Source organism: Sphaerodactylus townsendi, linkage group LG11, assembly GCF_021028975.2.
Source record: "Sphaerodactylus townsendi isolate TG3544 linkage group LG11, MPM_Stown_v2.3, whole genome shotgun sequence".
In the NCBI taxonomy this organism is placed as follows: domain Eukaryota; kingdom Metazoa; phylum Chordata; class Lepidosauria; order Squamata; family Sphaerodactylidae; genus Sphaerodactylus; species Sphaerodactylus townsendi.
The window spans coordinates 60470093-60537365 of NC_059435.1; the positions used below are offsets into that span (position 1 = coordinate 60470093).

Here is a 67273-nt window from a genome sequence, read left to right on the forward strand (position 1 = left end):
AAAAGACATTTTCTTTTCCTTCAGTTAATTTTTTCAACCCTGTGAGGTACGTTAGGCTGAGAATGTGTGACAGGCTCAAGGCCATCCAGTAGTTTTCACTGACATCAGTGGGAATTCAAACCTGGGTCTCCCAGATACTAGTCCAACGTTCTGAACCACTATACCACACTGAGATCAGGAAGGAATTTTCCTCCAGGCCAGGGATCCTGGAGGGTTTTTGTTTTCTTCTGAGCACAGAACAGGGACACTGGGGGGTAGGGAGGTAACTGAATTTTCCTGTGTTGTGGGGAGGGATATTGAAGAGATAGAAAAAGTGCAGAGAAGGGCAACGAGGATGGTTGAAGGATTGGAGCGCCTTCCTTATGAGGAGAGGCTGCAGCGTTTGGGACTCTTTAGTTTGAAGAGGAGACGTCTGAGGGGGGATATGATTGAAGTCTATAAAATTATGCATGGGGTAGAAAATGTTGACAGAGAGACATTTTTCTCTCTTTCTCACAATACTAGAACCAGGGGGCATTCATTGAAAATGCTGGGGGGAAGAATTAGGACTAATAAAAGGAAACACTTCTTCACACAACGTGTGATTGGTGTTTGGACTATGCTGCCACAGGAGGTGGTGATGGCCACTAACCTGGATAGCTTTAAAAAGGGCTTGGACAGATTTATGGAGAAGTCGATCTATGGCTACCGATCTTGATCCTCCTTGATCTCAGATTGCTAATGCCTTAGCAGGCCAGGTGATCGGGAGCAGGAGCAGCAGAAGGCCATTGCTTTCACATCCTGCACGTGAGCTCCCAAAGGCACCTGGTGGGCCACTGCAAGTAGCAGAATGCTGGACTAGATGGACTCTGGTCTGATCCAGCAGGCTAGTTCTTATGTTCTTCTTATGAGGGTTGGTCTACATGACCCTTGAGGTCCCTTCCAGCTCTATGGATAATGAAAAGGAAGTCCAGATACTTGAGGGAATACTGTATCCTGAATCTCGTTCTTCACACTGTGTCACGGAGAAAAACACATCTCACTGTGAATTGCCTCTGAAGGCGCCAGGCATAGATATGGACGAAACATTAGGAGCTAAAACTACCAGACCACAGCCACACAACCCAGAAAACCCACAGTAGCCAATCTTGTTCTTCCTTTGAATTAAAAAAAAAAGACTTCCTGCTCTTCAGCACCACAAACAGCTTTCTTGTTCCACTTTTATTTCAGTTATTTATTGAAATATTACAATAATGAAATGCATCCTTTGCTATTTCATTGCAACTAATGGTAGTCACAATTTCCAGGAGTCACCGGGGAGGATGAGGAATCACAGTACACAACAGACGACCTGACAACTGACGGTGAATGACGCTAGGCTAAAGTGTTTTACTGAAGTGCTGCCTTTCCAGCAGTTAAAGACGGATGAAAGCAGAATGATATGTACTAGCAAACAAAAGCCACTCCCTCCCCTAGCAGGTTCCACGATAGAAGGCTGCAAATAAAGGAAATAAATCACCGGTGGCAAATCCATGGAGCTGGGTGCTATTTTGTGAGCGTGCCCAAGACGACCTATGTTTCAAGAGGCACAACTGAATGTTGCACATATAAATCAGGGTGAATCGATCAACTGTTCAGTGTGGTTTATAGATGCTGCTGATACCCCAGACAGGGCCAATGCTTCACAATTTCTCTCTTCGTATAGGAAGTACTAATTTGAGCCTTCAGATTTATTTATTTTTAAAGCAAGAAAAATGCACCTTAGTTTTCTTTTCTGCTGCCTCCTCTCCCCAATGAGCGTGATTCAGTTTTGATCTCCTTTCCCTGCATTTCTCTCCAATCTCCTCTCGTCCCCAGAGGAACAATGTTTGCCTTGTTTCCATTCAGTGACCTGACGCAAAGATTATCACGCTTGAGCGGCTGTCCCACTACATTCCATTGTGCACATTTCCTTCAAGGCATGATGTCAGGGGAAGGGAGAACTGTAGAGAAGGCCAACGCTGCCGGTCTTCAGCTACCTTGCAGAACACCACAGCCTTTGGTCAATTCGCGCAACTTTCAGCAGCAGTTGGGTGATGCAGGGGAACAGAAGTGAACAAGACACAAAATGTAGACTAGCGATTATTTCTGGACAAGGTCGAATTATCTTGGAGTTACAAAACCCTGTTAAGTCTATATACACTGAAGAATAAGAGTTTGGATTTATATCCCTCTTTCTCTCCTGTAAGGAGACTCAAGGTGGCTTACATGCTCCTTTCCCTTCCTCTCCCCACAACAGACACCTTGGGAAGTAGGTGCGGCTGAGAGAGTTCTGAAGAACTGTGACTAGCCCAAGGTCACCCAGAAGGAATGCAGGAGTGCAGAAACACATCTGGTTCACTGAATAAGCCTCTGCCACTCAGGTGGAGTGGGGAATCAAACCCAGCGATGCCCCAGTACACCTTCAAATGTTTTTCTCATACAGACATAAGTACATTCATAAGCACTAGTCAACACTATTAATAATTGTTTCCCTAGTTTCCTCAGGAAAAGCTATTATAACTAAATACTGAAAACCCAACATGAGCTTCTGGATATGTTCTGGCTTCGAAGGTCTTCAAAGGATCGTATGTGGTATATTTTCAATGCTGATCAGTAAGTCACATATAACCTGGGTCTTACAAATATCAAGTCAGACTTCATTTGTTTCTGCAAAGCTTTCTCTTGCTGCAAAAATCTTCTTGAGACAAAAGAGCGCTCATCCTATCCTTTAAATCACCACATAATGGCAAGCAATTAAGATGGTCTACCTGCACCCAGCCATTGCCTCTGTAAACAGGGCAAGTCCTTAGCTTATGATTTTTGGTTCACTATATGCCTCTTTAAAGGCGCAGGAACCCAGCCTGGAATAAACTGACAACTTTATTCCAAATCAGTATTGAAACAATGCCATGGTCTTACTAAGCCAGTATTTTAAAGATCCATAATGGATGAGGATCTTTCAAGATCAATCACAGCAAATGTAACCGTTCGGAAGGCCTAAAATTTTGTTCACATCCATTAGTTACCTTCTTGAAGTAATAAAGAAACAGTGGCAAAAGAAATTCCTTTTTATATCCTCCATAATTTAAAGAACCTGCTCCACTGCCTTAGTCTCCCAAAGATACAGCATTAAACACAAATTTTGGTTTCTATGGTTACAAAGATCACTCCAAGGAACAAGGGATGATCAATAAAACATGCCAGATGCTTCTTTGAAGTACTTGTAAGAACACGTACACTGAAGATCTTTCCAATGGGCTATGAATAAATTGGAATTGAATGACTGAAATGAGGGCTTTTGGAGAAGAGGATAAGAATTTGTAACCAGCAATAATCTTTATGGCATGTTTCTCTACATTTTTTGAGCTGCACAGATGCTGGGCAATGCAAGTCATGACTAACACTACAAACAGATTAGGATTTGAGACTCAAGTCCGGCACTTATCCTATACCACAGGCTACATTTTATTGGAAGGCTTATTTGGGTCACATCTATTATGTACAAGATGGTAAGAGAATTACAAGAACATTGTGGTGTGCTTTGGGCACTTCTCGAGCTCTCATATAAAGGGAGACGTTTACAAACAGAAGAAATCCATTGGTATGTTTAGGTGTCTAATTTTTTCGTATTAGCGCAAGAGTACGTAAGGCTCACTTCGGACAAGCTCCAAATATGTGCTTCATAAATAATGGTGCCAATTAACAATCTGGCAGAAACATAAGGAAAATAATTGAAAAGTTTTAATATCTTGCAGCTGAATTGGAGGGTGTGGGGAGAGAGGGAGTTAAAATTCCAGGTTTGGTGATCATATCAAAATATTTCCTAAGAGGCAGTGTGAAGCAGTGGATAACAGCAGTGGACTCCAATCTGGAGAATTGGCCTTGTTTTCCACTCCTCTACATGAAGCCTGCTGGGTGAGCTCAGGCTGGGTGACTCAGTTCTCTCAGCCCTAATTACCCCACAAGGTGCTTATTGTGAGGAGGGGAAGGGAAGGCAATTGTAAGCCATTTTGAGACTCCTTAGCGTAGAGAAAGGAAGGGTATAAAAACCAACTCATCTTCTTCTAAGGCACACCAGCATCTAGAGCCCAAATATAGGCCATGGCAAAAGATTCACAGGACAAAGCATACTTCAAAAAGCAGTCGGGAAAGAATGGTGTGAAAAGCAAGGTCATGAATAAGGAAGGTTTCTACATTCTTTTATTCACTTGGAGAGGGGGAGGAGTCATAAGGACGGTGTGTATTCCACACAAATGCTGGGTTTAAAATATGACATTAATGGTTATAACCGAAGAATCCCAGCACTGCTCCTTAGGTCTGGGCTTCAGAAACAGATGATCAGCGGGAACATGGTCAGGAGTAGAACTTCTGCACTCTAAGCAGTAAACTGAACAATGCAAAGTTTAAATGAGACCGTTTGCAATATTGAGTTGCAGAATCTGGTTTCTACTACATGGAATAGGGGGCAGATTCAGTGTCAGGATCATGATTTTAAGCAGCATTAAAAAAATGTTACCCACAAGTACCCAACTGCAGAGAAAATGTTACAATTACCTTGGTTTGGTTTTAAATACTACCAGCCCTACAATTCCCTTTGCCATAATGCAAAAACCCATTGCGCATAGTTTGTAACATTTGTGGAAATCTTGACTTTGTTGTAATATGTACAGTGAAGAACCTAGCGTAAGCATGCAAAAATGCTGCTGTTGTTAAAAGAACTGTGATATACAGCGTCAATATCTGTGGCATTTTGTATAAACGTACAGGACCAATTGAACAGTAAAGTCACCTGCTAAAGGCCCTGATGAGTAACCCAACAGATAGAGCTGCAACTGACAGAGTACTGGTACTGGTACTGCATTTCTCTTAAAACTCTTCTTAGATGCCACACTTCCAGTTTTAGCATGAAAACTCTCCTCTGCTTCAATCCTAATTTCAACTTTTAAAAAATCTAACAGCAGCAGCTCAACTGCTAAAGAAGCCTCCAATTTACTTCTTTTTTAAAAAATATCCACTTTTCACTGGCTTGGGACTTTTAAAAATATTTCTGAGTAGACATGGGTGATGCCCAAAGAAAATGTGTCCAAGCTTGTGCTAAGTTACCAGACAACAACAATCAAATTACAAAATCCCTTCATGTCTTCTCTCCAGTGATAGGTGATTTGTTTTTCTCCTGATGATGTCACCACAGTCCAATGGATACATCAAATTTACCAGATCGTCTTCTGGGACTTCCTGCTCTACATCTATTAGCTGTGCAAGGTCACTTCCCATGTTACTTTAGAAGGAGAACTACAAATGCATTTTTGAAATGCGCAAATACAGCTCCCTGAAATATCTGGCCATTTGAACATTATAAAATGCATGTTTAAAAATGCTGTCATTTAAATATATCTATACATTAAATGCAAGCTTAGTCAAAGACTTGTAATATAATTGGACTGGGGCACCCTCTAGTGGTGATGTATTCTAAATGACAGATTTCAATGGGAACCACCAGATACACAAGAGGCTGCGAATGATAAATGGCATTCAATGTGGAAGTTCAGAACAGACTGTTTTCTTAGTATAAAAGGTTGTTTTCCTGAGAGCAGACTTTGAACAAGTGTGTCACTACTGCGGATCAGGACTCTTGTATGGAAGATATATTAGTCTTCCAAACTATTTGAAGAAAGGAATTTAGGCTGATTTAAACAAGGGTTTGGGATTTATTCTGGTTTAATGATGATGTAAATCAAGGGGGAAAAAATCAATATAATGGTAACATTGTAAAGATTAAAATTTGATGTTTTGGTCTCAAACATGCTTAACTGGCTCACACATGTGCATGTATACAAGGAGTTGGATACCAAATAAGTTTTCTCAGAATATGAGAGAGGCAATTTTTGCTGCTTTTCCCCACCCCTCTGAAAACCCTTAATCCATCTCGTTTTGTTCCTCAGTCTTCTGTCAGTGTGGGTGTCCGTGGGTCTGACCCACAAATGCCACCACCATTTTAGTGATTTAGAAATGCCACTGCTGCAGGCTGAGGCATTCCCCCCCCACTCCCCCCCCCCACACACCCCGGGGTCCTCTTTCAAGTGTGGAAATGGCCATGGGTGCCCCCCCCCACTGAGTATACCCCTTTTCAGAACTGATTTCCACAAAACATTGCTCACACTATCTTCAAAACACATTGGTGCCATTTTTCCTATAAATGTTAATTAGGTTGTGTGTATTGTGCTAACAAATGGTTTAAAAGATTCTGTAGATCTCAATGAAATTCATTGAAATTCCAAGATTTTATTTAAACACAAAAAACATTTACAGCATGCAAGTAGTTAAAACTATATGGCATCTTCTCCAAACCATTTATTCTGCAATGCATCCTCATGTACTGAGAATAAACAACTGCGTCCACAAGGCAGACTGTTGTCATTTTAGGTCTAATTTAGAGTTACATAAAGAAATACATCAGTAGAGTTAAGCAAATAATTTAGTTGAATCTCCATTAATAAATAGTGTTCTTTCATCTCACTCAATTCTTACCCTAAGCCACTTTTTAAAAAATGGCCTAAAGGAATAATTAAAAAAAAAACCCAAGGAGTGTAAATTGGAACAGCGCTGCTCTTAAAATTCTATTGCAGATTGACATCTTAAAATTTACAAAACCAACAGTGATCCTGTTCATGCAACCTATTGTAGATGATCCAAAGAACTAAAATAGGAGTTCTTCTTGACAGTCTAAGTTGCAGTTCTTGGTAAACTTCATAAAAGGTTAAAATAAAAAAAAAGCTTAGGTATAAAAAGGATGTACATTTTGAGCTACATGCTAGTTACAGTTTATTTAACCGCTTAATTACACAGCCATGTCAGCACCAAAACCCGTGATACGTTAACTTACAGGAATGAAACTACCATAACAGCCATGAGAAAAGATCCTGCTTCATTTGAATATAGGGCCAGGAAACCAGACTTGCTGCATTAACTGAATCAGGACTGGAAACATATGGTTACTGTTCAGAAATCAGAATAAGTTGAGAAATGCAGCTCTGAGCTTGACTTGCAATGCCTTTTCTTCCTTTGTTTTACCCTCCTTGGAAGTTCCAGAAATAGTTCATTTTGGGTTTGGAGTGTGAATTCAAGCACAAAAACAAAAGGTCCTAGGATGTGAAAATCCCTAAATGGTGAGGGCCTGGCTGATAAAAACCCTAGCCTCTAAAAACAAATTATTTCTAAAAAGAGACAAATAATAAGGAACAGGAAATAAATGACTACCCAAGTTTTCCATTACTAAGCTCCACGATACAAATATTTTTGTGTAAAAAAAACCCAGTCCTCCAGATGAACAGAAAGTGCCTGTGAATGTTCTATAGAAAGACAGAAAAGTGGCATGAACTTGCTCCAGAACAGCCATCGCTCCGAATTTCCCCCCTGCTGCAACCTTCCTTCTCTTGACTGCTACCAACCTAATTATTGCCTTATGAGAAAGGAACCACCAAAGCCTTTTGGAACATCCATCGAGGGCGTTCTTTGACTTTCATGAGATGTAGCTACAAGTGCTTTTTTACAGGGGTAAGGTTTTTTTTTTCATTTTCAAAACTGCAAAAGAGAAAGGTAATAAAAAAAGGCCTGACAAAGTACTCTGGAAAAAAAACATTTACAGAATTCTAGATTTACAAATAAGTTACAATACAGTCTGCGTGCACAACTCCCACAACCATCTGAACACTTCCGGCCATTTCAAGCACTTTTTTTCCTTTCTGCATCGAGCTTGTTCCTTGCATTCAAGTGATTCGCACTCCCTTAAACTGAAATCCCCGTCTGCGCTGTGCAGATAATTAATAAAACCACGGCTGAAACAAGAGGCAGTCTACAGGGTTCCAACTGCACGCTACGGCAGCTAACACCATTTATCCAACCCTGGTGACCGTCAACAGGCTCATCAAGACAAAGCAGAATGTTTTCAGCTCATCACACTCATCTGTGTCTGATCGGAAACAGGATAGATTAAATAAGTCATTGCCAAGTCTTTCTATGTAAACTTACACTTGCTACTTGCTATACAGTATTAACTCCATTACCCTGATAACAGAGATTTAATCAAATAGTTGTTGAGCAGCCTGATTAGAACAGAAGTTTTTAGTTCTACGTTTGAGACTTCAGTGCCTTAGGGCAGTCGTCATAAGCACATCTCAGTAACGGCACACTGTACAAATAATTTCATTCTGACGCTCTATACAGCCAATGTGGGTACGCTTAATGTACAGGGCTGCTCTGATTCAAGAGTGGGTCAAGTAGTGTTATTTCAAAGTGGTAAAAATTAAAACATATTTTAACATTGTTCCACATTCCCTAAGACCATAGAATATACACAAGTTAAGCTAGGAAGCTAGGAACTAGGATGTAGCTTAACATACATTCAACTTGGCACAGTGCGGACTAAATTTAAGACGTGAAAGACAGGATTGTGTAATGGAAAGAGCTACATTTTAAAGTTACAAGTCAATTTTCCAAGAGGGACAATTTTCTCCATAATTTCATTGGGAATCGGCCGAATCTGTAGAATGAGGACAGCTGTACAGACCAGTATAAATTTATACAATTTCCCCCCAAAATAATCCTACAATCCCCCAGTACGAGACAGATATAGAGATCACTGTCATGGAATGACTCTCGTTGCACGATACCAATCTTCTTCATGCTGCATGTACCTTCCAGCATCTGCAAAGAACCAAAGAAACTTACTCAGAGAGCCGAAACTTCACTAATTAACTATGCAGGGTAAGCTTTATGCTATACAGTTAGAACTAAGCAGAAGCGAAACAATATGGTACATAATTAAGATAAAACATACAACAGAGTTTTAACTAATGCCTTGTTTAGATTTTAAACATTAGCTCACAACTTTAGCTCCATATCTTTAAATTCTACTCAAGTGTGAACCTCTATTCATCCAGTTTGGACTCTGCTTCTCCCAAAGTCACTCCATACTTCTGGGTTATCCATGTTTTATAGAAAAGGATCATCAGCTTGTTTTTATAGAATAAAATAATCCACGATAGTAGCTGAATTTGAAGAAATCATCATTTTATGTTTATTTTTCTCTTGTATATTTTATTGGAAATTCTCACCTTAAATAGGTTTTGGACCCAGTTCAAATTTAAGTAGGACTGGAAGCTGCATTTGGGCAGACACACCCCCCCCCCCCGATCTATACCTAGAACACTGAAATAGTGAATCAGAGGCACAAATTAAGACCATGTTGGATAACTTTTCAACCAGTCAAAATTCTACCCAGATACTGTGTGCAACTGAAGATACTCTTAATGGCAACAAACCCCACTTGCTTATTGGGAATTCTACTTAGCAGCGCTGCAACTTCAGATTCTGCATTTGCCTAGAAAATGCTTTTCTTCACAATTTTCCGATGGAATACATTTAGTATCTAATTGAAAGCCAACCTGGTGTGATGTAGATGTTACATTTTATCCTGCCGCCCTCCGCCTCCACGCAGGGCAACTGGCTGGCTGTTCTGTGTAAAAGCACCTCCCCCGCGAATTGCACTTGGATGAGTTGGAGAAGCTGCCGGATGCTGGCCAGGGCGGATGGGCTTAGCTGCACGGAAGAAGCGCAAGGGTTAAAGACCAAGCAAAACACAGGACACACAAGAGCTGCAATGTAATTTATTTTCCCATATGACATTTGGAATCTTTGGAAGTGTGGGGATGAAATGGGTCGTCTATTTGACTACTGTTAAATCTAACATGTCTGGATGTTTTCTGGCAATGATCCTGCTCTGACCCCCCCCCCTTCCAAAAAAAACAAAAAAACCTTCAAGTGCCTGGAAAAGAAGCTAATCCATGACGGATTAGGTTTTCAGTTTCGTATTATGTCATCACATACATTTCCTACATGCCAACAGTCCAATGAAGTCATATTTAGAAGTTTACATTTCTCCCCAAGCATGCAGACTGGGTAACTTTTGTTTTTAACAATGCACAGAATACTGATGATTGTGGTACAGTAAATTGCAACTGCTCTTTCCAAAGTACTAACGAAATAATATGACCAAGCACGAAAGCATAAGCATACACAGGTTTGGAACACTGTACTAATGGAAACTATTAATGTGGGATGGGTGTATGGAGCAGAGAATCAGTGGGAAGCTAGCCATCTTCCCCTGCTTCTGTCCAAGTCATTCCTCCTATATTTACTTCTCCAATTTAAATGGTCAACTGGGCTATTGTTACACAAATGTACCTACAGCTGTGGATACCTCTTCTACCACTTTAAAACAACTGACCACATCAAGCGCACAGCTCTTGCAGCGATTACTGCTCCGTTCCTTCTACTTACCAATCTGTGCAGAATGTGCTTTTCTGATCATATTCTTCGATCTGACAGCTTCTTTAATACGGTCAACTTCTTGCTGATATCGCTTGCGGTCACGAGATGCATTCTCTTTGGCTTCCTTCAGCGCAGACTCTAAAGCTTTCACTCTCTCAGCTGTAGCTCTAAGCCGTTTCTCCAATTTTGGGAGCTCACAGCGAAGATCTGCATTATCACGCACAAGCTGAAGAAGAAAAAACCAACCTCACATATTTGGCTTTACCGTCAAAGGAATCTTATTCATTCAACATTACAAAAAGGTAAAGAGGTCAAAACATACAGCAATGTAACATAAGAACCACCAATAGATATAGAACTCCATATGCAGTAATGGGACATTAAAAATAAAGATTTCTATTGAACAGACTTGGGTCTAATCTAGCCACAACTAACATACAAGAAAACAGCCATCTGTGTAACCTCTGATTTTGCTGTTCAGCAGAAATGGCTTTTAAAATATGATTTACCAAAGGTAATAATGAGAATAACAGTTCACTATACTTTCAAACTTAAAGAGTAGGAGATCTAAATTGTCCTCTAAAATTATAAAACTGATTTTAAAAAGATCTCCTAAAAATTCTAGTGATGTTCGGCTGAAATGTAATAAAAAGCTGTCCTTTCAAATGGGAGGTGAACCATTCTAGACCGTTTATATTTCCATTTCCCTCAAATGAGTGGAACAAAACTGCAGCATCTGCTCTGCAATCAGTCTCCTGGTTTTGAAGAATGACTCGCTGCAATTGGACCATGGGAAACATCAACCAAACCAAGGCCATTCCAGGTGTCAAAATTGACCAGAGTTTTTTTTTAATTTCCCTCATTAACACATAATAATTCAGTGGCAGCCCAATCCAGGAGAGAGTGAATCCGCTCTGGAGCCAGCACTGCCCAGTGCCAGCACAAGTCCCTGGCCACCCCAAGGGGCTAATGAACTGGCTGAAGAGGTACTTACCCTGGCAGCCGGGCACCACCATCGCCCAGGCATGCCAAAGCAAAAAGCTGCACGGGACGCTTCGCCGTAGTCGGCCTACACTGCCCAGCTGGGCCCCCTGTGCCAGCACACCCATGGGCAGAGATACACAACATTTTCTGTGGAGTCCTTCTGCTCTCCTCAGTAGAGGAACTGCAGGCCTTTTTTAAAAATGCTTTTGGGCTTCCCGCGCTGCAGGAAAGCCCTTTGGGGAGGGCAGAGAGGTGCTGTCTCAGCCTGCCGGGCCCCTCTGGATAGGGCTGTAAAATAGCTTAGCATGAAAGTGAGAATTTTCTGTGGGGGCGCACAAGTTCGAGGACTCCAGGATCTACAAAAGCAACCATGGCCAAAACTAAAATAATGCAAGAATAAATTAAGGTTACCTGTTTGTGGACTTTTGTGAGCTGTTCAAGATTATTCTCAAGAAAAGAGATCTTTTGCTTTTGTGCAGCGCTGCCCCCGGTGTCATCTGAGTCAATCTCGGCACTCTGTAGGAAGGAAGATGAGTAACCGATGCGTTTAGTTTCCAAAGCAACCAGAATCAGAAATGGCAACAGACTTTGACATAAAACCAATTGTGTTTCACATTACCTTCTTAACTCTGGTAGCCAAATCTTGAACAAACAGCTTCCTGAGGTTGTGCAGGGTCTGAAGTTCTTTGGCCTGATAACACAAGTCAAAGTTTAGTAACATTCTAAACTGGGAAACTGAAGCCATTTGAAAAACTATTCTGCACAAATTACTTACCACAGTCTCTTCCAAACCTTTCAAGTCTTGTCTTGCTTGTTCTCTCCTATCTTGCATAACCCTAAAGTGACAAAATTCAGACTTACATATTTGGAGGAAACTGAGGCTATCAGAGGCTCAAAATGGTCCACAATAATGCAACACACAAAGAATATGAATAATAAAACCCCAGACAACTTAAAGAACTGCCTCTACATCTCATTATAGATCCAAGCAAAGTAGACGTGGTCCCAAATGTTGCAACCCGACAGGTTAGGCTGAAATGAACTGATGAAATGGACTTCTACCATGGGTCATAGGGAAGAACAGAAGCAAATGGCATGTCTGATATGAGACTGGTTCTGTCGGATGGGAATACACCATGTTCATGTGTTCTCATACTCCTGAAAAGAGCTGGTCAAATCACAAACCATTTGATTTAAGAAGCCAACGAGATTGTCAGCAAAGGGAGGGGGGAAAATGTTTATTACCCAGCACCATAAAAAAGCAGGGAGGGATCATCTTATTGGGGTGTTGTGTCATTTCCGGGCTGTATGGCCGTGTTCTAGCAGCATTCTCTCCTGACATTTCACCTGCATCTGTGGCTGGCATCTTCAGAGGATCTGATAGTTGGAAAGGAAAGCAAGTGGAGTATATACCTGTGAGTGAAGGTCAATAGGTGAGGGAATCTGGATAGGAGTGGCCATGCTATGCTTCAGGAGTCACATGCTACACTTCATTGTTACTCAGTTGCCAGGCCACTCCTATTCAGATGCCCTCACCTACTGACCTCACAGGTATATATACTCCACTTGCTTTCCTTTCCAACTATCAGATCCTCTGAAGATGCCAGCCACAGATGCAGGCGAAACGTCAGGAGAGAATGCTGCTAGAACACGGCCATACAGCCCGGAAACCACACAGTACCCCAGTGATTCCGGCCATGAAAGCCTTCGACAATATATTGATCATCTTATTTGTGGACAAAATTTGGTCACAGCCATGCTGGTCCAAAATAAAAACCCCAACAAATCTAAGTGGCACCTTTTATTAGGGCCGCCCATGACAACTCAACAAAGTGTCCAAGTTTTCAAGCTGCCCAAAGATAACAGATGGTTGAACTTTTAATTATTGAGTAAATGGCTGAAAAGCTTGCACAGACCCAAGAGTATAAGATTGTTTTAGGAGAGACACGGAGCCAAGAAAATGTTAACTGTATGGAAAGGAATCAAACATTCTTAACCGCTTTTATATAAATCAATTATTATAAGGACTATATATCTGATGTGGTCCTTTTCCTCTCTATTAAATTCAAAAATCATGAGTCGTCTGGAGGCAGTTCCAACTACATAGAACAAGCTGGACTATGCAGAATATTATTAAAGACTTAAAGGATGTTGTTTGTGTACTGCTGGTGATCAAACAACTTGGCACAAATCTTTCAAAAGGCAGACCACACCAGTACTCTTAATATAATGGAATGGATTTGAAACAAGCCCTTGGAATTGGTCTCAACTGTTGGCTCATGTCTGTTACATCCATCCACATGCCAGCTTTCTCCATCCACATGCCAACCCTCAAGGTATGCCAGCCAATTTAATGAGAGACATTTGACAGTACATGGCACAGTATTCCAATTTTAATGCATTATTTACCCAAAAGGAACTCTTTTATCATTTGGACTTTAAAGAACAACTTTCATTTCAATAGCACATAAATGCTGACCCCAATATCTTTGAGTTTCCTAATTAGCAATCTCTAGAAAGCCCCCAAGAATACACAGGTATGGAAAATCTGTAGTATTTTGGAAGTCATCATTTCCACGCATCACTATTAGACATGCACAACTGCAGATTATGTTCACTGCAACTTCTACTCACGTAAGTTCGTGCAGCTTCCTGCTTTTCTCTTGATCGGTAGCTTTCAATTTGTCGTGCTCAATTCGGAGTCGCTCCTGCTCAAGCATCATTTTCTGATTTTGACTGAACACATGAAGGAACAAAGATGCCATTAGTAAGAGAGAAGAGTTCTACAAAGGCCAAAACATCCACATCTTGTGACACAGGAACTCTAAATTCCAAAATGCGAATATTAGCCTGGCTCCATTTGTGGTAGTAACTGTAATGGAAATCCCCAAAGGATGCAGAATCAGACAGATGCAAGTTATAGCTCCCAGTAGGGGTGACTGTCGCACACTCCTGGAAATGGACAGTGAGACATGTGCTTTACAAAGCTTTTAGGACAAACCTTATGACTCCTAAGAACTTTACAGAAGATGGAACCGTTTTGTGGACTGCTAATCTCCCAGACCTGTACAAAGTCTCTGAGATGCTAAATACAGATAAATGAATAAAGGCCCACATCGATTTATGATAGAGGTGACTGAAGCAGAGAAATTGGTTTTTATATCCCACTTTTCCTTACCTTTAAAAAGTCTCAGGGCAGCTTACAATCACCTTTCCCTTCCCCACAACAGACACCATGTGAGGTAGGTGGGGCTGAGAGAACTGTAACTAGTCCAAGATCACCTAGCAACTTTCATGTAGAGGAGTGGGGAAACAAACCCGGTTCATCAGATTGGAATCTGCCGCTCATGCGGAGGAGCAAATAATAAAATCTGGTTCTCCAGATAGAGTCCACCGCTCTCAACCACTACACCACACTGGCTTTCTACTTTACTTTCTACTTTTACTACTTTCTACATAAATGACCTGGAAGTAGGGGTGGGTAGTGTGGTGGCTAAGTTTGCAGATGATACCAAATTATGTAGGGTGGTAAGAACCACAAGCGATTATGGTTGTTTCTCCAAGTGGACCTTGAGAAATTAGGTGAGTGGGCTCAGAAATGGCAAATGCAGTTCAATGTAGCTAAATGTGCGATGCACATAGGGCAAAAAATCCAAACTTCACATACACGCTACAGGGGTCAGTGCTATCAGTCACAGACCAGGAAAGGGATTTACGCGTCTTTAGTTGATAGTTCCATGGGAATAACACCTCAATGCATGGCAGCTGTGAAAAAAGGCAAACTCTATGCTGGGGATAATTAGGAAAGGAGTTGATAATAAAACTGCAAGGATTGTCATGCCCTTATATAAAGCAGTGGTGCGACCGCACTTGGAGTCCTGTGTTCAGTTCTGGTCGCCACATCTCAAAAAGGATATCGAAGAGATAGAAAAAGTGCAGAGAAGGGCAAATCTTAGATGATTGAAGGATTGGAGCACCTTCCTTATGAGGAGAGGCTGCGTCTGGGACTCTTTAGTTTGAGAGGAGACGTCTGAGGGGATATGATTGAAGTCTATAAAATTATGCATGGGGTAGAAAATGTTGACAGAGAGAAATTTTCTTTCTCAATACTAGAACCAGGGGCATTCATTGAAAATGCTGGGGAAGAATTAGGACTAATAAAAGAAAACACTTCTTCACCTTAGCGTGTGATTGGTGTTTGTAATATGCTGCCACAGGGAGTGGTGATGGCCACTAACCTGGATAGCTTAAAAAGGAGCCTTCACAGATTTATGGAGGAGAAGTCAATCTATGGCTACCAATCTTGATCCTCCTTGATGTCAGATTGCAAATGCCTAAGCAGACCAGGTGCTCAGGAGCAGCAGCAGCAGCAGCAGCAGGCCATTGCTTTCACATCCTGCATGTGAGCTCCCAAAGGCACCTGGTGGGCCACTGCGAGTAGCAGAATGCTGGACTAGATGGACTCTGGTCTGATCCAGCAGGCTAGTTCTTATGTTCTTAATCAATCTTCATAACTGACTGCCAACTGGGAAGGCTCAAATAAAACGTATTTTGAAAAAGGCTTGGAACGATTGCAATGATTTAAATTTTACCTTTTAATTTTAATATTACAGTGGTAACGCTAGTTCCAGTATTTTTCACTACACTTGCAAAATCAACACAAATGGACGATGGACTTCCGGCGGAATGGCGTTTCAATCTGGTTGAGCCTCTGAGTGCTCCCAGACTACACACTGCTGACAGGGGCTAATTTGCTGGCTGTAGAGCAAGTTTTTCTTAGCTCTCGCCTCCGCAGGGACTGAGAACCTTGAATTTGGCAGGTGGACTGGAAGGGTCTGGATTTCAAATTCAAAAATCCAGAATCAGCCACGTGAGTGAGCCGTGGAGCTCTTAGAAACAGCCTCCTCCTTTTCTTTGTTCTTGTTAGTCTTTGCTTTGCTTTCCTTTTCTTTCTAATCTTTTCCTCTTTAAATCAACTTCCTTTTCTTTTCCCATAATTTTAATAAATTATTTTTTTAAGAAAAACATGAATGGATGGTGATATCCTCCTGCAAATATATACATTGTCTTACTACCCAGTATAAAGGAAACAGTTAAAGTAAACAATGAAGAAATGTTTCAGCAACAGAACTAGTAGGAGGGTATTTCACAACAGAGACTGAAGGTATTGTAGCTCTCAAGATCTCCTGCACTGAACAAAGTGGGGGGGCTTAGACTAGATCGCCCTCAATACCTCCTTCTACTCTAGAACTCTATGCAGCAATTGCTACTTTCGTCCACAAAAGTAAAACAGCTTGAAATGCTTACTCTTGCAGTTCCGTGATAAGTTTCTCCTTTGCCTCGACTTCATCTCTCAGGCTGCTGATCTGCTTCTGATGAGTCTCGCGGTGGCTCTGAATCTGCTGCTCGACAGCTTGCTAAAGAATCAAATACTCTGATTACTTTTACATCGCTGAAATCAGACACTGTATTTCTGAAACTAATTTCGAACCATCAGCTAAGAGCCCACAGTTTACGTGCCTTGACTTCATTTGCAGTCTGAACTTTGTTCAAGTGCTCCTTCTCCATTTCGTGGACTTTTTCTGGTGAGTAAAAAGAAATACAGAACTTTTGAAGACACAACATCACGGCCGTACCATGCCACCCCCAATACAGTGTGCTTTACACAAAGAATATCATTAGCAGTCCTGTTGGAACACAGCAATCTTATCCTGTCTCCTGTTTCCAAAAGCGACTAACCAGTTACTTCTGGGCATCCACATGACTGTACAAGCAATTTGAACGAGTATTCAAAAGCACTTCACAGTGTGGGTAATAGGATCACTGTTGAAGCCTTGAAGTTAGTAGGCCATTATCTATTGAAGCCTTGAAGTAGGCCATTATCAGTCCCACATTACTGTTAGAGGTTGAGACTGGCCTGCCCAAGGGCAACAGCTTCACAGCAGACCGCGGAACCTGGAACTTCTCCAGACTTACAACATTCAACATTACAAATGGAGTTATGTGCATAAGGAAATCATACTTTGTGCTCGAAGCTCGACGAGCTCATCGTTAAGGGAATCCACAGACTCTTCAAGCTGTCTTTTCTTCTGTTCCACGTTCTGAAGATACTCTGTAAGCGACTTGATCTTGGCCTCGTGCTTTTGGATTGAAAACATGATATTACGCTCAAGAATACAAGATGCTGACAGTTCAAATGACAAGACCAAAACGCATCTCAGGAGAAGTCTGTGCAAATGCAGGTTGTTCTACTGCACATATCAAGAGGTCCCCAACAACTTTTTAAAGCCCGTAGGCAACATGGAATTTTGACAGCGGGTACTGAGTGCAACTTCAAAATCATGTTGCAACAGGTGGAGTCAAACACGGCATCTCCCTCCTTGCTTTGCAAAAGAACTGCATGGCAACCAAGCAGAATATATGAAGCTGGACTATTCAGAATTTAGCCATTGTTCTGTCAAGGTTAGGATTATCTGTGCTTTGGTTGGAAATGTGATCTAGTTCACTGGGACAACTGCAAGTCTGGAGAAAACGTTATCTTCCTTCATGCAGCAAGCTAGACTCCTGGGATCAAAGGTTAGGACAAAGCTCCGTCTCTGATTGAAAAAGGCTCCCAGTGGCAGTCGGTCAGGTCTGGAAGGGAATGGAAGCACACTCAGGCGAAGGAACGCCACAGTGCTTATCAGTCCTCCTGATCCTGCAATGGCTGTAACTGTTGCCACAGCCATGGAAACCCTTTCAGTTGAATGAGAGCTGCCAATGACAAGCCCAGCCTAACAGTGGCCCCACCACTTTCTGAAAAGCTTGCCAGGCACTGGAGAAATAGTGGGTCAGTGAGCACCGGCTTCTGTTTGGATCTCCAAGTTATTAAAGGCAGTGCTTTCTACCAGTAGTGGGGGTAGTCAGCATTTGATATCATTGCTACCTTTGCACAGAGTTCGTGTCAGCTTGGTACAACAGCAAGCCTGCACCGCTTGAATTCGAATATATAAATCATAGAAAAAAAGAAGATTCATGCCTGTCATTAAACCATGTTTACTGTAAAAGCATCCTACACAAAAACTCAGCTGGGAAAGCTGCTTAAATGGGAGCAGCAGTGGCGTAGTGGTTAAGAGCTAGTGTATCTAATCTAGAGGAACCGGGTTTGATTCCCCGCTCTGTCGCCTGAGCTGCGGAGGCTTATCTGAGGAATTCAGATTAGCCTGTACACTTCAACACACGCCAGCTGGGTGGCCTTGGGCTAGTCACAGATCTTCTGAGCTCTCAGCCCCACCTACCTCACAGGGTACTTGTTGTGAGGGGGGAAGGGAAAGGAGTTTGTAAGCCCCTTCGAGTCTCCTATAGGAGAGAAAGGGGGGATATAAAGCCAACTCTTCTTCTTCTTCAAGTGTCAAAAAACAACCACCCACCACACAAAAGTTACAGAACACTAGGCTCACTAAGAAAAAAAATGCAATGAACCGCTTGTGTTCAAGGAAATTCTAATAATTATTAGCTTAAAATTTTGTTTACTTGCAAACATTTTGCTAGCTTAGGACTCAAGACACAAACACAACAAACTAGAAGAACCAAGTCAACACATTTACCTGTGAGATACGAAGCTGGCAGGCTGCTAGCTCTTTTTCATTTTCTTCCATTTTCTTGTTGCTTTCCGTTTGAGTACTTTCTAACTGCTTGCATCGCTTGACCATGGTTTTCACTTCAGACTTCATTTTACTGATGTAGAGTCTTGCAACTGTGAATTCTTCATCTATCATGCCTGTTCCTTCAGGTTGCTGACAATGAAAATTCCAAAATTTTAAAATGTTGAAAATAATCATGCAACACACACACACACAGGGAGAATCAGAGCCACAGTTTGAGACAGCTTTCAAAGCATTTCCTTCCTATTTGTAGACTTTTTAAAGACTGAGAAAAAGTTTAACTACGAACTCTCTGAATTTAATTTTTTTTGTACCACAACTATGGATAATACAATGATTATTTTGTCTATGAGACACTACAGCTGTCATAAATCACCCAATATCGTTTTTCATTCATACACATATATTATTAATTATTTTTCAGATATCTGAAAAATAATTAATAATATATGTGTAAGAATGAAAAAACGATATTGAGTGATTCATGACAGTTAGAGTGCACCAGCTTGTGTTATTACTCCCAATCAATTTACTGTTGCACTCACAATTGGCATACTATGAGACACTACACACATTTTAAACCACTGCAATGCTTAGGCACCCTATTGTTTTAACATGGTTTGTTAAGGTAACTTTATTCTACAGATTTCCAGTACTGCAAAAGTAACTTTACTTGCATGTACAAAAATGTACCCCCTATTTACTCAAGTGCCACAGAACTGTGAAGAGGAACCAACAACAGTAGTAACTGACTGCAGCCTGTGTGCACAGAAGGCATGTCCAGTTTCCTAGTGTTCCAACAACTTGCTCCACAGCAAGATCATTCCTGGTGTTGGGACCTGTACAGAGGAAGTCACATGGACTTGGTCCCTGTAATAAGGGGGGTGGGGAGGAATAGAATTGATTGCCCCCCTTCTTTTTCTTTCTTTTAGCAGCAGAGATACATTTGCAGAAGACACAGAAAGATTTCACTCTGTTCCCATTCCTCCCTGCAGGCTCCATGCAACTATCCCTCTGTACAAGTCCCAATGAGCTTTCCAGAGGTTGAATGGAGCTGTCAGAATAAAGAGAAAGCAGGAAGATCAGCGTTCCAGACACAGAAGTGGCCACAAGCACAGATAGTTTTAAAAGACCTAGGGAGGAGGATCCATCAATGACAGCCTGCCATGGTGAGAAAAGAGAACCTTCACATCCAGAGTCAGTAAACCTTTGAACACCAACACTAGGAAGCAACACCTGAAGGAAGGCTCTGGCCTCTATGCTCTGTTTCACCCTACAGGAGAATTGTCTAGCCATTGTGCTGGACCAGAGGGACTACTGACGTGAGGCAACAGCTTCTATTTATATTCTTTTTTAAAAAATATATTTTTATTGAGCTTCTATTTATATTCTGTGCAAGTATGGTTGGATACAGCCCACTAGAAACATCTTTTTATTGTCACTGCAGATAATAAAAGGAAAAGTTTTATCCTGTATCATTCATTAATAAAATACAGATAGTTGCAGTCTCACAACTAACACGTGCTTCTAATGTCCAGGAATATTTTCCTCAAAATGGTGTCAGGAGCACAGAGACACAGCAAATGTTAATGTCCCAAAAAGAGCACACAAGTGAATTCGTTCTCTGCACCACGTCTTGAGTTTCCACTCACCTTCACGTCATTATTCCCAACGGCAATTCCTATCTCTGCAAGATCTTTCAGCAAAGAGGCCATCATTTCTGTGGCCCGTTTCTTCTGATGATTGGTCATTTCCTTCAGTTTCTGAAGTTCAGCATCTATACTGGTTAATGTAATCTGAAACAAGGCGAGGAAGACAGTCAGATAAAGAACGCACAGCAGATGCTACCTGTATGCACACACAGACTGAAGGGCCTCCTGAACAGAATTTGAAGTGGGATAGTGCGGGCAGTCCCTGAGTATGAAAGGAGGACAGGCCGCCTTCTGGAATTCAGTGGTACTGTTAATCCACAAGTTCTAGAGTTCCTTTATATAAAACCGATGCTTAAGTAATACTAATGGGGAAGCTGTCCTGAGCCTGTATGGAGAACAAAACAAATAAATATCTTTTCACTTTAGAAGTTCCCGAGTACCACTCCGTTTCAAAGTACTATGCGGATGTTTTACACTAAAAACATGCAAAACTCATCCTAGACTTGGTTTAAAAAGTAAATACTACCAGATCTGCCAAATGTTCCATCATCTTTCAGAGACCTGCAAGTCCTGCCAAATCAACAGGTGCACGTGATGCTCTGATTCTGAACTACAATCATGGGGCTCATAAGGCTTTAGTCTTCTTCAGCTTAATCTACCCTCACTATCGTTTATCTGTTTAATCCCTACCCTACACTATCTTACTACCGAGCCTTCTAGTCTCCTCCTCACAAAGGAGGGTGCAATTTAAATGTTGATAATATAGTCTCTCACTTCTGCACCTCCATTCCATTCCTCTCAAAGGAAAATGAAATTAAGTGGAAAAAGATTTTCACAGAAATCAGAGACTGATGATGCCAGAAAGGTTACCTGGCTACATTCAGGAGCACAGAAGGAAAGGACCTGACAGTCATACAGATTTTGTAATCTTAACATCCAGTACTAAGTACAGGGCAGCAAAAGGTAGTGCTTAAAGTGCTCAAGGTGTCTTTGAAAATCTGTTAATTGAGAAGACACCATAACTATTGACACATGAAAAATGGAAGGTTGAATTTTTCAGATTAAAAGCTTTGAATAAAGTGGTAATAAATTAGCCGGAACCCAAAGACGTCCTGCCGCTGGAATTTTAGTTAAAAATCCATAAAAGAAGCTGGAATAAAAATCTTTATTTACGTAGCTACTCTTTATCAAATGGCTCATGAATGCACATAGTTGTCAGGTGTCCATAGACTACACAAGCATACATCAGGACTACTTTAAAAAAGGAGCTTTAGAAAATATTTTATGTTGGGTTCGCAATTCCCGCCAACCAAAAAGTTAGAGATGCTGAATTCCTTGCCCTCCATTCCTACCGATTTCTGATTAAGTTCATCACTAAGCAGCTCGTATTCCTTCGCCTTGTCCTCCACTTCCTGGGACTTCTGGTCATAGTTGACGGCAAGTTCCTCGAGGGCCTGCAGCACCTCTTTCACTTCTTCTTTAGAGGCATCATTTTCAGCCTGGAGGCGATTCAGTTCAGCTTGCATATTGTCTTGGTCCCGCCGAGTTGATGCTAGAAGCTACACATAGAAGTTATGTCAATAGTGTGCTCTGAGAAGTTATTAGTTCAAGTGTAAAATGATAAGATTTGCAAAATAAACGAATTCTAACATACTCTTAATTATCTATTTGATGACTAGCTAACTGGGCCTAGGTAGGTTTTGGTAACTGCTCAGCTACTTGCAACTTAACAGATCACTGAAAGATTTCACAATGAAACTGACATGTCATCTAAATTCCAGGAAGTTCCTAGGTTTCCGCAATTGTGCTCTCAAGGGCGACTCTAAAGGCATTACACAGAAATGCTAAGCAAACTCTTAGGAAATATGACTTCGCCTTCCTGAAATATTTTAAAAATAAAACTGTGATAGAACTAGAAGTTATACAGAACTTCAACAGTAGCCCTACTTGTACCACCTATCCCACATATGACTATTATTCCTATATAGCCATCACTGCAAATGATGTCTAAAGGTGCCCGTGGGTGCCATAACGTCCGCCAAATGTGTTTAGAAAGCGGGCGTGGCTAAGAAGAGATTTTTTCCCAGCAAGGCTTCTGATTACCCAATGGAGTCTTGACTGACTGTGCAGATTTTTTTTAAACAGTGTTGTGGCAGCAGCTGCCATCACTGCTTAAGGATCTTCACTGTGCGACTGATGGGTAAGATGTGGCAGCCACTGGCTAGGCCTCCTACAGCAACAATTTTGTGGCTACACCCACCATGCTGTGTCAGGATTCCAAAAGTGCCCACTGGTTCAAAAAAGGCGGGGACCCCTAGTCTAGTAACTTGCACAGGCAATTATAATACTAAGTGTTAAAAAAACACCACCCAGGAACTAAACTCACCTCTTCCTGGTCCAACATCTGTGTTTTCAGTTTCTCAACCAACTGGCTCTGCTGATTAATTTCTTCATCCTGCATACATATAAAAAAATCTATTTATACTTTACAGTCCATTAAAAATGTCCAAGGTCAACAGAAGGTGTTTGACCAGCTTCATAATTAAGGCAGTGATCAAGAGTCAACTGATTATTTGTTTATGTTATTTATAGACCACTTAAGGCAGATTACACATTGCAAGTGAGTACAACCAGCAAAATGGGACATTTAGTAACTCAGGTATTAGGATTTCAGAGATCTGGAACAATCCGAAATAACTAAGTATCATGTAAGTATTAACATGACACATTAGGTAGCACTGAGAAAAAACAGGATAGTTCCTTAAATAGCAGTCTCTCTTACCACAAAGCAACTCACTTTTGAGAAGATGACTACTTTTCAAAATAAGGTGCAATTCAGGTGGAAGTGAGCTAAAAAAAGTGGCCAGGAATACCCAAAACCTGGGCACATCTGAAGAAGCCAAAATTTCGGCTGGTTAAATCTCAGTTGAAATTTTCCAACTGATGGTGTTTGACATACAACAAAGTTATATGGTGCCACCAAGAAACAGAACACAATGAACTTTGTCGTGAGAATGCACCAAACTATTTTTCTACTCATTGTCACTGAATTTAAGTTTGTCACTTTAAAAGTGTTGTTTCAGCATGTGTTTTGATATTTCAGATACTCAAGGTGTTGAAAAATGGCTGTCTTCAATCTTAAACTGCCTATGATCAGATGTTCCTTAGTCTCATTTTAATAAAAACAGACACAATTTCCAGTTGCTACTTGAAATGAACATAAATTCTTTCAATTTACAGTGGAGGGATGCTCAGTTAACCATGAGAACACAAACTGGTGGATTGCACTAACACTTTCAATTCCAAGAGAAAGAACGTGTATTAAAACCTAACACATACCTTGTCATCTAATTGTTTGTATAATTTAGCAAGTTCTTCTTCACACTTTCTCCGTTCAGCATCAGTGAAACTGCCAACCACTCCAATAGTAGCAGTTGGAGTATCATTAGTAATGGTTACATCTTTATCCACAAATGCTTCCAAGTTGGCTTTCTCCTTGTCAAACTGTTCATCAACAGGTACAGTCTCACCTTGAAATGCAATCAGTTCCAAAACAAATGTTACCACTTTTGCTGGAGACATATTGACACACTGATTCAACATTAGATTGGCTGATTTCACGCCCCCACAAATGTATCTGTGGATTCTACAATGCAGCTATGATACTAACATAGTTTATGAAGCAATGTTTTAATCATTTCAGCAACACCTTTTCAGGTCAAGGTATGAAGAACTGAATAAAAATGGCAGTATTCTGTTAAGATGAAGTTATTTAGAAGGGCTGGAATAACACTTCAAATTCCTACGAACAAGCTTCATGTCAGACATCTCTTCAGCTGGAAGTGCGGATTTTTCCAGTTTTACAACCTAGATTTAAGATCAGTATGCAATGCAACAAAGAACAAACAGTAGAGACACTAGAAATGATTCAACTCACCATTACGCCACCTGTTGAGCTCATTTTCAAGCCACTGTATGGTGTTGCGTAAGGTCTTATTTCTTTCCTTTTCTCTTTCATATTTTTTCTTCCATTGCTCTGCAGTCAGCTCCACATTGACACAAACTGTGTTCTTGATAGTCTTGGCTCTAGAAAGGCAGATTAAAATTAATTATATTAACATAAACATTGAGCAGCTGACAAGATATCCCAAGTCTAACCTGTGCTAAGGATTTTAACTTTACAGCACAAGATGTTAAACAAGCCTCTAACAGTTTTGCAAGGCCCCCATAATGCTTTCAAGGATAAATGTATGCTTACAACCTTACAAACTTTCATTCAGGTACTTCATTCATCTTGTAAGCTACTCTAGTAGAAGGAAGCCTGCCAACTGCCCACCTGACTCTGTCAGCACTGCTAACAGCCTTGGCAGGAGCAAAGGGTTGTAGAAAGGTGCCCGTCTACAAAAAGTGACATTATGTATTAGCAATCCCCCTCAAATCTCTGTAGCCTTAGAACGTCAACAGGATGTGATGTCACTTTCTGGGTACAGATGTAGGCTCATCCCCAAAATCTATTAGGGGTTGCAGGCACAGGCCTGGCATTCCTAAACAAAAATGTAGGCATAATGTAGTCACACCACTAGAAGTGTGAGCTGAAGATAAGGTTATATGAGGCAAAAACTCCACTTCTGCAAACTGGCAAAACTAAAGCCACTAATACAGCCTTTGCAAGTCATAGTCCTGGTCTCCAAAAACCCGTTTGTAGAATGCTCTGACTTCTTTTAAATGGAAATTCACAATCATCAACTACTGACAAAGCCAGAGATAAGCAATACAGATCAGATGGACCACCAGTATATTGAGAGTATATTAGTTTACAAAACGAGTACAATCTCTCTAGATTGTACTAAATAAACACACTCTTTTGTACTAAATAAACATCTCACCTTTGACCAAACAACAGTGTAGATTTTGTTTCAGATTCATTGTAAGATGATGGAGAGCAACAAATAACGATTGTTGTTCTACAGTTGCCACCTAGTGAATCTTGAAGGATTCTAGTCATCTTACTATCACGATATGGAACATACGTCTGTAAACAAAATAAAGAGACGGCCTATTTAGTCTACAACACATTATCTAAGTATAATTTGGCTAAGCACTTTCTTTTGTCAAGTTATACAAAGCGCACCATTATTACATCTCCACTACCTGAGATAATGAACTTACACAATTACACTTTCTAGCAGGAAGTTGTACAACAGTATGCTGCATAAATACTACTCAACATGTAATTTTGGAGTTCAACTCTAAATCCTTTCTCCTACTGTAGACACTTACGTTAGTTTTGTTACTATCTGGTTGTGCTGAATGTGGTTTAATACAATAAGAGATTTTCACCAAATGCATTCAAACCAGATACACTTACACTATTTTCAGCTAAAGCAGAAATGACGTTGCCAAGAGCCGACAAAGACTTGTTGATGTTCTTGGCTTCATCCAGCACAGCGCCTTCAGCTCCTGTTTTACTAACCTGAAATAAGAAATAAATAATAAATATGTAAAAATAAATAATAATAATAAACAATAATAAATGCAATATAATAAATACATAAATAAATAATAAATAAATAACAATCTCCAATAAGTCATTCCTCAGGGCCAAGGGACTTTCTACAATACTCCAAGAAGCCTGAGAATCTTTGCAAATAACCATACAGTGTAACTGTACAGTCGTAGTTACATTCTCTTAAGCAAACTGAATTCAATCATCTTAGAAGTGTGTAGCTCTGCTCAGGACTGCAGTGTCAGAAAAGCACAAAAACTGACATATCCACTAAACGATATGTTTTATGGATGTCAGCTGTACAACCCAGAGAGTCATAATTCAAGAGGTCAACAGCTTCATTAAAGAGTAAGCATAGTCATTTATATTAGAAGATCTCTAGAATGGAACAGTTGAAGATTGCACACACTTTTCCAGGTCTCAGAATTTATTACAAACACCTGCTATCATAGGATGTATTTGTCTAGAAGTAGTGCAAATCCTAAACCATTATCTATGGTTTATAACTAAACAATAAAAGGATGCAATTACTGTCCACAGTTGTACACAGCCCCACATACTGGTGATTGACTGGGATGCTTGACCATATAGTACAGACAGAAGACAACCACATATAATTCTGCATAAGTATCTTCCAGAAAGCATTCAGACACAATGGTGCCTCCCAGATACTCCTGGATCATAGATTAAGCCCATGTGATTGCTAAAAGCTGTGGTGTACAAAAATAGGAGATGGAATATTCATCGCACATAATGTAAAGCAACAGGCTACCACACCCACCCTAGTATTGTCATGTTAACACTCAGCACCTTAGTGTAATGACCCACTTTCTATTCATCGTTTCAAAATGTGCATTACCTTTTCGCTACCTGCCAAGTCTACAAGGTAAAGCTTTCCACTCAATTTCTGTTCCGTTTGAGTATTTTCTTGTTTTACATTAATGAGAAAGATGCTATGACTTCGAGAACTGTGTTCATTCATGTCTAGAATAGAAACATGACACCGTTTTGTAAACACACAACAAATCTCAATGTATAATTCAGTTTCACTGTCCAGTAACTGAAGTGGAAGAGACTACATGAGAAACCAATGGCAACAGATTGCACAGATCCTTGGGACCAAGAGAAGATGTGCGGGCCTGCTAAATACATGCAGATACAGTTGTCCTGAAGGCAAAGGTTCCCCTGTGCAGAAGTCCCCATGAGGTAACACCACATTCGGACGATTACTAGACAAACTATCAGAGTGGTCTGTCATTACCTTCCCCAGTTGTCTATACTTTACCTCCAGCAAGCTGGCTACTTATTTTACCTACCTTGTAAGCATGGAAAGCTAAGCCAATCTTGCGCTGGCTACCTGAACCCAACTTCTGTTGGGATTGAACTTAGGTCGTGAGCAGAGCTTTGACCGCAGTACTGCAGCTTATCACTCTGCACCACGGGGCTCTTTAGTTTTCCTTAGAACCACGTTGAACTCTTTGCAGCATCAAAGAGGAGCGTGCATTTGAGGGGAAGAAACTAGTGCAAATGTATTGTTGAAGACTTTCATGGTTGCAGTGAAATGGCTGTTGTGGGTTTTCCGCCCACATCTACGGATGGCATCTTCAGAGGCATATCATCATGACATGCTTCAGAGGATGCCAGCCACAGATGTGGGCAAAATGTTAGGAGCCAAAACTACCAGACCAGGGCCACATGGCCCAGAAAACCCACATGGCCCGGAAAACCCACAAAGCCGAACAAGAGTAACCTAACACACTGTTAGTCAAAATAGATACAAGTGTTCTCTAAGTGATCATCAATTGTAAGTCTTATTTGTCTAGGTAAGGTAATAAAAATATATAATTTCGGGCAGACAAAACTTTCCAGCAAGAAGGATACTGACTTACTGTATAATATAACTACCTGGCAGCATCTGAGCCCTTCCTTTTCCCCCTACAACCTTCTTCTCAACTTCCCATGAAACATTTGAACTGCAAGGTGCAGGCACTCTCCCAAAAGCAGCTTCTCATTTCCCATTCAAAAGAGTGCCTGCCTGCTGGGAAGATGGACACAGGTCAAAAGGAGTGTAAGAGTTCCACCCCACTTCTTTCCTTGCAAACAACTACCTCTCTCAAGAGGAGATGAGAGGCTGCAGTCTAATGGGAGAGGGATACACACCAACCTTGCGCCCTCCTTCTTGACAAGTCAGATGATCCCCAAATCCAGGGGAGGGTCCTAGAAGGGTCAATTCTAAGGAGCCAACTGCTGCTTCTAGCTCAGTTGGGAAAGTTCTCCACCTATTAGAAAACGGGTCTCTTAGACGATATTGCATTTCCTGATGGGAAATGCACTCACTCCCAGGGAAAAGATCCTACCAGGTGCTTCAGATTGGGGCGGGGTGTGTGTGTGTGTGTGTGAGACACTGAAGACGCTGAGGCTTGGTTGTGTTAGGGTAATTACCAGTGACTCCAACACTTTGGGAGGTTTGACTGAAGTGAAACCAGCTCAACCAGACAAAATAGTTTAGCTATTATTGGAACAGACTGCAAGTTTCCTAAACAGGAAGAAAGGACCATTTAAGCACAATATTGAAAAACTAGTGTGTTTTATTTAGACTGAATGTGCTTTGTACATGCTCACCATGTCAAGACAACTGTCTGCCCAGAAAACTGGACCTTACTGCCAAAGGAACCACTTACTTGTAACTGCTACATGTCTGTTAGATTTTCCTTCATCTATTGTATCCATAACTTCATCTGGACTACACACAAAACGTTCAGTGCAGCCCTGCAAAAAGTATAAAGCGGCTGTTACTTTCATGAGTTCCAAAAAGAACCAAGACATCCGGCTCAATTCTTATACCTACCTTCACATAAGGTACCCTGTTTTTGTCCTCGTGAACAGAAAGATTGATCTTGGAGACTGAAAGAGAAAAGGTCAGAGTTAAGAGTTAACTTCTAGTTGGACAGCTATTATCTGGCTAAAAAGAACATAGTCTTAAGGGCAACTCTTCCATGTGAACCTGCTTGTTCGTTAAGGCCACGTTCCAGGTGTCCTGCCTTCAAAGAGTGGGGGTGAGCAATGATAAACACAGCCTTCTTTGAAGCGGTGTCCTATTTATAGAACACCCTCCCTAGACCCAAACCTATCGTGCAAACTCTGTCAAAGCAGTTTTATTCTCCTGAGCCGTTGGTTACTGAACTGTCACTCTTGCTTTGATCATGGTGTTACATGTTCTATTGGGATTTTATTATCGGTTCTAAAACCTTGGGAGATCACAAACCAAAAAGGCAACAAAATTTTTTAAATCACCTTGTAAATCTGAACCACTTACTACAGTTTTCTGTTTCCAGTAGCAGTAATCCACATTTCAATGGAAAGCTCACAAGGAAGGTGAAAATTTTGTTTCTTAACAACTAGTTCTCTCAAGAAACACTTCCGTGAAGTTTTATTTAACAATCATTGCTTAAATCTCTGGATACATCCAAGCCATAAGGATTTCAACTGCACTTTCATTTATATCATGAGATCATATGCCCCAGGAAGGCTGCCAATCGGTCACGTGGTGGGCGGAAAATCGCCCCCACAGCCCTCCTCCTTCCCCACCTTGACCCGGCCCAGCCCCGCTAGGCTGTTCCTTCAGCCAGCAAAGCCTGGCTGGGCCGCTATGCCTTTGATCATCAGTAATTTTACAGAGCTTATCACAGCATTTCATGGAGCTTAAAACAGTAGCAGTTTTTCTAAACATCTTTGTTATCTCTTGGTGGAAAAGCTTCCCACATACTTGATAGTTTTCAGTTACCATTCTCTGTACTCTTGATTCTAAGACTGATTCTAAGATGGGCTGACTGGACTGATACATAGCATCATACACAGATACTATAACACCAACTTCTTCTATAGTGTTACAATGCTTAGTATTTATTTTCGATCTGCTTTCCGATGCTTCAAAATTCTCAGCTAGCCCTTTTCAGCTGCAACACGCTGAACTTCTCAGGGAGCTTTTATTTATTCACTTCTTTATATCCTGTTTTTCCTCATGGTTCAAGAAAATTTGTAACAATAAACACATTCCCCATTAAAACTAAACATAAAATAGTAAAACCCAAATCTCTCTCCCTACCTCTCCATTATAAGTATTAACATCTCTTTCAAAGATAATCACTGCAAAGTTAAAACACTGCTTTCCACATGTATCCATGCCTGGGCCAGAGTGTCAGATTTTGATGAAGAAGTGAATACAAACTTCATTTTGTACACACTTAGAATTCCAGGCATCTAGCAAAAACTCGCAATCTCTGTTCAGCGGATATGATGAGGTTCCCGCCTACTGCCCACTTTACAAAAACAGGCAAGTTTATTTCTCTGTAACATTGATACAATTCTGGCTTCTCTTATACGTATGCTGGTAAAGATTTCTAACAATGTATTTAAGATACTTCCAAGCACTTAGGAAGAGTGGTATTAATAAATTTACAATCAAGTCTGAAGTAAGAGGTACATTAGTATCATTTTTAAAATGGTATACAACAGTAATGCCAAATTACAGGGGCTTATATACAAGTATCCACAAGTTACAACTTGCTGGATATTTTAATAAGCCCAACCTCATAAACTCCATCATTCCCCATTTGCCACATGAACTCACCGTCCAAAAGGTCCCTTATTTTATCCAGGTAAATTTCAAAATATGACACCTGAAAGAACAAAACACATTAGGAGACAACGAAGACTGTAATCCCTATCCAGCTATAGAAAGCAGCCTGCAAACCTATACAGTTCTACTAAGTTAAAGGTGAGCCAAATCATTAAAGCTCTTAGAAAATAAAAACTACAGCAACTTCATTGTAAAATTACACTAATGTCATTTTTCTGATTCACATGTTTGTAATTTGTACTTGAAATTCAATTTATACCCCGCCCTATCCCTGTAGGGTTCAAAGCGGCTAGCAACATAGCAAAACAGTATACGTTATAGCAAAATAAGTACTAATAAGAAAAACATAAAACTAAGCACGAAGATCACATTACAGATGGCGACTTAAACATATCAAGTCTAACGGTTTGCTAATAGCAATATATTAAAACTTATTAATACATATCCATACTAAATCTATATCAATACAATACCAATAAATCAATAATACATTAACAGAGCACTAACATATCAAAAATATCAATACATGGACAATATCAATACATTAGCAATAAATCAATATCAATACATTTACAACAAGATATTAACAATGTATCAATACATAACACTATATCAATGCATAACAGTAACTAAAAACTTCTCCACACTAACTATAACTGCTGCAAAGGCAACCTAACAATGCTACCCAGTTATTCCAAGAAGGGAACTGGCTACACCTGTCCATCCTACCCTCTCTAACAGTATACAGAAAACGAACTGCACTCTTTTAACAACATACAAAGAGGAATTAACTAATTAACAGTATACAGAAAAAACTATGTTGCTAATGTAGTACAAATATGTGCATTACAGCCAGCAGTTTCAAATATTAACTGCTGTAAAACAGACTTGACTCTTCTCGGCAATATCTACATATGCAATGCCAATTAATGTAAAAGTCTTATGATATAGCTACCTTATGATCTAATTTTATTTTAGATCAATTCCCTGATGTAGCTGAGCCTTAAAACATAACAGGCCCAAGGCACTGGAGAGGTTCTAGTCAATGTTGGTATTGAACCATAATATTTTCACGCATGATTGTATTGCTTGCCACTGCAACAAGCCATACTGGTCAGAAATATCAAACTGTCAATCTAAACTCTGACTTTGCTAGCTTTGTTTCTAAGTTAAGAAACAAATCTTATAAAATAAAGGGCGTTGCAACATTTGAAGCACACTCTGGTACAGAGTTGTTTTGATATAAGGTGGAGATACATTTGTCCTTTTAAAAAGCATTTTAAAAACTCCACCCTAAAAATCACTGTTGTCCTAACAAGCTTGTTTTGAGACACTTCAAACCCGCTATATTTAATGGAAAACAAGGATTACCTTAATGTGAAATTCCAAATTTTCATCCATGGAATAAATATAATTAAATATATCTTGCACTATCCTTGGAATAATCCCCATTCCATCTGGATCATGTAGTTTCCCCTTGAGATAAAAAGGAAAGAATACAAACTTCAGTGTGCTATATGACAGACAGAATCCCATGAGTGATCACAGGGCACTTTACATTGATGATCATGCCCCCATAAAAGCCACTCCTGAAGATTTGGGAACCCTCTGAAATGATGTATGATACAAACCAGCGCACCAAGAATGGCAGAAAGAATGGCAGTCACCCTGTTCCCCAGTACCAATAGAAGTGGTTTCCACTTCTACACAGAGCTCTTTGGACCTTTGTTCCTCTCAAATGAAACACACTACAGGAATCAATCTCAGGCCCTTTCTGCACGGGCCAAAAGCGGTGGCGGTGGGCCAGTAAAACACCGTTTTGGCAAAGACCGTTCGCACAGCTGCTGCTGCCAAATCACTGCAGTGGCGCTCAGTTCCCACCAAAATGGTGTTTTCGAACCTCACTCGGGGAACGAGGTTTTTTGCAAACGCCAGCTTCCATTCGGTGCCATGCGAACGGCACCAGGTGGAAGCCGGTGTTTCTCCCCCAGCCCTCCCAAACACTGCTTAACTCCGGTCGCCTTCTGTTGCATTGTGCAAGCCAGGAGACACACACCCCTGGCCTCATTTGGGAGAGGCGTAGCCTATCCATGCGAACAGTCCCGTGGGGGTGCGCCAGCATAAACTATGCCAACGCACCCCCCACTCAGCACCTGTGTGGAAAGGGCCTCAGTGCTGTCCACACCTTGGACCAGCAATGCATGGGCAACTGCAAATGTTGTAATAAAAGGGTATCTAATTGAAACATTAAGATATTTACAGTACCTGTTTAAAAACAAAGAAATTCAGTGCAACAGCTACATTAGTACAGTACTTTTAACACACACACACAAATTATGCCTAAACAAGAACATGGTTAACAATGGAGGTCTTTACTGAAAGTTTAAAAGTAAAAGTTCTAAATGCAGAAATGCCCGCCCTTTCCTTAAGAATAGAAAAGGTAATTATGGTAATTATGTCATTTGCAATTAAGTACTTTGGTAAACAGTACATAATAAATAGTCTTGTATAGCTTATAACAGAGCAAAGAGTTTGAATGAGTTACTGCTCCTACCAAAGATTTTCATTTAAAGTTTCATTCTCAGGTGCATTACCTCCATAGTATGTGTCTTTCCAGATGACGTTTGCCCATAAGCAAATATCGTACCATTATATCCCTCAAGTACATCTAGAATAAAAGAAAACACACACTGATCAGATATTCTATGATACCACTAATTTCTAGATGGGGGTCTCATGCAAGGCTGTTTTTCAGAATGATTTTAACAAGTATTAAGAATATTAACAGCCCAATCTGGGGGACGAGGATCCCCCTCTGGATATGGCACGGGCAATGAAAGAGAAAGGATTAGAACACTTTTTTTTGCATTGCAGAGAACAATTTAAAATATTTCTGTAACTGCCTCTCCCCTAAGCATTTTCATTAATCACTACAGCACCAAAATTGGGGGTAAGGGAGAGAGAAGCTTTTCACAGTCAAAGCTTCCTTGGTTAGATACAAGGCATCTGAGGAAGTGATATCTAACAAGGGAGCTTTCAAAATCTTGAGAATCTTGTTGACTGCTAAGGTATGGTTGCCAGCTTCCAGGTGGTGGCTGGAGATGTCCTGGGATTACAACTGATCTCCAATTGATAGAGATTTGTTTCTCCTGAAGAAAAGGGACATTTAAGGAAATGGACTGTATGGCATTATATTCTGCTAAAGTCCCTCTCCTCCCAAGACCTCACCCTCCACAGTCTATGGCCCTACCTCCAAATCTCCAGGAATTTCCCTACCTGGAGCTGGGAACCCTACTCTAAAGTGCTTCTGACTCTAACCTTAACAATGAAAAACAATATAAAAATATTAAAATAGATCAAAACCACTATAATGTCACCTACCTTGTTTTATTTTAAAATGTTGTCCTGTTTTATATGCCAATAAAGGCTTGTGTTGTATAATGTCAGAGGTGTTCCCCCTCTGACCATGCTCAGCTTAACCCCAACACTTTCCAGAGTAACTCTTTTCTGCAGCCTCCTCAGAAATTCAGAAGAGCAGACCCCCACCCTACCCCCAACCTCTTGCAGGAGGCTGATCCACAAGCACAGGGCAGCTGCTTAAGAAGCCCAAGCTGGAGTGCTGAAGAACATGCCTTAGACAAAGGGGATAGTGACAACAGACCTTGACCGGAAGCTGGTGCAAGAGAGGCAGAGCCAGCCTTTCAAAGATACTAAAGCAAGGATAAGTGTGACCAGATCCAACATCTGTAAACAGGGAGCCAGTCTCCAAATTAATTGTAGGCAGAAAACGTATTTTTAACGGTTATGGACTCGAATTTCTCCAATAGGAGACCAGAATCCAGCCAGACTTCCATACTCTTAGGGGAAAGCTGAATACTAGCAATGCAAGGAAAACAATCCCGTTTAAAACAGTGGCCCTACCAGTCAGAATTTCTTCCATCTTATCTGGAGCTTCAGTTTGTTCTCTCAGACACTTGACCACTACATTCAAACTAAAGTCACTTTTGGTTGTCTGCAGTGCACCATGAAGACTCAAAGGATGTCCCACAAATGCCAGCAGAGTTGCCCTTTGAGAGGGTAGGTGGCAGCCAGGGACAGAGCCTTTGAAATGAAACTCTATTTATGGAACACCTTCCCCCAGCCACATTCCCGTCACACCAACACTGTGGAAGACACTTTTAATCTCTTGCTGCTTAGATGAATGGATTCATTGATCCTTCTGGTATGATGGTTTTGCATGATTGGTTAGAGTGTTATGCATTTGACTGAGTTTGTGGCCATATGGGAGCCAGTGTGGTGCAATGGTTTAGACCAGTGGATGGAGAACCGGGCTCAATGCCCCACTCTTCCACATGAAGCCTGCTGGGTGACCTTGGGCCACTCACGGTTCTCTCAGAACTCTCAGCCCATGCAAAGGAAGGCAGTGGCATGTCTCCTGAAAATCCTAAAAGGTCACCATTAATCAGCTGTGACTTGACAGCATACACACACACGGCCATATAAGGAAGGAAGACCAATCCCCCCAAATTAGACTCTTTGATGTATTCATAATCATAGAAAGTTAAAGCTCTCAACCTGAAAAAAGCGTCTGAAGCCTTTGGAAATAGGCATACTTTACCCCAATCTAGCCTAATTACTTCCTGCCCTTTCTTAAACTAACTTCACTATAATATACCATTAGGGTAAAGACATAGTACCACACCACAAAACGCAATCTGTGACTCATTCTTTTTATTACTGTATATTACAAAGTCTCCTCTTACCTTTAACAATCTTTTTTGCACAATCATTATATACTTGCTCCTGTGACGTGTGAGACTGAAATACACGATCAAATGCGTAGGGCTTGGACTGAAAAAGATAAAAGAAACAGAGACAAAATTATAAATCAGTTTAATTAAATCTTTACAGTATCCCAGTTATTACTTATAGTATCCAATAGACTTGAGCAGAACTGCCAAATTAAAAGACATATTTTACCTATAATTATACTGAAAACTAAAAAGGATAATTTATATTTTTTACACCTGTAGATTTCAAACTTCAGTTCAATAAGAAAGATGAACATGCCATTAAACACGAGGAGGCACTCCCTAGGCTATTTTTGATCAATGCATGATTGTCAAAGATATGCAAAATGCTAACATGTAGTATTGAAAATATTTATAACCCACCTTATCTGTTCAAACTCAAGGCAGGTAACATGGCAGTAAGTGCTGTGAGGTCACAAAAATCAACTACCAATCAAAAAGATTCAAAAATGCACAATTAAAAACATAACTAAATCTGCCAGAGCAGTTTACTCTCCACCAAATGCCCTCTGGAATAAAACCTTCTTACATGTCTTCTTAAAGACAGCACATGTTCAATACGTAAAGTCTCTAATTTAAGCAACAGCTGAAACACAGAGAAAGGAGTGCTAGCACACGAAACAGAATTAATTTGGGTAAAACAGAATTTCCTCTAATTTTCTCTCCTGAGGTATTTTATTGGCTTTTACATAGGGTTTACCATTATTATACTCTGTTCAGCATAAAGAACAAAGCGTGGCCTGCATTCTCTACTGGGAGTGAAAGGATCCTATTTCTGCCAGGGGAAAATAGTGCCGATTCTCTTTTAGCCTAAGAGAATCGTTATTTAAGCACTGCTTTTGTCAAAACTGTTACTGCCTGAAGTATCAAACACAGAACTTTGAAAAAAGATCATTTGCTCTTTACACAAGGTGGGCACCCCGTCCGGCGCAACCCTGTGCCAATTCCACAGTGGATTTGGGGCCCCCTCTGGATTGGGCTGTTAAGAGTGGCTTAAAATAAAACCTTATCATTTCAAGTTGGAACTTCTAACATACCATTCTCTTACAAATGCGCTTGAAATCTTAATCTTTGTATAATATAGGTGCTTATACAGTGTCATTAGTAAACCCTTACATTTTACAGATTAACATAAACAAAATAAAAGGAGGAGAAAAAGCGATAGCATCACACAGAACAGCTCCTTTTTTGTTTCAAAAGGTTTTGTCAAGACAAGCTAAAAATGGAGACGTAGCGTGCATTTTTCAAACTGCCAGGAGAGGAATATTTCTTGATGAACAGTTCCATTGGCAGAAAGAAAAGGACAAAGGAGGAAATTCCTTCCAGGTTTTAGTATATCATAAAAACAAAGCTTGACTCCCAGTACCTTTTCATAATACAACTTTCATAACATTACTATCCCATATTTCAAGTCTCCTACCAAGTCCAATAAAGCTAGAAATGAGTGAATGTTCCCCATTCTGTTTATATGTATTTTGCTGAAAGCTTTCGGGTTATCTATATTCTGCTTTTGGGTTCTTTTTTTAGTCTGCCACCACCTTTGGCATTTTGAAAGAGTGATGGGTGCCACCAATGGCTACTGCAAGAGGCAAAGTCAAAAATATAAGTTTGTGTGCATCCATGCAAAGAGAAAGAGTCATGGGGAATAACACAGAAAGAGAAGACAGTGGGAGAATGTCACAGAAGACCACCAGAAATGGGGGAAGGGTGCCTTTATTTGTATGAAGGAAGCCCACCACAGGTCCTGCCTTCATATTGGCCCCACCCACTTCCTGAAACACATGGCAGGCCCCATAGTGCTCTTGGGTATCAGTATGAGAAATATTGGTGTTAAGAAACAAACAAGACATCAAAATAAGTCACAAATGTAGTAAGGATGAGACAAAGCTAGTTTTCCACAATACTTGCTGTCTTACCCCCTCCCCTTCTAATCTGCTGATCCTGCTGGTATGCTTGGATTAACAGTAATAAACAGCGGGATTGACACAGTTGATACCAGAAACTTGAAAACCACCTATGGCACTATGCTGGCAAATATTGCACGATTGCTGGAGAAAGCAAACATGGATTCAAAGCAACTACCACACTTTACCACTCACCTACACCATATCCACTGTATGGTTTGAAACATGGCTATTTGAAAAGCACATCAATTTCTACCCAAAAAAAATGTAGACAGCAAGCATGGCCTGCAGCCCTCCGACACCAGGCATCAGACAATCAACAGCAAGGCCTCCTTCAGAAATTCTTGCCCGCTAACAGCAGGAGTAAAGTGAAAAATTGCTTCCCTTTGAAGTTCTGATAAGCATGGGTAGCAGAGCATGGGTAAAGAGCAAACATGAGAGGGTCCTTGCAAACATCATCTAGCTCAAAAAACTGTGTGAGTCTACCACTGGCAGGGGGACAAGCACTCTCCAAACCAGGCAAGAGCCCAATCCAAGACATCATGCAGTTATTATACACAGCAATTTGCTGCACGCTTGGACTCAATTAAGGGAGCGACTCATAATGAACAGTTATGAGAGCTCGGACTCGTGTGCTCCTTCCTGAACCCACAAACTGCTTCCAGAATTCTAGGACCTCTTGCTCTGTGCTGCCCCAGTTCAACTAGCACAATAGTTTCTGTGCATCTTCAAGCATTCATTAAAAAAATAAGGAGCATGAAAGAGGTGCTATTTGCCTAGAAACAGTTTTTGCACGCTACCTTGAAGGAGGAAGATTAATTCTCTAGTGTAGTCAACAGAGGGTCATTGGTTATTGCGTGAGGGGAATTGCTTGAACATTAGAATCATTTATTTTTTAAAAAAATACAAAGGCACTTTACAGAGGAACAACGAAAAAGAGGAGCAAGTGCCATGAGCCCCTTTAACAAGATAGGTATATACAGAGAATACAAAGCAATGAGTTGGAGAGAAAAAGGCAGTCAAGATGAATGAGTGCAACTTAAAATGCAATTACATGCATGTGCACTTTGTTCAACTGATACTATTCATGGCACAGAAAAAGCTATGTGAAGACAATGAATTGTGAGGAGGAGGAGAAGGAGTTTGGATTTATACCCCCCCCCCCTTTCTCTCCTGCAGGACACTCAAAGGGGCTTACAATCTCCTTGCCCTTCACCCCTCACAACAAACACCCTGTGAGGTGGGTGGAGCGACTAGGCCAAGGTCACCCTGCTGGTATGTGTGGGAGTGCACAGGCCAATCTGAATTCCCCAGATAAGCCTCCACAGCTCAGGTGGCAGAGCGAGGAATCAAACCCAGTTCCTCCACATTAGAATGCACCTGCTCTTAACCACTACGCCACTGCTGCTAAGCGGGGCCCACTGGCAAATCTGTCCCACTCTTGTGGCACAGCAAGATTTAAATTGTGCTACAAGTGTTTTTATTTGCCATGAAGAGAGTAGAAAGTGAAAGCGGGGCTCCAGAAAATACTTCAGATCAAGAAATCTTGCTGCGGCAAACACTGGCCTCCATTATGCAACAAAGATTTTGTGTGTAATTGGCCATACGTTCAGTTATATTGCTTTAATAACATACACTGCTGCTTCTGGAGGCTTCTGAGCAATGTAGCACTATACAAATAGTTATGGAAGGACTAGTTCATTGTTCAGGACTAGAATCCTAAAAGCACGTGATCTTTACAACAGTCCAGGCCAAACTGTAAATGACAGCGAAGCCATGCGTTCGCCAGTTCATTCGTAGAGCGGGTAGTGAGGTATAGATCTTAAGTTAAAGAGAAAGTAGGATGTGGAAAAAGAAGAGCTGGTTTTTTATACCTCACTTTTCTCCAAAGAGTCTCAAAGTGGCTTAAGGTAGATGGAGCTGAGAAAGTTCTGAGAGAACTGTGACTGGCCCAAGGTCACCCAGAAGGCTTCATGTGGAAGAGAGGGGAAAACAAACATGGATCACCAGATCAGAGTCCACTGCTCATGTGGAGTGTGGATTGAAAAATGGTTCTTGCCACACTGGAGGCAAGGGGAGCTAAGCCCTAACCTCTCCCTTGGTGCATTCTTTTTATATTTCTGAAGTATTTTTTACCAACTTGGTTCTGATACCTGAAGCAAGCCAGTCAGAAAAAAATATTACTAACGGAGAAGCACAGTATCAAAACACTAAAGGAACACAAAAGCCATGGAAAGTTTAAAATTCTGGCAGCAAAGTGCTCAAGACAAAGGACAGAAGACAGCCAAGATTAAACCTTTATTTTAAAATTTAGCAATATCTTGCTGACCCATTATCCTAAAGGTTTGCAATTCCTATCCCTCACCAATGTTCAGAAGATTTTAAAGCTCTTGCCCACCTTATCCCTCATCCTCTTAGTGCAATGGATCCCATCCCAAAATGTGCACCAGATGGAATTACTCTTCCTTGTCCAAGCAATGAGGACACAATGCATTATTGATCTTATAAAACCTTCCTTACAGTTTATTGTCTACTGTTCCATCATTGCAACTGCAGAAAAGGTCAGTATAATTCATGTTGCACAAACTGCAACAGATGCTGAGAACCATTGATCATATCATTGAGTTCAAAGCCCACACTGGGATTTGACTCAAGCCCATCACCGTCAAGTTCCATGGTATTTTATTAAATTGGCAACAGATTTTTCTCATATTTTTCCACTGAGATCACCAGACACTAAAAGCAAAGCTTTCAGTTGCCCATTTTAGCAGCCTTGAGTCTGAGAAGAAGGCAGGATAGAAGTATTTATGTAAACCACCAGGTGTCTGATCTCTTTTTACAAGAGGAACCTATTAGACCTTCAAGACAACTAAACATATACATGTGAGCGCAAAAGGAGACAAAATAGTTCACATGAAGTATGAATTTGAAAGAAAACGATTATAAAGTCTTCCACAGATGGTATTTAATGCCAATTATTGTTTCAAAAATGTACACCAATGGTTCCCCAACTTGTTGGAAATGTAAAACAAACTGGTAAGTACTTTCATACATGGTGGCCCTGCAAAACTATTGGGGAACAGTTCATAATTCAGTCAAAAAATATGAAAGATGAAATTTTATATGAACCTTGAATGTACCTATTATGAATATCTGATATCAAAGTATTAAATAAGAATATGGTTCCTTGTTTCTTCATATGATTATAGTGGCAAAAATTACTTTAACGAAAAGCTGGAAAATGTTGAAGACTTCAACTGAGGAGGAATGGCTGCATAAAATATGAGAGTATGCGAAATCAGGTAAACAAAAATGTTGAAAGAAAGCCCATTAGAAAAATGTGAGAGAATATGGTCTCCCTGGTTAGAATTCATGAAAGAACATGGCTCAGATTTACTCTCAGCTGGGTTTAAGTTTTAGAATGGTGGATATTTATTATGTTTTTTCTCTTTTTTAGATATTGTATTAGTTTTTTTCTGTTGGTTTTTTATTCTTTATCTTCTTTATGATGCAAATTAGATGTGCTTACAATATATATTAGACAGAGAAAGAGACTATAAGAAAGTTATTTCTTGGAGAGATATGAAGATGGAGGTTAGAATATCTGTACGATGTTGATTAAGTGTAATTTTTTTCCCTTTGTACGTATTCTTTTTGAAGAATTTAATAAAGATTTTATATAAAAAGGGGGACAAAATAGGGCAACAGTGATTGGTATACAGTGAATAAACTAGTGATCTATTACCAGCATCCTGGCCTGCATTTATATGAAGGCTATAAAGTGTCCCCCTGTTCCGAATGTTAAAATCAGCCAGATAAAATACTAATAACCAATATTCTGAATACATTTTAAAAGGTAGCTATAATGTAAAGAATTATTGTTCTCCAAAACGTGATTAGGGGTTTTTTTTTTGGGGGGGGGGGAGCAGTCTGCAGAGTCATAACTGTTTTTAACAGATGCCAGTTTTAAAATAAAGGTCTATAGACCTAGTGAGACATGACAGTGAAAATAGTGCAAAGCATTTCAGACTCCTAATAAAAAAAGAAAATATGGTCTTGTAGAACCTATAACATTATGGGAACAGCAATTATGTAGAAATCAATCCCGTTTTATCCCTTGCAGCTTACTCTCAGCAAAGAACTCTGAGAACTGCAATCTGTGTACCCTGATATTTGTATTTGTCACGAGCAAACTATTAATAGAAGTATTTACCTATGTCACTTCTCCCATGAAATCCTCATAGTTCCTCTACACAAAACAAACTTCCTGCAAAAGTGATTATGTATCTGAAGTATTTAAATACCAAGCACTGATTCAGGTATTCACTATAAAAACTTGTCTTCTACATAAGCACTACAGATGTACTTAAGTAGCATCAGCCAAGAAAAAGAAGAAAAGCTGACCAGATCCAACCCAACCATTATTGATGCACTCCAGTGTACAGACTCCATTAGCATTTGGAGTTCAAACATGCCAGCTTTATGTGATTTGGCTTTGGACCACTCTCTTCCATACCCATCCTTACTTCCAATCATAGCGACATTTTAAAGGATTTTATTTTTAAAAGGTGTAACTAGACCACCCCCAATTTCTGAAGAAGTGAGCTGTGACTCAAGAAACCTACTAGAAATTTTGTTGGTCTTCAAGATACTACTGAACTCTTGTTCTATTCCACTACACCAGCAGCAGCCAGTGCAGTTCAAACAGCTGAAAACATACCCTTAAGATCTAATAATATATTTCCGAGTCCATCTTTTTTGGATACTCTTTTATATTTGTTGCTCTTTCCCAAATTTGCAGGCTTCCTCTCAGTCGACACTTTAGAATTGCCAAACTGAAGAGGTATATAAGCCACTATAAGGGATGGAGGGTGGAGTGGAAAACTGTAGCATGAATTTCCAGATGAAATATACATTTGACATGTAGTTTTGTTGCCCCTCTTCCACATAAACAACAAAGCCAGCCATTTAGATGGTGGGCTGAAGAGCAAGCTAAGAGCAACCCTTCAAACAGTCCCCGCTGATGTTACAACATCGAAAAAACTAATTTCCCCCCAGGAAGAGCTGGTCTGGAAATGCAGTCCATACAAAGACAAGACAGAGGCAGCGCCCAACCCCTCCAACTCTCCCTTGCCATTCATTGATCCCCTCCTTGGGTTCACCAAGCCCCCCCTCTTCTCTGCGCCCTCGACCCCGCTCGGCTGCTCCCAGATCCCATGGCCACTCACCCCGCCCCTCCCCTAAACACATTTAGCTCGGTGAATCCATGCAACAGCCCTCGCCCCTGCAGCCCCGCTGCCCGCCCTCCTTCCCTCCCTCAAACACAAGTGGGGGGGGGTCTCCCCGTCCTCGCCCCTCCCCTGCCACTCACCGCGATAACGACGGTATCCTCCCCTTGGAACTTGGCGATATACTTGTCGCCTCTGGTCACCTCAGAGTCGTTGAGGGGTCTGAAGCGACACATCACTTTGATATTGCACTCTGCCGGGTCCGCCATTTTAGGCCAAGGCCGACGCCGACGCCCGGGCGCTCAAAGCGGCCTCTCCGGCCTCGCGATTTCTCCCGTCCGGCTCCAGGGAGCGGTCGGCCGCCGTCGACAGGCGCGCTGCTCTGAGGAGACCCGGGGAGAAGGGCCGGTGCTGCTCCGCCCAGGCCGCCGCCGCCGCCTCCTGCCCTCACTTCCTCTCCAATATGGCAGCCATGGCGGCGCCTCCAACCGGCGAACGCGGCCCCGCCCCTTTCCCCCAGGCAGGGAGGGGATGACGTCACCCTCTGCAGAGAATGCCGCCGGCGCGCCTGAGGTTTTTACTGCGCAGGGGCAGAAGCGGGCTCGCGTCGGTCCCTGAAGTCAAGTGGAGTCCATTTCTGCTTCCTGCGCACGCGCTGGTCCTGCCAGCCGGTTCTTGAGAAGATATAGCGCGCAGGCGCACAATGGTTGGGATAAAGGGAAGGTAGAGGGCCGTGGTGGTTCGTGCAGGTATAGGGAAAGCATCTATGCAAGAGAAGGGCATGGGAAGGCGCTACAGATGTGCGAGGGGCTGGAGCCGTTGTAAATATGATATATAGGGCTGTTACAAGTCGATGTAATAGCGAAGCGCTTTCTATGGGTTGTTATATATTCTGTATTATATACAGTATTAAATATTCTGCAATATATACATTGTGTTCTAATGTAATTCTAGTCCTTTTGCATTGTTTATTGGATGGATTGCGTCGCTTCTGTAATCTACCTTGAGTCTCCGTGAGAAAGATGATTATAAATGAAGTAAATAAATATTATAATCAATGATTAAATAAATATACTAGAGAATGTGAAACATGGAACAATAAAGTGTTATACACACACACACACACACACACACACACACCAGTAGCCATGTAAATCAGGTTAATATTATCTGCACATTATGGGTGGTGGAGGAAAAGAGCCTGAAAGAAAACTGGCATACGCCTAAGGGTGAGTTTATGGCTGAGATTATATTTGAACTGCCTGCAAAGGTGAGACTTTTTGCACTGCTGGTACCTTTCCTTTGGAATGCTCTTCTGCCTTGAAGCACACCTTCCACCTACCCTTCTGCCTTTTAGGCGCCAGGCCAAATAATTTCTTTTTACCTAGACTTTTAACTCACGGGTTCCAGCTTTGTTTAGCTGCTTTTATGATCTGTTACTGGCCTATTTTATGAATATAAGGTTGTTGAATGTTTTTGATATTGCTTTCATATTGATCGTTCTTTTATTTTTATTTCATTGAATTAATTTCTATACCTTTGGGCTCAGGGCAGATTCCAGCCACACAACACCTTAGTTTTGTTTTGTGAGACAATTCAAATGAGCATGTGGAGAGGTGATATGGATTTCCCAAATGAATAAATATAATGGCTCAAAATAGGGGCCTCCCCGACTTCCGTTCCTGGTTGAAATGAAGAGATTTTTGCCACCCCACCCATACCTGCTCCTCAGGCTGTCCTCCGGCTTTGAATCTGGCAGCATCAGAATCAACGCTCCCATATAGATGGTTTGAGAAGAAACAAGGCTTCCAAACTTCACTTCCTGTCCCTGTTCTGAAGGCTTTCTCTGTACTCCAGGAAAGACAGAATAGACCCTGCTTCAAGCGGCTCCTTATGAGCAAAGGTACTCTGTCTCCTTTCCTTCTTGCCCTATTTTCTATGACTCCTAACTCTAGAAAGTGTGTCAGATTTGTGTCCTTTTGATTCACCTTTTCTGTGCTTAAAGAGATCTTTCTCCCCTTCCTCAATGGATTCAGGCATCAAGTCACCTGATGTGCATATAACCAACACTTGAATTCCTTGGCCTGGTTTCATTTTGTCTTATCAAAGCAGCAATAGATGTGACGGAGTGTATTTTCAGTCAAAAGCTTCAGCAAAACAACATTGCTCTTCATTCTCGGCTCTCCTGACCTGATCTGAGGGAAGTGACAACATAGGGCAGCCCAAAGCAATGCTAATTTTAGCACGAGGAAGAGCTTGCAAGAAGACTGTGCTATGAACTGCCTTCATAAGACTTGGAAACAACCAATGAAGGCCCCTCCACAGTATCACTTGGAAAAGAGTTGAAAATCAATTTCAGCATCAGGTTTGAATGAGACAGTCTAGGAGACAGATGTACATTTACATCCTGCTTCGTTTAATGCTTCTCGGGAGTCACTAATCTCAATGGCCTTGACATGAAGATAGAAGGGAGACTCTCGCCAAAACAGAGGAAGGTTGAATTACTCAGAACAGCCGAGACATGGCCTAAAAACAGCTGCATTATTTATCAGTGTTATTTGAGAGAGTCTGGTGAGGATTGCATTCATGAGTGCCTGGGTCATTTGCAGTGTAATCCTAAAAATGCTTTCCTGGGAGTAAGCCCCTCACTAAATAGACCTGAGTAGATTTGTTTAGGGTTGCTTCTTCAGAACACCCATGAAGCTATATTATATTGAATCAGACTTTTGGTCCATCATGGTCTACTCAGACTGATAGTGGCTCTCCGCACTCTCAGGTAATGTCTTTCACAACATCTGTCCAGTCCTTTATACTGGAGTTGCTGGGGACTGGGACCCTCGGCATGTAAAACAGATGCTGTCCTACTGAGCCACTGCCCTTCCTAATCTTGTTCTACACACGTTACTTATTGCAGACTTTCCCAGTGGGGGGGAAGAAGGAGGAAGAGAAGAAGGAGGAGTTTGGATTTATATCCCACCTTTCTCTCCTGTAAAGAGACTCAAGGTCCTTACAAGCTCCTTTCCCTTCCTCTCCCCACAACAGACACCTTGTGAGGTAGGTGGGGATGAGAGAGTTCTGAAGAATTGTGACTAGCTCATGGTCACCCAGCAGGAACATAGGAGTATGGAAACACATCTGGTTCACCAGATAAGCCTCAGCCACTCAGGTGGAGGAGTGGAGCTGGTTCACCAGATTAGAATCCACCTGCTCTTAACCACTACACCACGCTGGTGCTGATTGTCCCAAGTTTTCATGATATAGCTTAATATAAACAACAGATGTGAAATTCACTTTGAGACTACACACTGCCAGTGGGAAACAGGTCAGCATCCTAGAAACACACATAATCAGAGGCGTAGCTGGTCCAAACTGCGCCCGGTGCGCAGTGTGTTTTTTCCACTCCCATGGCCCCCTGCGGCGCCCCCCCCCGCAACACACACACACACACCCCTTCCCACACTTACCTACGTTCCTTTTTTTAGTACTTTTTAAGGCTGAAAAAAGCGGCCTTTTCACAGTTCAGGGAAAAAACTGCCTGATGAACTATACTTCCCAGGAAATCATTGTGAGCCCCAAGGTCTCCTGGGAACTGTAGTTCCTCAAGCGGTTTTTAGCCTGAATTTTAAATAGGCCGCTTTTTTCAGCCTCAAAAAGTACTAAAAAAAGAAAAGGAACGTAGGTAAATGTGGGAAGGGGGGCGGGGTGTGTGTGCCATGGGGGGGGCACTGCAGGGGGTGGGGGAAGGGGAGGGGCCATCTTCCGCCCCCTGGCATGCGCCAGGTGCACAGCGCATTCCCCGCCTCCTTGGCGCTCCGCCACTGCACATAATGGGTGCATACTGAAATGGATGGTACTTCCAGTACATTTAGGATTGCCACTCTGCATAGTTTCTATAAAGATGCTCAGTTTCACTGACTACTTAGTGGGACTTTCTTCTGGTTAAATATTTTTTAGGACTGGGTAGTAACTTAATTACGGGATCTAAGCAAGTGGTGGGATTCTATTAATCTATCTACCAGTTCGATAGACACCCCCCCGCCCCCCGCGCCTCAAACTTACCTGGCTGCTGTGGAAGGGGCCGCTTCCCTTGGGCTCTGAAAGCTCTAACAGCACCCTTGCTCGCGCTGCCGTGGTGGGAAGTGAGGGGCCTTTCAAAGGCCCGCAGAAACCTGGTGCCTTTCAAAGTCTGTTATACCGCTTCCTGGCAGGTGGGCAGGTGGGCTAGTGATAATCTCTGTCGGCCTGCTTGCCTCTGTGAAAGGAAAATCACAGAAATCCTGCATTTCCTTATCATAACACCTCCCAATTTGGATGGATACCAATTGCACACATTGAGTAATATATTGGTAACAGTGTCTGAGACTGTTAATACAGTAATTCTCAAGTTCTTCAGACTCAGGACTACCATTAGGCCTGTCTGCCACATATGATCCCTTTTATTTTTTTTAATCCTCTGTATCCATCCTTCTTTCTATAGAGTGACCAGATGTAAAGCAAGACTCTTGTATCCTTAACAATTGTGCAAAAGAGGACATTGTGGCAACTGCAGCTTTTCTCATCCCTGTGTAACCCAGTTGTAATTGCCCCAAAACCCTTCTTCTACATTACAGTTTAGAACAAAACTTTTCTGTCCTCCTTTGCATGAAGCAGAAAACTTCATGGTGGGCCGGTGCCTGGAAAGCCACTGGTTACTGAGAGTCTACCCAGCATTGCAGGAACTACTCAACTCAACTGCTGCAGAGCTCTTTTGAAGTCCCAGCCTGCAGGTCTTCCATTCTTTCCTTTTGAAAAAAAATGGAGGTGAGATCACTGGGACAAGCCACTGTAGGTGTTATGGAACTCATTTGTGCATCCCGACTAGGGTTGCTAGGTCTGGGATGAATAATACCTGGAGATTTTGTGGGCAGAGCCGGGGGGGGGGGGGGGGGGGTTAGGCAAGCAGAGGGACTACAGAAGGATATAATGTAAGGTGACCAGAATTTCACCTTTGCAACGTGGGACGCGCACCCGCACAGCCACAGGAGCGCACTGCCTTTTGCGGGGCTCCCTGGTTCCCCCCCCCCCCCCGTCACAGGGCGGGAAACAGGGAAGCGCCCCAGAAGGCAGTGCGGCAGCGCGGGAGGCGCATGCGGCCGCAGGAGCACACTGCCTTTTGCGACGCTCCCCAGTTTCCCCCCCTGTCACAGGGTGGGAAACCAGGGAGTGCCGCAAAAGGCAGTGCGCTCCTGCGGCTGCGTGCGCGCTCCCGCGCTGCAGCACTGCCTAATCCGGAGAATTTTAAAAACCCGCGGGACAAATTGCTCAAAAGCGGGACGTCTGGTCACCTTAATATAATGCCATAGAGTCCACCTTCCAGATCAGCCATTTTCTGTGGGGAAACTGATCTCTGTCTCTTAGAGAGCAGTTGCAACCCTAATCTCGATCCACCAGTCAAAGACCAACGAACGGATGGATGTTGTCGAAATACACCGCAAGGAGTTTTTGGTGAGATTTAACATACGGATTAATTTATTTCAAAACTTAGTGCAGGGGTGGTAAGGCAAGTTGTCATTCTTCACCGTCTAAATCATGTTGTAGCAAGCCTACCTACGTAATACAGCTGAAGGTTTAAAGAAGGTGTTTGCCTTAACCAGGGCAGAAACAGCTCTACCTCACAGCTAAAGAACAGCTGCAGGCAGTCCTTATTCACAAGGCCATGGGTGTGAACACAGCTTTTACAAGGCTTCTGTTCTTTGATGAAGTCTGAGGAGAGATGCTCTGCAAGATTCCACAAATATTCCCATGTCCTTGCGTTTAATGAAAAATACAAAATACAGCCACGCCAATTCAGGGAGCTCTGTGCATAACAGTGGCTGCCACCTGCTTGTCAGGGAGATGTCAGGGATGTACCACCCAGGGGGACATATGGAGTCAAATGTCCCCAGGCTGCGGCCATTTCGTCATGTGGGGGGGGGGATCGCCCACACACACACACACACACACCCCTCTTCCTTCCCTGATGACCTGGTGCAAAAAATATTGTTTGGTCATGGTAGGAGAGGACAGCTGCCCATACAGGGACGGAGGAAAGAAAACTCAGATTTTGTACCCAGCTACATTTTCCCTAGATCAGGGATAGGGAACCTTTAACACTCAAAGAGCCATTTGGAGCTGTTTTCCACAGGAAAAGAAAACACTTGGAGCCGCAAATAATTTTTGACATTTAAAATAAAGATAACACTATGGCCCCTTCCGCACACGCAAAATAATGCGTTTTCAAACCACTTTCACAACTGTTTGCAAGTGGATTTTGCCATTCCGCACAGCTTCAAAGAGAACTGAAAGCAGTTTGAAAGTGCATTATTCTGCATGTGCAGAATGAGCCTATGTATATAGGGGTTTTTTTAACCTTTTACTCCGCTCATTCTGAGAAGTGCATGGATGCACCCGCCCTGCTGCCTGCAGGGCGGGCAAGGATGAAGCCGGCGGCTCGGCCTCGCCGGCTGCTGGGAAAGCGCCCACCCCGTTCCAATAGGGCGGGCGAGAGGGGAAGCCCGCGGCGCGGTGCGGCCGGCCGTGAGCAATTGGTGCGCCTGCTCAGACGCCTGCAGGGCGGGCAAGGATGGGGCCAGTGGCCAAGAGCTACAATGCAAGGGCAGAAGAGCTGAATGCAGCTCTTGAGCCACAGGTTCCCTACCCCTGCCCTAGATACACCTCCCTGCAGTGGTGGGATCCAAAAATTTTAATAACAGGTTCCGATGGTGGTGGTGGGATTCAAACAGTGGTGCTGCCACACGCACACACCTCCAGTCCCTATTGGGCAGGGAGGTTGCTTTAGTAACCCCTTCTCGGCACTCAGAAAAAATTAGTAACCACTTCTAGAGAAGTGGTGAGAACTGGTTGGATCCCACCTTTGCCAACCCCCCCCCCCATCTGATTGACTGACGTTTGAAGAAGAAGAAGAGTTTGGATTTATACCCTCCCCCCTTTCTCTCCTATAAGAAAACTTAAAGGGGCTTACAAGTTCCCTTCCTCTCCTCACAACAGATACCTTGTGAGGCAGGTGGGGCTGAGAGAGTTCCGAGAGAACTGCGACAAGCTCAAGGTCACTAGCAGGAATGTAGGAGTGGGGAAACAAATATGGTTCCTGTGAGAAGAGTCCACTGCTAATGTGGAGGCGTGAGGAAACAAACCTGCTCTTAATCACTACACCACACTGTGTTGTTGGCAGTTATGAAGTCACTTTGCCCTCTCTCCCCCCACCTCCATCTTGCTCACAGCAGTCCAAGTTTTAAAGGGCGCAAAAGGTGCTGAATAAACATTTAAAGTAACAAGCAAACTGGGAACCAAAAGAAAGATTGAACTCACCCACCTACCCACACAAATTTTTAACAAGTATGGGAGTTAGGACAAAAAAAAATGCACTCCAGATAGCTGTTCAGTTGCTGCCAGAAGATAAAGACCATGGAGAAGCAAAACGTGGCCTGGCCTGGCAGCTACCTCACTACTGGGCCGAGCCCTGAGCCAGCAGCTACTGCTCAGCTCATCCAAACTTTCCCAGGGAGAGGCTGCCAGGGAAAGCTGAAGACAGGAGCAGATAACAGTAGGTTGACTAGAGGGTCGGTAGACAAGAAGAAGCAAGAAAGGGGGAGAAGCTATAGGGGCAGTCAGGGAAAGGAAAGAGGAAACAATGAGGAAGGTGTATAGGGGGGATGAGATGCTCCCTTCAAGTGCTTGTAGGTCCCCTGCTTGTTTTATAGTAATACTGGAGAGTTAACATGGACAGAATTATCTCACCCATTGAAGAAGACTCTCCCTCTCCTGTTGTAGCCCCAAATTCTGTGGGCTTTTGAGGCTGGAAGGAAAAGGCAAGAGGCAATTGTACTCCATGGAAATTGTTGGAAATTGTCCTCTCCGTGCTCTATTGGATTCAAACTAGGCTTGCCAGCCAGTAACCTGAGGGGAGCATCTGGGGGCAGGGACAATTTCTTCAATGTAATATAAACATGTAATGCCCCTCCTCTTCCCTTCCCTCCCTTTCATGCCACCGCTTTCTCCCTTCCCTCCTTCCCCTTGTATCCCACCCCACCCTCCCTTCCCTTGCATGCCATCCCTCCCTCCCCTTCCCCTCACTCTGCAAGGGTGGGTGGGCCATTTCCAGATGCTGGGGGCCCCTCCCCCTCCCTCCCCTTCCCTTGCATGCCCTCCCTCCCTTGAAGTGACATCATTTCACTGGGGCAATATTTTAGGTGAATCCTAGAGCATCACGCAAATGTAATTGCATCACTTCTGGATGTGATGTCTCCCATCAACACAATACTTAAGAGCCCGCTCTGTCCCTTCCCTACCAGTCTCGAAGCAGCAGGTGGGGAATGTGGCTGGAGCCAGGACAGGCATCTACTGCTTGAGTTGACAAGGAAGTTGTGGAGGGAGACATGGCCCCCCAAACCCAAGCCCATGAACAGATTCGTGGATGGTTTATCTTTTGCCGTGTGATACTGAAGGTGGAAAGGAACGTTGATGGTGGGGGTTTTGTCAGATCCACAAATCAAAGTCTTCTTTTACAACCTTAAGAAAATGCAGTTTTATTGAAAGAATCATTTATCCATGCTAATGGTGCAATACTTTTAGGGCCTCGAATTAACAAAATCAACACAAAAAATTGTATCCATAGAAGTGCAGTGTTGTCATTTTAAGGAACTAAAATGTGTGCCCTGGAGCAAGAACCTTTTAAAACAAACCTCCTTCCTCTTCCCTTTATTAAGTAACACAAGATGAACTATGTGCCTGGCTTTCATAACTGATATGCTTAAAGCACATTACCCCATAGCATTATGTACACTGTCCAGCAGAAAAGAGCACATGATACCACACAGTTTGCTTATCGAACAAGCCTGCTTGTTTTCTTCTTGTGAGCTGTAGGTGTCAGGAGGCCTGTTATTATGGGGATTTTGCTACTGCTGCTTTCTGTATGCTGGGGGTGGAGGAATGGGTTAATTGCATTTCTAACTGACTTTCAACTGTCTTCTGTATGATGTTATACTGTACCAGGTGCTGCTCAAGGTCAGTGCCTGGTCATCTCTACTGTTATCTCTTTCACAGTTCCTTTTGGGCATGCTTTCCCAGGATAGGGTGGTGCAAGCTACTTTAACTACTGGGTTTTGCAGGGGAAACCTCAGTTCTGGCATGACCAGAGAAGATCCTCAATACTCAATAAACTGCTGTTCTTATACATCAGTTTGTTTCAGTTTTTGGGATTCTGACAGTAGGTTGCATTTAAATGGAACATGGAAGTGTTCAAGCTTCTTGTGTCCGACTCAGAAGATGACCTCTCTTCAGATCCCATGATTCAAGGGTAGGTCCATCTCATGCCTAATACTGTCAATGTGAGTCTTCAGCCGAAGTCAGAACTACATTCCACACATAGGTTTTACCAGTCACAGTGAGAAGTAGGGCCCTAAATAATGACTGGTTTATTCTACACCAGTCTGTGATCACATTCAGACATCCTTTTCACAACAGCATGAACACAGGTTGTTGTCATGTTCACATGCACTCTCTTTTATCGTGTGAGGTACGTAGGGCTGAGAGAGTTCTCAATGAACCGTGACTAGCCCATGGTCATGCAGCAGGAATATAGGAGTGGAGAAACAAATCTGGTTCACCAGATAAGAACATAAGAATGTAAGAACGAGCCTGCTGGATCAGACCAGAGTCCATCTAGTCCAGCTCTCTGCTACTCGCAGTGGCCCACCAGATGCCTTTGGGATCACAGGCAGGATGTGAAAGCAATGGCCTGCTGCTGCTGCTTCTGAGCACCTGGTCTGTTAAGGCATTTGCAATCTGAGATCAAGGAGGATCAAGATTGGTAGCCATAGATCGACTTCTCCTCCATAAATCTGTCCAAGCCCTTTTTAAGATAAGAGTCTGCTGCTCATGTGGAGGAGTGGGGAATCAAACCTGGTTCTCAGATTAGAATCCACCCGCTCTTTACCACTACACCAGACTGGCTGGAATTCACCTTTCCTTTGTTCCCTTACTAAACTCACAAGCTTGAAAGGTGCTCGCGTAGTCATTTCATTTAATTCATTTTCTTATGTTGTGAGCACTCTTGGTCTGATCTTTGGAAACTCATTACATCTATCCAGTCTAGGGATCTGAAGTTTGCTATTGGAGAGGGACAGCAGAGAAGTTCCTCATTCTTGGAGTACAATAGCTCTAAAGTGCAAAGCTGTGACAAATCTGGGTGTTGTGGGTTTTCCAGGCTGCGGCTGTTGTCTGGTAGCTTTTGTTCCTAATGTTTCACCCACATCCATGCCTGGCATCTTCAGAGGTACATCACAGTACCATGAATCCCTGGAATTGTTCCTCTTGACCTGAAACTCTTAAAACAGCCCCTCCCAAGCTAGATTGACATGTTTATTTAAATTTTTATTCCTCTCTTCCAATAGGCTAAAGGCATCTGGCATCAGGAATTAAAATCCCCCTGCAAAACCACCACTCTCACCCCTAAGGACTTTATCATCCCTGATCCTGTTTAATGGAGTCAACCACAACATACACATAAATATGTAGAATTAGCAGACTATGCATAATGCTCTAGGCAAGAAGGCTGTACGTTTCAGGATCTCTGCTGCACTCAGAGACAGTGGGGCTTGGGAGAGGCAGACAGCTTGCTTGGAGCAAGTTGTCTGCTCCTTAAGAACTGTCCAGGGTGCTGTAATGGCTGTCTTGGGTAGTTCGTTTTTTCTTCTGTTCCTTGGTTGGTTCTTAATTTAGGGCTGGATGCACCACTCACCTACTCAGTAGATAACTCCTGTTGGCAAGTTCAGCTCACTTGCTGGGTCAGTTCAGGTCAGCCTTCCGATTGATTTCACCCAGGTAGTACAGTCGTAACATTATGAGTTTGGCTGTCTCAGTCAGCACGAAGGAGCTTTGTTTTTTTTTCCTGACAAGCTCATAGGTAATTTGGAATATTACACTAGGGCTTTAATTATGCTCTGTGTTCTGGAATCTGTCTTTAGCCTTGGCAATCTGACATCCATGAGATTTGGGGGAAATACAAGGAGGCAGTTAGAAGGATTCGCAGGGGGAATTTGAGTCCAGATTAACCTGGCAACTCCTTCTGCCTTCTGAATACTTTCATCTGGGTGGAAACAGACCAGAGGTAAAAAGAGTCCACTCAGTTGCTCTTTGGAAATGTGATTCATGGCCAGTGCTTTTGTTGACAGCTGTTGGAGTCTGTTTACTTCCACTATGATGTGCTTCTATATTTTCAAATAAAATAGATAGAGGAAGAAGAGTTGGGATTCATACCACCCCCTCATTTCTCTCCTGTGAGGGACTTCCAAACTCCTTTCCTCCTCCTCCCTACAACAGGCACCTTGTGAGGTAGGTGAGGCTAAAAGAATTCCACAGAACTGGGACTAGTCCAAGGTCACCCAGCAGGAATGTAAGAGCGGGGAAACAAATCCGGTTCATCAGATGCGAGTTGGCTGCTCATGTGGACAAATGGGGAATCACACCTGGTTCTCCAGATTAGAGTCCACCTGCTCTTAACCACTACACCACAGTGGCTCTGGACCAATGCTGTGAGACTTCTCACCACTCAGAAAAGTGGGGGCACATTCAATAATAACTCGAAACTGTGACACCCCCCCCTGCACTATATGCATCTACTAGATGTATCTCTGCGCCATTCCTGTTAAATATTTGTTAATGTGAAATGTACTGTAAAAACACAAAACCTGAAGAGTAGTGAATGCATCACTACTATGTAATCCATGAGATACAGACTCGTATTGTGTGTAAAGAAGACCTCTTAACAAAACGGTTTCAAATTTGTTTTAAACATGAGTCATTTTAATTTCAAAGGAGAGCTATGAGCAATCACATTTCCAATTATTCAGCAGAACAAGCAGCTGGCCAAGGATATAATACCCGATTGCTATTTTTCCCCAGCAGGGTTCCAGAGCCATTACTGCTGATTGCAGACCATTATAAAAGGAAGTTGAGGTAAAATAATTTTTGAAATGCCACTGAAATGCTTAGCAGTGCATTAAAATGGTCTTCCTAGATGGCAACAGTCTTGCATCGTTTAAGTGGTGTGCTATGCCTAGCAGTTTGGCACTTAATAGTATTGGGTCTCAGGCATTTATTTGACAAAAAAAAAAACCCTAAACAAAACATAATTTGTTTTGCCAAACTGTGTAACAAGGTACTGTGGCATTGCTGATAGTGAACTGTATTAGCATAGTGGAAGTTCAGTGTGAAGTATGCTTTTAGGCTGAGATCCAAAGAGCTATTTTCGGCATCCCCTAGGATTTGGGTGTGTCCTGTGGGATTTTTTTCTTTGAATAACAGAGCCACTCCTTTCCCTTCCCCCACCATTAAAAAAAACTGTTTTTAAAAGCTTCCTCAATTTCAAAAGGGGTTGACTGCATGGCATAGGGAGCTGCTGTCCAAGAAACACAACCCTTCTTCAGTATGTCTAACTCATTTCCCCATTCTTTGCATGTAGTTCTTCTTTCCCATAATACATTCCTCTATGCTGTGTAATCCTATTCTTGGTCTCTTGGAAGCATCTCCCACGAAGTTCAGTGGGACTTACTCCCAAGTAAGTGTGCATAGGCCTGGATTTTTACAGCCCGTTCACAATACATGCTTACTTAAAAGTTAAGTTCCATTTTGTAGCATGCCTTACTCACAAGTCAGTGAGCACAGTGTTGCAGCCCTACTTTTACTAATAAATGTTTTACAAGTAAGAGAAACGTAATGCTTCTCTGTATTTTAAAAAAAATGTTTCCAGAATCATCAGATAAGACAGCAAGCAAGAGCATTCAACTGGAATGCTGGAATATGTGTGTTCTGCTTCAGAAATCAGTCAATAGAGTTTTGTTTTGCTCTGTCTTTCTGCCTTTTTCCTCTGGAGAGTCCTCTTTTGAAGCCTTTTGGGAAGCAACCAACTGTGTTATCTAAGCAAGACCAGAGTGGTTTCATTGTTTACTTTCTAAGGAAGCATTGGGAGAATATTCTGCACCAGTGACATCTACGCTACGCACAGCAATTACTTACCGGTCGTTCTAAAATCCTAATTTTAAACGTACTCATTAATTTAACTGACAAATGTCACAGAACATGTGCGCGACAAATTGTGTTTTAAGACTGAAATGCACATTTTTCAGGAGCGAGGATTATTCCCAGAAGAGGAACCAGAGCTCTGGAGTCTTGGCATAAAGCTTTTAAGTGCAACAAACAAGCATAAATACAAGCTGTTTACCTCAAAAGCTCAAAAACAAAATCACAGTCAGATGGCTTATGTAATCACTAACACAGCAGGCTCATAGGTTGGTGGCAGCACATGTACTTTTTGCGTGTGAGGTCCCAGGTTTGTTTATTGAGAACTATAGGCGCTGGAGGGACTGTACCAAACACAGGAAAAAGGTGAAGGGCAGAGCCTCACTCAAAAAGCATCAAGAATGGGTACAGGGAAATTTGTCCCCTGAAGCTATTGGGTTGGAGCCTGCCACTAGTTAAAGCAGGAGGAATAGCCACTTTTAACCACAAAATAAGGGGTCATGGCACCTGTGGGGTCATGGCACCTGCATGGACAAAAGTCAAATAGGATGAGAGATGCAGAGAGGATGGGAATTGGGTGAGATCAAGTGGGAAAGTGGGTAGGATCCAGCCCATTATCTTCCCCTCTGAAGATGCTAGTTTTGAAGCTGATTATAAGCAAAATGCACCAGTTTCACATCCAGGGAAACTAACATGGGGCATATCTGTCAGGATGAGTCATTCCCACATTTATTAGAAGAACGTTTAATAGTTTGGTCCAGCTTAAAGAAATGATTGCTCTGAAGTATGTTTTTCCAGGTAAACTACCTGTAGATTGCAGTCCCATGATTTCTAATCTGGAGAACTGGGTTTGATTCCCTGCTCTGACGCTTGAGCTGTGGAGGCTTACCCGATGAGCTAGATTAGCTTGTGCACCCCAACACATGCCAGCTGGGTGACCTTGGGCAAGTCACAGTTCTTCCAAGCTCTCTCAGCCCCATCCACCTCACAGGGTGTTTGTTGTGGGGCTGGTGGGAAGGGAAAGGAGATTGTAAGCACCTTTGAGTCTCCGTACAGGAGAGAAAGGGGGGATATAAATCCAAACTACTACTACTACTACTACTACTACTACTACTACTACTACTACTACTACTACTACTACTACTACTACTACTACTACTACTACTACTCTTCAATAGAAATGCATCCTTTGGCATGATGGCCTATAAATCTGTTCCTTACCAATCTACATGGTGAGCAATCCTGCTCTTTCTGCTGGTTGAAAGTGGCAAACGTGAAACCCAGTTGGGAGCAGAAAATTTTCCCATCTATTTTGGCAAACATATATTCCCCCAGATGGTATCGCCCTTGAGTAATGGCTATGGGGGATGACTGGAGGAGAGCAGCAACCTAGCCTTTTCCCAGCGCTGAGTACCAGTGCCAAATTGAGAGAAGAGAAAGCCGCACATGCTGGAAACATAAGCTCCCTGTCCATACGAGTTTGAAATAAGTAAACTAATCCAACGTCACAACAACAGTTGAAAATATAAAGCTGATTAGTGTCCAGAACAGCTGCCGACTGCTGGCACCATCATCACGGGCAGCCCCTCAGCCACAGTCAGGATCCCAGTGCATGATTTCCAGCAGAGGTTGCTCAGCAAAATGCTACCAATGATGCCTTTGTATGTTTGTCAGGGCAGGATATCTGATGATCCAGTCAGCTGCTTCTGAATAGCCGCACCGCTGGATTCTTTTCAGGCATCAGAGATGTTGTTCAAAGCTGAGAAACCTTAGAATCATCCCTTCTTGGCACTACTGAATAGTTCAATGTTATAAAGATTAACTCAGTATCCGTATATGCTTCTAGTCCTATTTTGACAGTGTGAGACCGTTTCCATCTAAATGAAACTCCTTCATTTGTTGACGACAAAAGATGTTTTTCCTATCTTCAACTTTAATTATTCCTGCCTCTCAGATAGCAACAGCTAAGATGTACTAAAGTAGCAGAACGTATAACACTTTACAGTGCGCTCTTATGTTCTGTGTATATCTGCAAGTTTGCTTGGGGGAAATTAGGTTTTGGCATTTCATAAACAGGTCAAAGAGTTCAGTTTTATAAGCTAGGTACATTACAAATGATGCGCAGCATGTTGCTCAACTAATGTAATAAAATGACACCTTATAGGAAAGTATTACACACATCTTCACTTATCCTACAATTTCCATTACACCCTCCCCCCCGACAGATTTTCCCCCCACCCCACCCCACCCCACCCCACCCCACCCCAGTGGCTTCACAATGTCTATATTTCTAATCCAACCTGGAGGGTAGATTCCTGAAAAAGATGCTTGAAGATTGCAGCTCTCTCTCCATGGACTTCAGTTTATAGGGTACCACAAGGTTCCATCTTGTCCCTGATGCTATTTTGCGTCTACCTGACATCAACAGGAGAGCTATTCAGGCAATTGGAATGAGATGTGGCAGCAAACTCTGTCTCTCCCTTCCAAATGACTCTAGAGAAGGGGCTGAGCTGCTGAATCAGAGCCAATGTGGACGAGTGGTCAAGAGCAGGTAGACTCTAATTTGGAGAGCCAGGTTTGATTCCCCACTCCGACATATGAAGCCTGCTGGGTGACCTTGGGCCAGTCATAGTTCTCTCAGAACTCTCTCTCAGCCCCACTTACCTCACAAGGTGCCTGATGTGGGGAGAGAAAGGGAAAGGAGTTTGTAAGCCACCTTGAGTCTCCTTACAGGAGAGGAAGGGGGAGGGGGCATAAGTATGCTGCCTTGGAGGGTGATGGAGTCTCCTTTTTTGGAGATTTTTATACAGGGGCCGGATAGTCATCTGTTGGGAGTGCTTTGATTGTATGTTTCTGCATGGCAGGGGATTGGACTTGATGGCCTTTGTGGTCTCTTCCAACTCTTTGATTCTGTGATCCTATAACCTGCCACGGTCTCTGTCTGAGATACTCCTGTTTTCCCGGTGCGATGCCCACTTACCACTATTTAAAATCTATTTAGGGCATTGTGGTCCTTTTACAAACTTAAATTAGCTGTTTAATAACACATTTTACCTAACTGGCCACGAGATCAACTTTACCACACAGCATGACATCTGAAATGCTGTCACTCTGTACTAAGTCCCACTTGCTCTCCGCCAGTAAATTTGTGACTGCAGTAAGATTTGAACCGGGGACTTTCCTGCTTGTTTTAAACCTCGCCATTCCTTCATAAAGTGCGTCATGGTGGGAAATATTTTTTGTATGTGAATTATTTAGGGCCAGACTGACACGCCAGCCAAAAATAATCTCTCTCAGCAGCTGCAGCTGGAGTCAAAGCTTGGCTGACAGCACATCAGTTCACCCATGCTCAGAATAAAAGGCATTAGCAGAAACACAATGACACTCATGTGCTGCCCTCTCTGTTGGCTGTCACTGTGGAGGCATCTGTGCAAATAGTTGCACAGATTGCCATGCCAATCAGCAGTGCCTCAGCAACACTCATTACAAATGATATTTCCCATCATTCCCCTCCAAATGTTTGATTCTCAGATATCATGAACTATAGAGACACTAAGCTGAGCAATGGACATGTTATTCTACTGGGTGCGCTATTTATGAAACGCGTGAAGGAGGAGGAAGGGGAAGAGTTTGGATTTATACCCTGCTTTTCTCAACCTTTAAGGACTTTCAAAGCGGCTGACCATCACTTCCCCTGCCATCGCCTCCTGCCTGTTTGAACCTTTTTGCAACCTCTTTGCGAGCTGCAGGACTCTAGCAGTTTGCAGGTTGGTTGAAGCTCTTTGGCTCTAATTATTTTAAATATAATTTTAATTTGTTTATAGCTGCCTTGAGCATAATCTTTTTCATATAAAGGAGTGCTTTTAAATGCATGTGCAGAGCTCTTATTTTACCAAGAAGAGGATAACAAGGACTGCTGTACTGGTCTTCCATGTATTTTCTAGTGCAGGGGTAGGGAACCTGCGGCTCTCCAGATGTTCAGGAACTACAATTCCCATCAGCCCCTCCCATCAGCCCCAATTGGCCATGCTGACAGAGGCTGATGGGAATTGTAGTTCCTGAACATCTGGAGAGCCGCAGGTTCCCTACCCCTGTTCTAGTGTGTAGAAAATTGTTCTGTTGGTAGAAGAGGCATGACAGCGTGACCAAGGGCTCAGTTTTCATGAAGGAGATTCTAGCATCTCTTGTTATAAGGATGGAGGAAATATTTCTGCCTGAAATTCTGGGGAGCTGCTTTTGGAAAAAGTGGACAATATAATCAGTGGTGGTGAACCTTTGGCACTCCAGATGTTATGGACTACAATTCCCATCAGCCCCTGCCAGCATGGCCAATTGGGCCAGACTGGGCCAATTGGCCATGCTGACAGGGGCTGATGGGAATTGTAGTCCATAACATCTGGAGTGCCAAAGGTTCGCCACCAAGGGTAGACCAATTGTTATCATATAGTCATGCCATCCTTCCTTCAGGAAACTCAAGATAGTGTATGATGCTCTCCCTCTGCCATCTTACCCTCATGACAACTCTATGAGGTAAGTAAGACTGTCAGAAAATGGCCACTTCCACACAGATCCCCCCAAACTGTTTGCAAAATGTTTTCTACCCCACCCCCACATTGCCTGCACTCACCCCCTCGAAATGATTTCTGGCTGCCATTTTGTGGTCATTCTGGGTTTTTTTTTTAACACAACTTCCCAAAATTAAAAAAACCTGATGAAAATACAGCACAAGATGGCGGGCACAAGCTCAGAAAATGGCGCCAGCAAGGAAGGCCAGGGACTGCAGAATGGCATAGAAGACATTTGAAAGAGAACCGCACAGCAAGTGAAAATGGTTCCTCACAAGAATCGCTGAAGTGAAACCATCTTTAGAAAAGAATCGCTAAAGAAGAGGATTCATTGAAAACATTTTCTGGCTGAAAATAAAACGTTGTGGGGGAGGAGGATGTTGAACTCTACAAATGTTGTATTTCCTGCCTCAAAAGGTTTTATTTTGGTTGTGCAGAAAGGGCCGGTGACTGTCAAAGATCAGCCAAGTATCTTCAAGGCTGAATGGAATTTGAACTTGGGTCTCCACAACCCTAACCTTATCACTGCTTCTAACTGTATTTACCCTATACTGATTCAGTAAAAGGCAGTTTCTTATTAAGAGAACAAGTTTGCTCTTTTGAGCCGCGGACAAACACTGAATGAGTAAGGAATACTGAATTGTACACACTGGCTAATTCTACCCAACAATGTTGTTTTATTAGCCTTTAAAACCATTTATTTATTCTGTTGATTGACCTGTGCATATAAGAATAGCTCTGACATAGCAGGAAATAGCCGACCTGTAAATTGTTATTACCCTAAAAGGTTTCTGTGGTTTTTATGCCTATGGAAGGATTATTGTGGGGCGGTTGGTTATTGACTTCAGTGACTGCTGTGGTGAATGAATCACTCTGTTCTGATCTTGTATGAATTTGGACTCTGACTAGAGATGTCATATCAAAAAGACAGTTCCTGTGGAACCTAAACAGCCTTGCTCTCCATGCCCGTCGTGTGCGCTCTCTTGTTTTGTTTGGGCTTACATATTCAAATTCTTGTTGTCCATATATTGATTTTTTAACCATCTCAGTTTATAGAAGAGCCTTATTTTTAGCCAGATTTAATGTGCTACCCACAACCATTCTGAATACATCCCGTGACATTAGTACAAAGGAGAAGTGTTACCTTATAGTGATATTGTGGAGGCTGCTTCCATTCATAAAGGCCTAACCCACCTACCCCAAAAGCCCCCCAGCAATTTTCATTCTTGGCTTGGATGGGGGAATGACCCGGAAGGAGCAAAACCCCACAGCAAGAGGAAGAATTGGGTTTTGTCTGCTCTCTCTTGCAAGGGGTTTCTGGGATCAGCAGCTCGGTAAGCGCACTGGTACAGAAATCTCTGCCATGAAGGAAACGTTCTCTTGCTGTATGGCAGAGGCGCAGCATATAAGTGGCCTTAGTATAAGGTTGCTTCAGGTGTTCATATTGCTGCTATTTAGGGTGCAGAGTTTGAGGATGGAATTGGCCGTGATTCAGCTGGCCTCTACGAGGGCCAGGGCTTTTACAGCCCTGGCCCCTACTTGGAGGAACAGGCTCCCAGGTGAGATCAGGGCCCTGCGGGACATACAGAGTTTCTGCAGGGCCTGCAAAACGGACCTGTTCCGCCAGGTGTTTGGCCAGCTGGGGTAACATCAAATTTCGCTATAAATTAACATCTGGCCTCCCGTGGGCACAAAGAAGAGAAGGGGGGAGGGAATGATTTCTTCCTGATGCCATCAACAAATTATGGTTCTTTTAACTTTGTGAGGGTGGAATGTTTTAGCTGTTCATGTTTTTAATGTATTTAATTGTTGTGAACTGCCCTGAACCCCTTGGGGGAGGGCGGTATATAAATTGAATGAATGAATGAATGAATAAACAGACAGACAGACAGACAGACAGACAGATAGATAGAAAGTAAATAAGTAAATAAGTAAATAGGTATGGACCCCAAGTCTACCAAAGGAACACTGTGCTCTTACATCAACCCCGAAGGCACTACAAAAGTCATGAATGCTTCCACCTTCACATGGCTAATGGAAGAAGCTGCCGGATGTCTTAACAGCTATACTGTGAACTATTTTATGAAATGTCAGTCTGTAGGGTATGTTCAAGTGGGTTTCTCAATAACATAAGTCGTGGAAAGATTCAGTAAAAAGGAACTTTGATCCTCCTGATGAAGCTTATGCAGTGAAATGCGTCAGTGTGCACGTGACCATAAAGCTGCTACCTGGCATCTCGCATTTTGGTTCCCTACCATTCTCCTGAACCCAACATCATTGCTAAAAGTGGTACCACTTTGTTTCAATTGGATGATCAGATTCTTGCTCAATCTTCCCCAAACCTCTGTAGCCAGGACAATTGGTCTAGTGCTAGACTTTTGAAATTCAGGACTCGGAATTCAGGAAATGAATTTCAACAAAGATAAATGTAAGAATTTCAACAGGGATAAATGTAAGATTCTACACTTAGGCAGGAAAAAAAAGAAACACAGAGATATAGGGTGACACCTGGCTTGACAACACGGCATGTGAAAGGGATATGGGAGTCTTAGTAGACCACAAACTGAACATGAGTCAGCAGTGTGACATGGCAGCCAAGAAAGCCAATGCAATTCTAGGATGCATCAATAAGAGTACAGTGTCTAGATCAAGGGAAGTAATTGTATCACTCTACTCTGCATTGGTCAGACATCACCTAGAGGACTGCGTTCAGTTCTGGGCACCGCAATTTAAGAAGGATATTGACAAGCTGGAACATGTCCAGAGAAGGGTAACCAAAATGTAAAAGGTCTGGAATCCATGCCCTACAAAGAGAGGCTTAGGCAGCTGGGGATGTTTAGTCCAGAGAAGCAAAAGTTAAGGGGAGACATGATAGCTATGTTTAAACATTTGAAGGGATGCCATGTCGAAGAAGGAGCAAACTTGTTTTCTGCTGCCTCACAGACTAGGACACAGAATAATGGATTCAAGGTGCAGAAAAAGAGATTCCACCTAAACATTAGGAAGAACTTTCTGACCGTCAGGAGGTTTTTAAACAGAGGCTGGATGAACATAAGGCAGGAGTGCTTTAATTGTGTGATCCTGCATGGTAGAGGGTTGGACTTGGTGGCCCTTGTGGTCTCTTCCAGCTCTATGATTCTATTACATTATTTATCTAGCCCAGTTATTCATCATCATTATCATTAAAATAACTCTTTAATGTTAGGTTTGATTCCTGTTTACTGTGTGCTGGTTTTTTAAGGTCCTGGGGGAAAATGTGAATCTGGGATTTTAACCTGGTTTTGGAGGAAGCACAGTATAGTACAATTCTTCTCCACTGGCAATTGGAAGCCATTGCAAGGGGGGGGGGGGTGCTGACCCAAATCCCAAATAACTCCTCCCTATTTGCCTCAAATACAGAATTGTGGATACTTCCTTCTGCTCAAGGGTTAGAAAAACTCACTGGGGGCTGTATGGTCCATTAGGAAACACTAGCCCCAGAGTTCAGTATTACTCTATTATAATAAGTAGGAGCTTTGTAACTGTTTCTCCCTCGATCATGCCCCAAATGATCCCTCAGGTTTTAAATTTTTGTACAGTATTAATATCCTCTTGTTTCTCCCCTGGACACATGACAAATTTTCTTTGAAACGTTGACAACTGATATGCCTTGGAGCTCACAGCTTTCTCAGTCTTGAAAACTCGGGATTGGTCACAGGGCAGGACACGTTGCAAAGGTAAATAAATAACATAGTAAACAACGTAAAAACACAGATGGGTTGTTGATCCTTGCCAGAGATTTGGTAATTGTCGTAAAACGGCGATACCACAAGATGGCAGCACTTCACATATTCTCCATACTAATTCCACAAAGTGGGGTTAGACTATAAAGGAGGATATTACCCAATGTGGTCAGCAGAGGGGGGAAAGCAAGCAAGAAATCCAGATCAGACGTCTCTGCAAATTATTAAAATGCATAGACATCCAGTGACACTTATGGGTTTACTTTTAGCATATGTATGGATCATACAAATATTGTCTTTCTGAAAACAGTCTAGGGGCAAAATCAGTCTAGTAAGCAAAATCTACCTTTACTTTGCATATTAAATATAAAGGCTGAAATTCTGGTGGCCTTGAAAATGATGAGAATTTAGCCAGTGAAACCACCTTCTAAAACAGGCCTAGACAGAAAAAGTGACAGAGCAGTAATGTAGTTTATCACAAATGGCAGTACAAGCCTCCAATTCAGGGCGGCCAACTTCCAGGTGGGGTCTGGAGTTCTCTCAGACTAAAGACACTGATAGGAGTTCCCCTAAAAGGGACTTTTGCCTTTTTCCAGAAGAAGGCAACTTTGGAGGGTGAATTCTATGGCATCACATCCCTTTCGAGTTTCATCCCCTCCACAAGTTCCACCCCCAAATCTCCAGGAATTTCTCAAGCTAAAGCTGACAACCTGACCTATTTTTTGCTGAGGTGATGCAAATAAAGGATTAGGACAGCCATTTGTAGGAGTCAGCTGTCAGGTAGGTAATGTCTGGATCGCTTTCTGAATGGGTCGGGGCTCTTCAAACACAGGCTCCCCAGAATCAAACTGTAATAGGGCTATTAATCCCACAATCATCTTGCAGGACTGAGGATATTTATGGAGGTGAGGGCATACAGCTGTCACCAGTGGTGTAGAGCCAAGGGTGCAGGGGTGCGCAACGCACCGAACGCGTGACCCTACGGGGGTGTGGCGAAGGCGCAATGGCAGCCCACGTTGTTACCAGGGGCTCTGTCCACTGCCTGCACGGAGGCATGCAAACGCCCCTATGGCAACTTGGGTTGCTTTCTCTGGACTGCAACCCGCTGTACTTTGCCTGTGTGGAAGGGGCCCTTCTGATTGTCACCAGGACGTTTTTCTAGTCCAGAAGGTTGGTAGGTACAGCGCCAATTTCATCTCCTGGGAAAAGGAGTTCCATAGTTTGAGGATTTCAGTGAAAGCTACCCACCCTCAAGTCTCAGTCGGTCTCTCCTCAGATAAGATTGGTTCCTGTGGAAGGGCACTGTCTCTCCTTCAAAGGACTGGCTGGTTGGTATATGTGGAGGCTGTTTGTCAAGTATTCTGTATCTAAGCTGCTTAGGGCTTGCACAGCCAACACCAACGGCCTTGATTTTTGTAATGCAACAAGATCATGAATGCATTAAAAAACAGTCCTTTATCTCTCTGTCTACCATGACAACCAGAAGACTGCAGTTCTCACAAGCAACCCCAAATGATTCTCTCTCTCTCTCTCTCTCTCTCTCTCTCTCTCTCTCTCAATAAACAAACAACCATATCAGGAATCTAAATATTTCCTGGGTAAAAAAAGAACACCTGGGTGCATTTGCAGCTCCAATTTCATTTCAAATAATAAAAAAACCCTGTAAGAACATGTTAATAAGAATATTAGAAGGCTGCTTTATGACAAGGTGATGCATAAGTGTTTCAAATAACCTCTGTGCCATTTTCCTCATCTAAATTGCCCTCCTCAGCTGCCATGGGGGAAATGTACCTTTATGTCAAGAGATGCCATTTTAAAGCTATGTTCACTGTTCCCTAATTCTCTGCAGGTATTAGCTGCCACCCCCACTCCCTATATTGTTGGTTGCTTGTCAAGGTCATCCATTCAGGCCTGTTAATTAGTCCACACAATTCAGCTGTGAAATCTAGTATGGGAGGGGAAACTCACTCTCACCCCGGAAAGTTCCATGGATACCATGTGCAGCGATTGGTAGAAAAAGTCAGGAAGTTGTGGCCAGCGGTTTTTTTAAGGAACAGTTAGAGCATACTTTTACTGCTTCCCCCCTACCCCTCCTTGCTATCACAAAAATATTTCTATTATGTATTATGCTCTGGAGCTTTTTGCCTTAAGAACCAACTATACTGTGTTAGTACTCCAGTAAATAGGTTAGCTAAGTCAGTTTTGTTATCCTTGTGCCACTGCCACTGAACTATATGCCTTGTTTTTAATATCTTTTCTGGACTTGCTTCAATAATGTCTTCTTTTGCTTTATAGTGGCCCTTTCTGCATAAACCTTTTAAAACGTTTGAAGCAGGAAGTAAAATGTTTCCTTCATGGAGTTCTGCATGGTTTTTATCCCCAAACGTTTTACTTGCAGGCTCAAAATGGCAAAACTAATTTTGTGAACAGAATTCAGTACATGAATTCAGAGAAAAATGGGATTCCTGTTCTGAGTATTATAAAATGTTAAGCTCTGTCCAAGTTTAAAAGTTGTCATTATGACTGTAATGTATACGTGCATAAATGTAAGCATATTATACAGAAAGACAGACAGCTCCAATCCTCCCACTTTCTTCCCTTCCTCAAAATCAAGGTATAACACTGTACTCAGAGGAAACGTCAACTAGTCCTCCAGAGGATGTTACAAGACAGTACTTCCCAAACTTTTGATATCTGAAGCACACTTTGCTTTTCTAAGTTGGTTATGAGAGACTTCATTTTTACGCTGGAAAAAGTTTACTTCTGAAGTGTGAGATCCGAAGAATTACCCATGTTAAGGGAAGCCCACTCCCTGTGTGAGTCACTGATATCAGGGTGTCTGATTGAAGTGACTCATACTGTGATCAGAAAGCAGAGTCCACGGACAATAGGTAATTCTGCAATGCCTCTTCATGTCACCTGATTACAGAGCCATGGCATCACTCCCAGTTCAAGCTCAGGCTGAAGCCATGAATCATACAGAGGCACAGTGGCCAGACTCCTCTATGCATAAGGGCCTTGCTCTCCAAAGAGCCTTTAACTGTGTATTTTGCATTGCATGCTAACTTTTCTCACAGTACAGTAGTGTGTCCTGGCCTGTATTTTGGGAATTAGTGACCTGCATATCAGAAGGTATGGAACTCCCATCTGCTCAAACAAATACACAGGGAAATATTAAGCAACTGGTACTGGAAAGCAACACACATCTTGGCTTGAAGCCTTTATAAACTCTTA

General features: G+C 42.3%; 1 protein-coding gene across 1 annotated transcript; it reads right to left on the reverse strand.

Moving 5' to 3' along the window:
* Positions 1-6262: 6262 nt before the first annotated feature.
* KIF5B (kinesin family member 5B) lies at positions 6263-43205 on the reverse strand. The gene is made up of 26 exons (XM_048510726.1): positions 42840-43205; positions 35517-35604; positions 33348-33421; positions 32125-32229; positions 30745-30793; positions 28963-29018; positions 28796-28883; positions 26974-27098; positions 25977-26081; positions 25495-25640; positions 24546-24694; positions 23948-24138; positions 22995-23063; positions 21961-22167; positions 20609-20752; positions 18900-19088; positions 17336-17453; positions 16834-16895; positions 16621-16730; positions 13948-14049; positions 12089-12149; positions 11933-12004; positions 11725-11829; positions 10339-10555; positions 9444-9597; positions 6263-8703 (listed from the first exon to the last, which is right to left on the reverse strand). The coding sequence occupies exons 1-25, from the start codon at positions 42963-42965 to the stop codon at positions 9461-9463; spliced, it is 2895 nt and encodes a 964-aa protein (XP_048366683.1). The 5' UTR covers positions 42966-43205; the 3' UTR covers positions 6263-8703; positions 9444-9460.
* Positions 43206-67273: the final 24068 nt, after the last annotated feature.

Excerpts from the sequence above, each read along its gene's own strand:
- KIF5B (XM_048510726.1), bottom strand. The coding sequence starts at position 42,965 with ATGGCGGACCCGGCAGAGTGCAATATCAAAGTGATGTGTCGCTTCAGA. Across the intron at positions 24,139-24,545 it reads GCTCAACAGGTGGCGTAATG|GTGAGACTGTACCTGTTGAT; the intron begins GTGAGTTGAATC and ends TTGCATTTCAAG. Across the intron at positions 12,005-12,088 it reads AAGGTTTGGAAGAGACTGTG|GCCAAAGAACTTCAGACCCT; the intron begins GTAAGTAATTTG and ends TTGTGTTATCAG.